The sequence below is a fragment of the Mytilus edulis genome, chromosome 6 (assembly GCF_963676685.1).
Source record: "Mytilus edulis chromosome 6, xbMytEdul2.2, whole genome shotgun sequence".
NCBI classification, from domain to species: domain Eukaryota; kingdom Metazoa; phylum Mollusca; class Bivalvia; order Mytilida; family Mytilidae; genus Mytilus; species Mytilus edulis.
This window is the reverse complement of record NC_092349.1, coordinates 45,011,411-45,071,914: the sequence shown is the minus strand read 5'-3', so window position 1 is coordinate 45,071,914 and position 60,504 is coordinate 45,011,411. Positions and strand designations below refer to the sequence as shown.

The 60,504-nt window shown below is 32.1% G+C and overlaps 2 protein-coding genes and 2 long non-coding RNA genes across 4 annotated transcripts in view; all 4 read right to left on the bottom strand.

The window, feature by feature from the left end:
• LOC139527743 (uncharacterized) overlaps positions 1-1,647 on the bottom strand; it is a 6,322-nt gene extending 4,675 nt beyond the window's left edge. The window contains exons 1-2 of the long non-coding RNA XR_011665426.1: positions 1,459-1,647; positions 226-333 (exon numbers count right to left, since the gene is read on the bottom strand). This is a non-coding gene — a long non-coding RNA (uncharacterized lncRNA). The remainder of the gene's footprint in view (positions 1-225; positions 334-1,458) is intronic.
• A 5,881-nt stretch (positions 1,648-7,528) lies between these two features.
• On the bottom strand, positions 7,529-22,606 carry LOC139526415 (uncharacterized). The gene is made up of 6 exons (XM_071321561.1): positions 22,494-22,606; positions 17,461-17,525; positions 13,665-13,776; positions 11,740-11,825; positions 11,000-11,092; positions 7,529-8,724 (listed from the first exon to the last, which is right to left on the bottom strand). The coding sequence occupies exons 1-6, from the start codon at positions 22,592-22,594 to the stop codon at positions 7,529-7,531; spliced, it is 1,653 nt and encodes a 550-aa protein (XP_071177662.1). The 5' UTR covers positions 22,595-22,606.
• Positions 22,607-24,634: 2,028 nt separating this feature from the next.
• LOC139526414 (uncharacterized) lies at positions 24,635-30,373 on the bottom strand. Its single transcript, XM_071321560.1, has 6 exons — positions 30,273-30,373; positions 29,530-29,579; positions 28,553-28,661; positions 26,716-26,819; positions 26,162-26,245; positions 24,635-25,714 (listed from the first exon to the last, which is right to left on the bottom strand). Exons 1-6 carry the CDS (start codon positions 30,371-30,373, stop codon positions 24,645-24,647), a joined length of 1,518 nt encoding a protein of 505 aa, XP_071177661.1. The 3' UTR covers positions 24,635-24,644.
• Positions 30,374-54,188: 23,815 nt separating this feature from the next.
• Positions 54,189-58,968, bottom strand: LOC139527742 (uncharacterized). Its single transcript, XR_011665425.1, has 3 exons — positions 58,916-58,968; positions 58,045-58,150; positions 54,189-54,268 (listed from the first exon to the last, which is right to left on the bottom strand). It is a non-coding gene; the product is annotated as an uncharacterized lncRNA (long non-coding RNA).
• Between the last annotated feature and the right edge of the window lie 1,536 nt (positions 58,969-60,504).

Sequence of the window (60,504 nt, the reverse complement as noted above, 5' to 3'; positions counted from 1 at the left end):
GTATATATTCCAAGTTATGGACAAATGATAATGCTATTATAAATACCAAATCATAACCAGTGCTTTTCTCTTTTTCTATTTACAGTATATGACTAGGTAATAATGATTACTTTTTTCAACTATTTTCATACTTTTTTGTTTCCTCTGCTTTTGTATCAAGGGGGCATAATTGTTTATGGCAAACTAAGCATCTGCATAATCAAACTATTCCTAACTTTACTCTACCTCAAATTCTGGAAACTGCAGAATTTTTGTCATAGTAGTCTTATGGTAGCTGAACTATTTCTATTTTTTGTAAATCTGGATTAATAAGTCTTTTGTCACATTCTGGGGCTATAGAAAAAAAACATTACAGAATTATCAAAATTATGTGTGTATAATGTTTGTGTACAGTCATTCAACTAAAAAAGGACAAAAATTATTTTTTTGTGTATAAATAAATAATTGTGATTTTAATGTCTTAATATTATAAAAAAAACTTCAAAAGATTAAATTTAAATTATAATCTAAACATGAAAGAGCACATATAAATCAACCTTTTACTCAGATTTATATCTAAAACCAGTTATAACTAGCTATAATATCTTTGACTTCACAAATATCATCATCTAATTTTACAAATCAGTATTTATTTGGTGGCACTTCCTGCACACTAAGTATGTTATGCCTTAGGTTTAATTTTGATGCAATCACATTTCAGAAGGTGCATGTCTTGAACTGTTTTAATGAATAAATTACAGTTTTAAACTCAGTTTAGGCTGACCTGAGGTCAATAGTCTTAAACAATGTCATCAAACTATCAGTTTTACTGTAATATATTGATATTGTGACATTTATGGGAAAGAGCATATGAGTTAGTCATATTGGTCAATACAATGGAAAGTTTATAGCTGAGACTACTATAACACTATGTGTTATACTAGTAGTCTCAGTTTATAACTATGTTAATGTTAATTATATACATGACATAATAATTAAATCATTTAAAAAACTATTCCAAAGATTTCTCTCAAATCATGTTTACATTTTTTTAGAGAAGAGTCTGTCTGAAATATATTCAGGGGTAGTCCAAATAATTATGACTTCTTAAAAAGCTATATTATGGGGAAAAAAGTGTGTGGGGGGAGGTCTATTATGGTTTTTTTTTCATACAGGAGGAAGACGTCATAGCAAAAAAGAAACCCAACAAAACAAAATAAAATAATAGCCTGTCAAGACGTCCTTATATCATAATAATTTGGTCTAATTTTGGGATAATACATTTAACTTCCTTTGATGTCGGGGAGGGGAAAAGTTTTGACGATTAATTATTCTTCAAACTAACCATTATTATTTCTTATTGTTACTTTGTTAAGCGAGCGCGATGTGTGGTTCTCGAGTTATTTAAAAAAGGGGGGGGGGGGTTGTTACTATATCAAATTTACCCAGTTTGGAGACAATAAATATTTAAAATCTAACCATAAACTCCAATGTTCCTGCTTTTTTTAGCAGAACAAACACGATGGCATTCTCGTCTCTGTTATAATCAATAGTTAACTCATTTCTTCTTCCAGGTTATTTCTTAATCAATTATGATTATCAGCTGTCTATCTATTTACCATGTTTATGTTAAACTGGTCCGTAATTCCATCGTAGTGTATCGATAAGTGAACAAAACAGGGATCCAGTTTATTAAACGGTATATAATATACAAGGTTCCTGAGTCAGTAACCGTAACTATCACCGTGCTTTGTGCGCATGCGCAAGAAACACCAACTGCAAGGATAAAACAGGGTACATAGTTCCGTAATTTCGTATATTTTTCTTATCTTCATACTAAAGAGCTCCAAAAGTAGGCGTGCTTAGGTGCAGTGGGCGGGTCTAAAAACCGACTCTCGGTGGTTAACGTCTCTCGATGGTTAACTTTAAGTGCCTACCAAGATTCACAGTCTAGGGCTTAAGTTCATAAAGACACAACAAAATAGTTCTTTAAAAAATGTTTATATCCTATGACAGTTCTCAGTCAATATTTTTTTATACATATCAAAGGGGGTCTGGGTGGAGTTTACAGAATAGAGAATAATTATCAAAAAGTGCAAAATAGATGACAAAAAAAAGATATACTAGTTTACCAATTTGATACCAGAACCAAAGTCAAAAATCTTGATACCACTGGACGTTAAGCAACCAACAATCAATCAATTAAAATCTTAATACACGTTTAGATTGTGCATATTAAAGATATCGACCGCTATGGTGACGGGGGGATAGATGTATGGTCAAAACAGTTCCTTTGACCGACAGTAAAACCCTTGTCAAAGGTGTCTGTTTAGCGGTAAAAGTACACAGCCATGTCCGGTCAGTATGGGGATGATAAATCCGATACCTCGTGGAGAGAAAGAGTGCCACGCTCTGCACACATTAAGAAATCATGTAACACCTGCAAGGCAAAAAAAATTTCCACATCCAATATACCCTCGTTTGCCATTGAGCGTCTAAATTTGGCCGACAGGCTACGTCCCGGACGGCCTCTATAACAGGACCTACCAAATGTGTTTATTGTTAATTTGTTTTTGTCCATAATATGCTTGAAATATTTACCACTGGATATTAAGCAACAAACAATTTGACAATCAAAGAACCCCAAATATGCATTTTTGTTGAAATCATACAAAGTTTAATTTGAAACCCCGATTTGAACAAACTTGAAAACTAGACCGAATATCAAAAACATATAAAACATGTTTAGATGAAGCATATAAAAAAACCACAAGAATTCCATTTTGCTAAATTCAAGTTTATCTATTTACCCTTTCGACCTAAATGTTGACTAAATTATTAATGTACAAACCGGGCCCAAAATAATAAAAATCTAAATAGTGGTATACGGATAGATTCAGTTAAGCAAAGAACTTCAAGAAATAGTGTTTTGTTTAAATCAAACAAAATTTAATTTTTACTCTTAATTTGAAACCAGAAAATTCTAGTTTTTGATCCATAATCTTAAATAAATTAATTGACCATAACCACCTATATCAATTTCAACCACCCTTTTGAAGTATGGAACTCTGGTACAATTTTATAGAGATCTATAAACCTATACACGTTAACGTTACAGTCGTTACTGTCCTGAAAACATGTTTGTTTTTGACAAATTTAGGCGCCAAATCCATAAAAAGTTCGAGAATAATATATTCCAAAAGCAATCCCAACCTTACTTAAATGACATGAAGCATTTTGGTACAACTTCATAGAGATCCATACCCTTAACTTCAAGTTAATGTCTGGATACATTATGTCTTCGGACGACGCGGACTACGTCATAATATTATAAAACCGCAAAAACTTTGCAGTCGTATAAAAATCACTAGGAAAATGTTGAATACATTTAGTGCAAATGCTTGATTTAAACCAAATACTATGCAATGTTTGAATTGTCATATTTACAAACATTGAATGAAATAGAAAGTTCGTTAAATCTTGCATGATCTGTATATTTGATATACTCTTTATATAAAAAAAAATAACAAAGAAAAAAATTTATACAATGGCATAAATGAAATCATAAATGACCAATACATATTTCTACGTTATGATAAACCGAATAAGTATTTACTCACACCTTAAACATTTCATCAAAATTTCGATACCAATAACGCCAACAAAATCACGTACAGATCTAAAACGTCCTCTCGTCTTTTTAAAATACGCTTGAAATATTTCCCACTAGACATTTTCTTATCATAATGACTCATTCAAATAAATGTGCTAATATAAAACGATATGATTGAAACTAATAAAGAGGAATATACCAATAACGCCAACAAAATCACGTACAGATCTAAAACGTCCTCTCGTCTTAAATACGCTTGAAATATTTCCCACTAGACATTTTCTTATCATGATGACTCATTCAAATAAATGTGCTAATATAAAACGATATGATTGAAACTAATAAAGAGGAATATTGGATGATATTTTTTTTTACCGGATTGCTACCATCCGACCTTGTCTGTAACCATCTACTTGTATTTAGTTTACACATAACACATTGTATTAAAGAATATTTTGAAAACAATATCGTGTTCAAGAGGAAGCATTCGGAAGCCACAGTGCACTGTAACACACCAGTACAATAACAGTTTTTCGGACTTCTCTTGAACTGAATTTTAATGTGCGCGTATTGTTATGCGTTTACTTTTCTACATTGGCTAGAGGTATAGGGGGAGGGTTGAGATCTCACAAACATGTTTAACCCCGCCGCATTTTTGCGCCTGTCCCAAGGCAGGAGCCTCTGGCCTTTGTTAGTCTTGTATTATTTTAATTTTAGTTTCTTGTGTACAATTTGTAAATTAGTATGGTGTTCATTATCACTGAACTAGTATATATTTGTTTAGGGGCCAGTTGAAGGACGCCTCCGGGTGCGGAAATTTCTCGCTACATTGAAGACCTGTTGGTGACCTTCTGCTGTTGTTTTTTTCTATGGTCGGGTTGTTGTCTCTTTGGCACATTCCCCATTTCCATTCTCAATTTTTTTAACGAAGAAACTGTTTACAACTTAAAGTGTTACGCTGATTTCCATAATCATATAATGAGGCGATATTTTGATTGAACTGAAAACTTAATTGAAGAATATTGAAGTCAGATATAGAAGACACTATTAAATAACAAAGCAAGTGTGAAATACATGGGAATAATTACCTTGAAATATAGATTCAGCAGATTCACTTAAACCAATTCTGTAACATTGATAACATTTTCCTCGCTCACGCAAACCAATCAATAATATTACACATGCTACGCTGTTTCTATTAATAACTAATATACGATTATTGATCAAAGTTAAGAAAATGGAGGATATAAATAGTCTTCACGTAATATACTAAATACTGTTTACATACTATTGAGTTTCTTTGCATAATGTACACATTGTATACGTATTTTAAAATGACGTTACGATACACTTACAGAGGGGTTTAATCTACTTGGACCATTCAATGTGAGTTCTGTATGAGACGAAAATCTGTTTTCTCAACATCCAGTGGCAAATATTTCAAGCATATTCAGGACGATACCATATTAAGATTTAAGGGAGTTCGCTACTCAGTTTCAAAATAATTAGCTTTTCAAAACACAAATATTTATTGATAGGTGATTAATAAAGGAATCAAAAGAGCAAAACAATATTTAAGTCAATGTGCTTGTTTTCGAGATATTAGCGGCGGGAAAATTTTCTCTCTAGACTTTTAATAGCTTTATCATTGATAAGTTTAAGTTCTCAAAAACCATTAAAATAGAAATATAATTTTATAAGACTTTTACAGATGGCTTATCATTATACTTGTAAAAGATTTATAAAAAGAAAAATGGGGGTCTATGGGCGAAAGTTTTAAGGCATTCAAATGGATATAACCAGAGGGAAACATGACAAGCGAACACATCCGTAACGCAAAACACGTCTGCAAAATTGACAATAATAAGATGGCGGAATAATCTTATATTATCAAACTTTAATCCCATGCCATATTTTGATTGGTGCAAGAGGAGCTGGATATTTTATCTTTTTCATGAATACCTGCTATCACCTCAGGTATGTGTCTCACAAGTATTTATTTCATATATTTATATGGCATGTCAGACGCGAATCATGTCATTTTCAAAAGGTGAGATCCAACCCTTAAAAGACTATGAAACGTTCCCACACTAAAATAAATCATAAGGTGGTGGGGGTGAATCCTAACACTTGGAATTCACCTGGATCCACCAATGCATGTATGTTTGACCACCCCTTGTCTTTGAAATTGATGCATGCCCCTTTCCAATGTTTAAGTAGAGTTGTCAGAAAAAATGAGTAAGCCATCAAAGACAAAATCATTAAAAAAAAGTCACGCATTTGTTTTTACGAAATTGTAGACTTTAGGTAAAAATATCTTCAGTTGGAATGTTAACTTCTTTTATGTTATACAAAATGTCAATAGCTGTTTCTTTCCATGAAAATAATGGAGTGAGGGCCGTAGGTCTCGACGTCCATTATTTCAAAGACATGGACAGTTATTTTGACATGCCATATAAATAATATATGAAATACATACCTATGGGAGACACATACATAAATAAGGCCGTTAGTTTTCTCGTTTGAATTGTTTTACATAGTTATTTCGGGGCCTTTTATAGCTGAATATGCGGTATGGGCTTTGCTCATTGTTGAATGCGGTACGGTGACCTATAGTTGTTAATTGATGTGTCCTGTTGGTCTCTTGAGGAGAGCTGTCTCATTGGCAATCATACCACACCTTTTTTTTTTATTAGCAAGTCGTTATCACGTTATTTCTTTATAATGTTTGCATGGTTATAGCATATTTCTACATCCAATAGAGCATCGTTTTTCAATAGCATTCCAGATCTTCTGTTAATAATCCTGGTCGATTCCATATTGCAGGACCTATATATATTCAATAAAATTGAGAATGGAAATGGGGAATGTGTCAAAGAGACAACAACCCGACCAAATAAAAACAACAGCAGAGGGTCACCAACAGGTCTTCAATGTAGCGAGAAATTCTCGCACCCGGAGGCGTCCTTCAGCTGGCCCCTAAACAAATATATAGCATTTATTGTTAACTTGCAACTGGACGTTCTTGGCAAACGTCAATCAATTGATCAGGATTAGCATGGTATCTACTGTCAGATTGCGTAGTCTAGGTTAATATGTGTATTGCAGTAGACCCCACACACAAGTGTTAAGCGCAATAAAAATTATGTGTTGCTTACATTGACTCATCATCACTATCCGGGCGTTTTGCCGTAACGATATTTCCCTGGGCACTCTCTCGAATAGTTTTCTCTAATAAAAAAATATGAGAGTTTCATATGATAGACAGAACACACAAAAAGATCAGCATAACCTGTTACCGTCTACAAAAATGCATATTAAGCCATTATAAATTGGTCATTTACTCGTTATTTGAAAAGGGGCTCTTTGATAACGATTAAAACCCTTCGATCAACATTGAAAATTATTGAGAAAAAAAATGTCAAATTGGTAAGCTAATTCAGATATGCTCAAATTTGAAAAGAAAAACAACACCGAAGCTGAAATCCACATAGGAAAACATAACCTCAAGGACGTAATATATTACAAAAGCAGGAGCCGAAACTAAGTCACTCAAATTAATTTCTGGGAAAAGCACTGACCCTATCAAATAACAGCGTGAAATGTAAAGCAGTGACGGAGTATCATATAAAACGATCCATACACCGAAGCAGCAGTTTGTCAATATTCAAATCAATCACATTAATCGAAATCAAGGTTACGAACAATATCGAGAAAATCGGAGGAACTCCTGAATGGAATGAGTTCGGGTGTATCGTAATGACTCATTCACTACTTAATCTTAGTCCGAGGATGCCTAAGGGAGTTTATTTTCACTAAATGACAACTGTTAAAAGCAATGTCAAAACTTCAAACTACTACACTTGATATGTACAAAAAAATAACGAAGAGTACCATAACATAGCATGATATCGACAAAGAACACACGCTAATATTTTATTGAGATTTAGCATCTGTGTAATCTTGTCTATTTATATTGGTTCCATTAAGGATTGAGGCATTAGCAACTTCATTTTGAACTTCCAATGAATTACAATTTATCGGGACATTTTCATTTTTACTCAAATCATTTTCATCCATCTGGTCAAGTTCATGTTCTTTTCTTGAACCACGTGCACATACATTTGAAAGATCAGTATTATTGTCAGCGCTTGCTGAAATTTCTTTCATTTCGATTTTAAAAGGCATTAAGACTGGGTCATTATCGACATTTACTTCGTCAGTTATTTCTGATGTACAATAGATCGGAATTTCATTTACTGTTTGTGGCGGTATATTGTTATCGAAGCTATCGTTGTTAATGACGGTTTGTTTGTGATAGTTTTCGGAGTTCTGAGAGATTTGATTCTTTAATGACTGAGTCAGATGTACATCATTCACTGTGTTTTGTAAGTTGTTATCTTTTTGGTCTTCTGTGATGTCTCCTCTTAGACATTCCTTTTGTAGGAGGGATGACATTGAATGTCCTTGACATTTGTGAATTGTCACTGGTACCTCGTAACTATGTGATGTTTGCTTCCAGTCTTCGTCCAGAGGCTGGTATGGATTTAAGTATCCATCAGTTATCATTTGCATACTAGAATCAGACGAATCGTCCGTGTTCCCCTTTGGAGCATGTGTTTCATCATATTGATGTGTCTTTTCCTTCCAGTCCTCGTCAATTGAATGATAAGGATGAAGATAGCTCGTTGCGTCATCATCTTTATCGAACTCATCTGAGTTTTCGTTTTGGTCTGATTCATGGAGCGACAAATAGCTTCGGGTAACACCTCTTTCAGATCCACGAAAACTACTGCTGTCACCATCTGAATGCACGGGAGATAGGTAGATTGTATTGTCATTATTTTTTAATTCTATATTTGCATTTGGTGAATTTTTAGCCTGCCAAGTTCTCATATCAACATTTTCGAGCAGCAGTGTCTCATCGATCTCAGCGTATAAACTAGAAGCCGAATCAACACGAGAACGTGATTGCCTCAAAGAATTACTCTGATCTATATTAGGAATTCCCGGCTTTGTTGCTTTGCCTTGACTCTTCCTTCTATATTTCCGAACTAAACATGTAAGACCTATTGTCACTAAAACGCTTCCAATTACCACGGAATAAATAACTATTTCCCGTTGTAAAAGCCCTGAAAGTATACAAATGGCTCATTATCATCTTATTTAATCACAAATAACTCTTCAGCTCTCTATAAATAGTGTCTGTTTAGCTATAGGTAACTGGACCTTTAAAGTCATAAGAAACCTCAAATTAAAAAAAAAAATATGCATATGTTTTTTATAACTAAATGAATAGTTTTCATTATACAACTTATGTACATATACTTTTTTTCTGAGGAAAATTCTTCAATTTGTCCACATTTAGAAGAAGTTTACTTATTTTTTATTGCTTCCTTTCAGGAAGCAATTCGCCGACATATTTTCCGTATGCATAGTGACCTGAGCGTAACCCTCCTCGTAAAAATCCGGTGATCGAAATACGCATGGATCTGTCATTAAAATAAACAAGTATCATGTTAAACACGTGCTCAATACCAATGCTTTTTGTTATTTGTTTACTTTAAGGTGACAATTGGTAAACTTCGGCTTCAAAACACGACATTTAATGAGCAGCCATATTTGTTAAATCATAATAGGCAGAGAGAAAAAAAAATTGACGATTATACGATATATTTGCGTAAAAAATGAGAAAATCGTGCACAGAGGACTAAGTTTATGATATATACATGCATTGGTTCAAGAATTGGATAAACATTATTTTTCACCACTCACTCGTTTCATATGACTTTTACATGATACATGATATAATGGATGATCAAGATATGTCAAGAAATTTTGTCTGCTTAACTAAGTAAACCATGATCGATTTAATGCTGAGTCTTGAAAATAAAAGTTTTACTACAAGTATCACACAAACTTAACATTATAAGTGATCAATTAATTCGAGGTGAAGGTCAGATAAACCCAGGTAGAAAGACATGTTCACATTACAAGTTTTCTCTTTGTACCAAATATAGCTAACCTATAATTGATAATATTTAAGAAACCGGCCACACCAACAAAAACTAATTATTGACCAATGAGCCATATTAAAAGGATCAAGGTAAGATGAACCATGCCATACAGAAACAGAAGCCTAACAATTGTTCCATACATCAAAGAAAGAAGGTAACCAATTATTTGTGATATCTAAATAGAGGATAAAACTACAGAAACTTAACATTAACCTATTAACCATGCAAAGTACAAATGTCACACGACAAAAAAAAACATTTTGTTAAAGCAGTCACTGAACTTTGAAAATGAGGTCAAGGGCAATTGAAACATTCCTGAATGACAGATACACTTTACAATCGTTATATATAAAGGCAACAGTAGTATACCGCTGTTCAAAACTCATAAATCCAGGGACAAAAAACAAAAACGGGGTAACAAACTAAAACCGAGGGAAACGCATTAAATATAAGAGGAGAACAACGACATAACACCGAAACGGACCAAGCATCAGAAAAAACACCACGAGAATAACAAATATAACAAGAACACCAAATACATGAATTTGGGATAGACAAGTACCGTGCCACGTCTGATCTCAAATCTCTATATACACTACCTACAAATAGTTGACCTAATGAATATAGTACATTGTATCTTATAAACGGTCATTATCACGAAACTTAAATCTTGATCACCGATCCATGAAATGAGATCGAGGTCAGGTAACACGTGTCTAACCATTGTCTGACGAACTCAAAGACGTTACAAGGAACCCATATAGGAAATATAGTTATAATATGAGCGAACCTAGTATAATAAAAGCGAGTTTCACATGAAAAAAGAATTAAATTGTGATGAAGCAGTCGCTGAACCATGAAAATGATGTCAAGGACAATTGAAACATGACAGACTTGGTAACATAAGATATCTGCGTAAAAGGTATGAAGCATTACAGCAATTAACCGCCGTCACTGTAGCTCCAAAACTTGAAATAATTAACATGAAAACTGATATCAAAATATCATTTTACTTTTGTTACAAACTAAAAGCTTTTGTAGAAGTGCTGTCAAATAAACAACGAACAGTAGTAGCCAATAATAGGTCTTCCATTTGAAGTCAACTCAGGCGTTGCCTTGAACATGTAGAACAAGATCATACGAATTACTTTTTTGTGCATGTTCATGTATTTAGAAATACAAAATATTAATCTTGTTGATATATGAAAGGTACCAGTCCTATAAATTTCAACTGAAATCATTGTCGTAAATAAGACCAACATATATATCACTTGAATAGTTTCATCAATAGTGGCATGTATAGTTTGTTTTTTCATGAAATATCGTTTATGACTTGACATGCTATATATCTTATCTCAAAAAATATATAAAATTAATTTGAAATACTAACCAGTGTTTTCTTTAGGAGGAGTTATGTTTTGGATTATAGTATAAACATTGCCGAAGGACACTGAAGAAACTGTTGTCAAATTTGCCCGTACGGCTGTCAATAAAAAAATGAACATGTAGATAATGATAATAAAATACGCAAACACACAGCTTCTAGATATCAAATAAATACTTTCTCTACAATACCAAATTTTACGGTGAAATATTTTCGTGTGAAATAATTTATTTCATCATATGTATTTTTCCATGAAATCAACTGAAAAGGTATAATTTGTACTTCATATTGAGTGACGATTTGTCTGAAACAAGACCTCTGGAAACACCATGTACTAAACGCTTTAAAAAAGTTTAAACTAATCTTTTTACTATCATTTGTCTGTTTTTTTCTGTGTTAGCCATGGCGTTGTGAGTTTATTTTCGATCTATGATGGTTAACAAAGGTACCAGGATTATAATTTAATACGCCGGACGCGCGTTTCTTTTACATAAGACTTTTCAGTAACGCTCATATTAAAATATTTATATTTGCCAAACAAGAACAAAGTTGAATTTGACTGTCTGTCTGGTATCAATCTATATAACATCTAAAGTGCAAAGGGGTTTCTCTGAAATACTATCAAAATGAAAATAAATATTTTGTAATATGTCACGTGTTATTGGCCATTGTGCAGGTTTAATGGTCAAATATGTAGTTGTATGATACTGTAGTACACCTGTCCAATAACTACATGTGATAAATACCGGTGCTCCATATCCACTCTGTTGTACTCTTTTGTATTGATTCTGTAGTAATTGTTTTATTTAAACAACCATGTACATGGTCACATCTAAAAATATAAAAAAGATAATCAATGTCTGAATGTGTGACTCTCATTTTATCCTGAAAATCAATATACTTATCATCATATCTTGTATCTTTTGTTTTACTGTATGAACAACAACCCGGGCGCCATGGAATCTGCTTATCCTCGCGGAGCTTCTGAGATCATCGCCAGATTGTATGCATTTATTTGTTTTAGTGTTGGTCGTGTTCTTTAGTTCAGTATGTTGTGCTTTGTGTACTATTGTGTGTCCGATTGTCTGTTTTTTTATCAATGGCATCGGCAGTTCATTTTCGACTTATGAGTTTGAAAGTTTCTTCTGGTAACGTTTGCCTCTATTCTTATTTGTCTAAATAAAATCTCGAAGTCAAACTAAAATCCAACCACGAAATGTAGAATATATTGATCATACTATGTTACTCAATATCCAAGGGAATTCATGCATCTTTAATTATCTGTCCTTGCGAACTTGTAATTAAGCATATATTCTATAGAACCTATTGAACCTAATTGGAATCTTGATTTTCCCCATGTGATATTGACACAGATGGAAAGCTTCAAACTAGAATATATATATGAAATTGAAAATGGAAACGGGAAATGTGTCTCAGAAACAACAACCCAACAAAAGAGCAAACAACAGCCGAAGCCCACAAACGGGTCTTCAATGCCGCACCCGGTAGCATACTTTAGCTGGCCACAAAAACGATTATGTATACTTGTTCAGAGATGATGAACATGATGAACGTCATATAAAACTTCGAAATATACACAAGAAACTAAAATTATAAATATTACTGATAAAGACCAGAGGCTCCGGACTAACTACAGGGGCAAAAATGCAGCGGGGTTAAACATGTTTATTGAGATCTCAACCCTCCCCTATACCTGTAGCCAATGTAGAAAAAACAAACATTCATCATTACATCAGAGTCAAAACTCAATTCAAAAGAAGTCATGGTTCGATGTCAGAATAGGTAACAAAAGAAACTATAAAAAATTACAATGAAACCCTTTATGTGTTCATCTTTTAATTCATCACCTTTCTATTTATCATCAGTAACATACCATCCTCCTAATTGAAAACTTAAGATCTTGCATGCTTACATATTGCTCACAAGAGTGAGTTGAAATACAATATATCCATGATATATGTGTCTCAAAACATTTGCTACTTTTTAAAGCAATATACTCTATAAGAAAGATCAGTTTGCTGATTGTGTCCTTTTTCCTTTTGTAATATGTTGACTGAGTGTGTACTCGAATGTTGGGTGACGTATCCATAGTAGAAAACTCTAATTTGTTGGGGTTGATGCGACCACCATCCCCCTTTTTTTGTTAATTTGGTTTGGTTTGATTTGGTAATTTCTAAAAGATTTTATGAGCTTTGAATATAAAATAGTTCACTATGGTAACCTCAAAAAATTATGCAAGCCTCGAACTTATCGGCATTTGCGACCAAAAAAAATCAATGAAGTATGATCTAAATTATTAATGTTATGTTCAGCTTATGACGACGAAATTTTTGCTGCAGTTGGTCATTCAAAACTTCCTACAGATTCAGTGTGGATTTTCAAATGCAGTCAAATGTGATCTATGCATCCGTGTAGTGAATGCATAAATGTCCATTTCTACCAGATGTAATATGGTAGTCATACACCTATATCCATATTGTTAGTCCTAATCACAAGGTGACCATGCAGCTGACCTTTTTTGTTTTAACTCCCTCAACCGAAATGCAGCTTTATGCGAAAAAAATGTTCAGTTTAAAAATTTAAACTACATAAATGAGTTGTCGTTTTTTTTTTAATCAAAACATTTATATCTAATATGAACTAATACTACCTTTGGTAAAATTCACAGTTGCAAGGATTGAGACATTGTTTGCCGTAATAATTGTCTCCACATGGTTTACAAGCGCTCCCAGCATTTCGATTGATGAAACCAATTTGACATACTATCAAAAAATAAATAACGTCTTTAACTTTTTAAGGTAGTTTACCGAATTCATTTGTCTAGCGTGCATATTATTCAAATTGTTTATTCCTTTCCAAATATTTTAATTACGAAAGGAGTAGGTCCGGTAAGGGTCGATTTTGGCCTCAAATTTCAGGTTTATCTGACGAAAGATTTCAGACACTTAAGTGTCTATTTTAGTTGCTTCAATTAGTTTATTTGAAAGATTTTAACTGATTTAGTCATCGAAAACGCTCCAATTCAAGTTCAAATTATCAAATATGCCAAAGAAATGTCACTTTTAGGATGATTTTTGTCAAAAATAATAATGGACGCATCCGTGTTCATCCTCAACCTTTATATATGTTATGTATTATCATCAAATGCAACTTACATTTCAATATCAAGAATGAACACGGACCTACTCCTGACGATTTCAGTAATTTAGCATGACTTAATGATGTTAGAACCCGATATATGTGCATTGTATTGTCAAAAACAGCCCATAGTTATGTAGCAGAAGCATTCCACTTTCAAATAAATAGTTTAAAATTTACATTTTAACAATTTTATATAACTGCTGTATTTTGGGGCCAAAAAAGGGTCTTACTAAGAATTTTGTGTATTACCCATTAAATGTTATTCATATTCACTGTGGCAGTTAATTCATTGTAAACGTTGTTCTTTAGCTATTACGAACTGACTGGTCCTCTTATTGGGTATCCTGCCACATCTGCTTATTCTTAAATACAGAAATGTCGATCAAATATGTTTTTTAAATGTTTAGTGAACTGCTATTTTATAGTTATGTTTGGATATACGTTTGTTATCATACACAGTAAATTAAAGTTCCCTAAAACTTTGAGATATGTGTATTATCAACTATTTAAGTTGGTTTCTCGCCGATACAACCGACAGCGTAACACATATATAACTCTTGCAACTTCGAGATAGAAGTCAACCAATGGAAACAACCGTAGTATATCAAGATGGAAGTCGAATTGCCTCCAAGAATAACGATAACAAATGTCGATCTCCGTTATATTGTTGGAATGAAGAAACATTTTTTGCGGAGAAAAAAGTTGCATATTTTGTATATGTAGGACCAGTGTATGTAAAGTGTGGATCCTAAAATATCATTTTCACTGTATAGCCATAAATTTCTGATGAAGAATGATAAATAAAAGGACGATTTATTTTTATTTTTGAAGAAAATGTAGAAAAGTAGTTAAAATGTATATGTTTAGAAATAAATAATACTAGTAAGACAATTTAAGAGATACGAACGTTTTTTTTTATCGCGCCATCCAGCTGTGAAACATATACCGAAATAGGTGAATATTTAGGACATTTCATGAACAGATCGTGCAGGTGATTTAAAACCAGCAGGTACATGTAAGATGTTGTTGCAGAAAAATATTCATTTCAACACAATTATTAAAGTTGTATATTACGTAGAATAGGTTTTGTCATTAAGTTTCTTCATATTGAACTAAATTCCACTAAGCTGCTTTCTTTGTGCGAGTCATGTTTACTGTCGAGTACTAGTAATGATACTATACTTTCATTTTCACTGTAGAGCGATTCATTAGTATTGTATATGCGGTGCATTTTCACTGTATGAATTTTTTATCTTTTTTGATCTATTAAAGCCTTAATTTAGCCGACTTGCTCAAACAATAGATAAAGTAAGAGAAGGATTTGATAAAGTTTAACTTGCGGAGGAAAGTTTAATTTAACACTCGAATAAATTCAAAAGAAGTAACATTTATTTCAAATGTATTCCATTTAATTTCTTATAAATTGTAGGGATCTCTATCATTGGTTTTATTTATCCATTTCCATGACACTTCATCACTAATTAGTATACGTACATCTTGATATAGATTAAACCGTTGATTTTCCCGTTTGAAAGGTCAGTTTACACTTGGGCCCCTTATAACTTGCTGTTCGGTGTGAGCCAGGACTACATGTTGAAGCCCGTATTTTGACCTATAATGGTTCTACTTTTATAAATAGTGACTCAGATGGAGAGTTGTCTCATTGTGACATTACATCTTCTTATATCTCGGTATCTATGGCTCAAACTGAAACGCAACGGGATAAAAAAAAAAACGCACTACTTTTCTAATATATTTGTAATGGGCTTAATATGAGTGTTGTCAAATCGTACAATTTTGCCTAACCGGTTACTTGGATAGTCGTTCGACCGATTAACAGGTTCACCGGTAGTTTTATATAATGTTTGAGAGCCTTACCTATAGTACACTACAAATGTTCGTTTTCATAATACGATGAATTTAGAAATAAAATAGAGAATGGAAATGGGGATTGTGTCAAAGAGACAACATCTCAACCAAAGAGCAGACAACAGCCACCCATGAGTCTTCAATTGCGTTTGTCCTTTGCACGTTATACATTTTATAAGGATTGTCTGTGAGTAATACTGGCGAAGTTTGACTTTTAATTATCCAATACCACCGTATATGCTATGGCGTTTGTGATATCTTCATATTGACAAAAAAAACAAAAAAAACTTCTTGATCTCGTCGAATTAAAATTATTCTTTCTCTTTCTCTTGATGTCTCAGACAAAATAATGTGGGGTGTTTCAATTTGAAATTAGTAAGCCAGTTGCATCGAGTATACATTAATTACATTCACTTTGATTTAAGTACATTTTTTTAGTTGACATTTCGTTTATAGTATGACAAAACCTTGGACATTCAGATGTAGGTCTACGCAATATTATATATATTAATTAGATCAAACATAAATTGTGATCGTAAATCCTAAAAAAAAATGCACTTAAACTCCGCCATATCAATCTTTTACTACAAAAAAATATAAAATAAGAGGTCTTTTAAATTTTTGTTAAAATCAAGGAAAAACGTAATTTAAGAATACAATATGACATTTTGAGAAGCGTTTCTGTTACAAGTTTGAATAGCTATATATTTGATGAAGAATGAATGGGGAGTTTGTATTTCAATTTGAAAATAATCATAAACACTAACGTCATCAACTAAGTCTTTTCATTTGTTGCAAGTCCATTTATCACATAAATCTACACTAAAAATCCTCGCATCTTCGAAAATTCTACATCAGAAATGATTGTACTGATAGTGATAATTCATCGCATCTATAGTTAAAATGGATCGCTTTCAATAATCGATATGCTATATTATGTTGCTTTTATAACACTTATTTGAACTTTAATGCTAGGTTTGTACATTTAAAAGACATATCACAATGAAAACATGCTGAAACTTAACTTCAAATCAATTATTTTGGTAGTTTCGAAACGTAAACAAATACAGTTTTCCCATGATCCTTTATTCTACAATAGACATACTCGCATATGATAGTGAAAATGAACTAACTGGATTCGCAATTTATTTACATTGGGACCAAGCAATAATTTAAGTAATTCTCACGTAAACCTGAATGATTTAATAGTATTTCTTCTTTTTTTGTCACCTTGTTAATTTGCATTTCATTTTGTCTTTGAGAGAAAGTCTACGGAAATTTAAAAAAAAAACCATTCACATGCTATGTATGTGCTATTCATAAAGTATTTGAACTAACCTGAAACTCATATAATCTCCAATATATTATTCATTATATATCAGTCTCCTTAAAACATTTTACCAGTTTTCTGTTTACACTTTGTCATAAATGCTTACCTTTACAACTGCCATTAATCAGTTCGTAGTTGTAACAACAACAAGTGACAGTCAGATTACTGGAACTAAAAAAATAAAATGATTTATCGGAAATAGTTACTTATTTCTGTTTGTTAAAATCAGGCACCAGTTACTAAAAGTAAAACAGTAATTAGAATGTACACATGATCGATAGGAGTAAAAACATATCCTGGAGCAATTATTTTTTCTTGTTAAAGGTTTATATTTAATACTGTAAATTCAGAAATAATGGCGTGCATTTTTTTTCGATTTTTTTGTAAAAACGATCTAAATGTGAGATTATAAATTACGATTTTAGTCAAATCTACATACAACTATATACATGTATATATTAGCGAAGAAATACGAGTTCCTATTATTATGATACCTACCCATTCGCATTATCTAATATTAATTAAAACCTCGCAAAAATTTCTGAATTTACAGTATGCATTTCTACACCGATCAAGACTGAAAATGAATTCAGTGAATTGTCTTTTACACTGCTATTTTTGCATAGGTACTATTTCTGTATTGAAAATCTGTAGTACAGGAAATTTACTTTTAATATTTCTTACTATCGCTTTCCTTTAAATTATTGTAATATTTAGGTACCTGTATTTTACAGTACTTGATTTGTACTAAAAAAAATGGCACAGAAATATTAAAAACAGTGATCACAATGTTCCATGTTTGAAAATCATAACGTTTAGACATTTGAAATATGCTGAAAATGTAACGGTGTAACCAAAAATCTGTAGTACTTAAATTTAAAGTACAAATCAAGTACTGTACAAACAGGGGCCTGTTTATCGAAACTATCTTAAGTTCCGTCCTAAGAATTTTTTAGGACAGCATTAAGGATAAAGTTAGGACCGACTTACGACACGTCTCAGCATGCACATCGAAGTTATCTTAGGAATTTCTCAGCTAGGACATCCTAACCGATGTCCTAAATATTGGCGGAAAAGAAAATACAAATTAGATATAAAAAAATAAAATATGTTTTTTTTTAAATATAGTCATTTAGAAACTAATAATTAATGTTACATTAAAGATACATGTAATATATGATCATTGTATAATATTTGTACATTTAAACTGTATATTAAAAACAAACCATAAGACAAAAATAATAGCTACGTATTATATAAAAATTTAAGAAACTAATTGTAAACAAGTATAAAATCGGTAAAAAATCATTACATGTTTTTGAGTGAGTTGAATTCGAAGTGTCAAAGTTTTAATATTTAACAGTTCAAAGGCAAATCTCGTGCATTTTTCAAATAAATACGGCGAATTTCAACTATTTTACTACTGCTAAAACAATAATACGTGTGAAAACGAATAAAAGACGAAATTGAATATATCCTAAAGTTAGGGCCATCCTAAGACCATCTTAAGACATCTAAATTGGTATCCTAAAGTTAAGACAATTCAAAGAATTTGCTAAGTCGAGACATGTTTGATAAACCCACTTAGGACTAAGATGTGTCCTAAGTTGGTCTTAGGACACGTCCTAATCCTAAGAGAGCTTCGATAAACAGGCATACGTCCTAATTCTAAGAGAGCTTCGATAAACTGGCACACTTCCTAATCCTAAGAGAGCTTCGATAAACAGGCCCCAGGTACCTAAATATTACAATAATTTTAAAGTAACAAAATAGTACTGAAAACTAAAAGTAGATTCCCAGTACTACAGATTTTTGGTACATACATAGTACCTATGCAAAAACAGCAGTATAGCAGCCTGGGGATAGCAATTAACTTGATACGTTTTGTCCTGTATATATGAAAAATATTCTAAGTAGTACACCATTTTACCCATAGCGTTATATTTGATTAAATCGTATATTGACCACACACAATGCTTGAATAGAAAGAAGCGCTTAAAAGCAGTGTTTATTCAGATGGCGATATTTTCGGCAACTGTATGACTTCTTAATTATGATTTGCTGTTTGATAAGAAGTAAGCATAATACTGGGAAATTGATGATGTCAAAAACTTCTTTGATAGTTATTACAGACTTTTAGAAATTTTTGGTACTAAATGCTCTTCAACTACATACTATATTTGACCTTTTAATATTTTTTGTTTCGCGCGTCACTGATGAGTGTTTGTAGACGAAACGGGCGTCTGGCGTAAATATAAAATTTCAATCCTATGATGAGTTTATTTACTTAGTTTTAAGTTATTAGAAATTGCATCAGAGAGAATTATTTGGTTTTCACTCATTTTGTTAACTTTTTCTCGAATTTCAGGAAACATGTCCTTACTAGCAAAACACGCTTTAAATATGCAAAAATGCGTTTGATTAATGATGGTAAATCTCTCTGCTAAAAGGTTAGATTGTTTGCACACGTGAATTTATTATAAATCAATCAAGCTGACATCTATGAAAATATGCACTTATTCGTCCTTGACCTTTGGTCTTGATTTGACAGAAATTGCACCGTACGATTTTTTTTACGACCGGGCAAAACAGATAGTACATATGTGCAGTTTTTGAATGATATATAAAAGAGGGACGAAAGATACCAAAGGGACAGTCAAACTCATAAATCTAAAACAAACTGACAACGCCATGGCTAAAAATGAAAAAGACAAACAGAAAAACAATAGTACACATGACACAACATAGAAAACTAAAGAATATAATTTAGCCATGTGTTATTTGGGTGCATTAACATTTTCATTTAATGCTGAAATTCACTCTACTAATATACTTTCACTTTGTCCTGATCTTTGCAAGACCCCGTATGGACAGTACTTTAACGGACTTATGAAATTTATTGTGTTGTTATCATTTACACAGCATTGAGTCTATATCACTGCTGATGGACTTGGTGGACTATCGGTTAAAAGTAGTATCAACAGTTCCGTATTCAGTACTAGCATGATTTAAAACACCACCTATAGAAAATGCCCGATTATTAATTAATAGATATTCTGAAACTAGGGTTTCAAATTCTGCAGGCAAAGTTGACTTTTATAGCTGACTATGCGGTAAGGGCTTTGCTCATTGTTGGAGGCCGTACGATGACCTATAGTTGTTAATTTCTGTGTCATTTTAGTCTCTTGTGGAGAGTTGTCTCATTGGCAATCACATCACATTTCTTTTTTATATTAAGATAGAGTTGGCTTTTTAAAAGTTTTTTGTTGTTGTCGCATAGCTCTTCAAACATTTCGTTTCTTATACATCCAATATTGCTAACAAATACCAGGCTTTCAGTGTTTCTGATGAAGGTACTCCAGGAAAGCGCTTCACACGCATGAAAACAATAAATGTTTATAGTTGAAAATGTTTGAGTGTGGAAATCAATCTGAACGTACTTTGCCATTTCTTCAATTAAACCAGACTCGAGAGAAGTTCCGCATGAGTGAAATGAATTGATGAAAGTAGCGAGGGCAATGTATTAAAGATGAAAGTGCTTAGCTGAAAGGTTGAAATGAATCGAGCAAAATTCCGACTAATCTAGTAGGATTGAAAAATATATCATATATACACAAATGGTTGGTTCAAGATCTTACCGGGTCGTAGTAATATAAATAAGTACTAGTAAGGCCACACCAATTTAATTTCTTGTTCTACGGATTTTTGGACTCCAAAATTTGGGGCGAGCGAGCGATTTGAAAATTTTAATAAAAAAATATTTAATTTGCAAATTTTTGAGGCGAAGCTTGAAAAGTAAAGGCGAGCGATTATAATTTTTTTTTGTAAACATAAAATGATAGGTTTTGATGATTTATCACTTGTACTTTGACATTTCTTTAATTTTTGAAGTATTTTTTCCCTGTTCACCAAGAAATGATTAAATCTGGTCTATGTATGTGTGACTGACAATGAGACAATTCTCCATCCAAATCATAATCAGTTTGGGGGCAACCCCTTAATGTTATAAATATCCCTTTTACATGTTTTATGAGGGATCAATATAAGTTATAAATATTTGTTTGTACAAAAGGGCTCATTTTTTCTCATAGAACTATATATCTATCTGGTATTAAATGGTCAAAACACAGTGGGTCAACATGGTCAAAACATGTCCAAGAAATTAGTAATATTCCTGGACTTTAACCATGTTAACACATTTACTTTAACAGTTTAATATTATTCAAAATAAGTGGACCCCTCTTTAAGAAAAATTTGTTTAAAATATGATGTAACTCTCCTCTTTTTGAGTACAAAATTCTAAGTGTTCAAAGGTTTTGTATAGAAGAACTATACAAATCCTTGGTATTTCTATTTTCTTTTCTACATCAGTAAAATGACCCCTTGTCTGAGGGAGGGTTGTTCTCAACCTGATAATAACAAACACAGGTCAAAGTACGGCCTTTTACACAGGGCTTTGATACAGACCAAACAGCAAGCTATAAAGGACCCCAAAATTATTAGCGTACACAATTCGAACAGGAAAACCAACGATCTAATTTATATACCCAAACGGGAAAATACCAATGAACAACATCAACAAACGATATTACTGCTGAACGACATGCTCCTGAATCAATCAGGACAGGTGCATAAACATGCAGCGGCTATGGATAGTTTTGTTTCGCCAGCATACAATATAATTGCAGTTGAAGGCAAATCCTTCAGAAGTTCTTTGTGCTTTATTCTAACAACGATCATTTTTTTATAAGGAATATAAGTAAGGGGGAAAGAAACCAATTTTTTGTTCTTCACGGAAATACCCGCTGTTATAACTTTTTATCGGAGCACTCCAGGTTTCATGCTGAAACAAATATTCTCACAGATATTTACAGTGTGGTGGGGTGCTTTTATGTTTAAAATCGTTATATACAGGTTAGACTGTGATAAATTTAACAAATGTTGATATCTTTTTATAATATTTACAAAAAAAAAAACGGTGCGGGAAATGGACATGATTACAATTCCGGATGCGGGAAGCGGGAATATAATAAAAATAAAAAAAATCTGTTTTGAAAAAAATAGGTGCGGGCGGGTCCGTCGAACAAGGGATCAAATTGGTGTGGCCTAATGATTTATTAATTAGAAAATATGACATACCCTCCACATTTTGTACACACGCCTTCATCTGTCTCATTAAGGCTATTTACAATACTACAAAAATCCCATATTATTAAAATAAGATACACCAATTTGAACATTTTAATAAGATTTATCAGGAAATATTTAGAAAGTTTCTAACGTCAGTCATATGATTGATTATGGATATGAAGGAATACAGGATATGCAATGAGGAAGAATTTGTCGAATGTAAGTACAAACATTTGTCGATGAATTGTATATGTAAATATAATTGTAAAAACGAAGATGTGGTATGATTGTCATTGCGACAACTCTCCACAAGAACCAAAAGATTGTTTGTCTGTTGATCTTTTTTGAGTGCATGTGATAAATACCTAACGGCTTCTGTATAAATGACAGCAGGTCATTAATAGAGACACGTAATGGAAAGTACGTGAGGTATAATGACGTTGACCATGACTGCGTGAAAGTCGAAAAGTTGAAAATGTTCAGAACGTTTCCCGAGCTACATGAAGAACTTGATAAAATATATATAGGTCACATGAACAAATACACTTAGTTACGTGTATCTCTAATTTGGTACACCTGGTTTCACTCCCGAATCTTAGTGGAGTTCGTGCTGTTCCTTATTTATTATTTATAACTGTTGATGTAAATGTCCTTTGGTTTTGTGAGTCTTTGTTTACTCCTTGATTTCGATTTTGATGTTCTTCCATGAACAAATAGTTTCGCGTAGCTCTAGCGTACATGAACTGGTGACAAGTGTTACTCTAAGGTATGCAAACAAATAAATACGAAAACGACTAGCGTGTTTGGTAACAAAATGAATGTTGACCCGTCCGGCCCTTCTTAGGCATAAATCTTGACTGAATTAATCAATAGTTTGAAATTTTGTTTCCAATTACTGAGTTTATACTCACGATATTCGGGCCTTTGTAATTGTTTCGGCATTTTTCAGAAAAGTGTTTAATAATGTCAAGGTTACAAGTGTTAAAGGGGCATTAGCTGTCAAATTCATGTTCACCGATTTTATTCAATTTCTCATATTGGATTTAGTACAATGTAACACATTTATCCAAACTCTTAAAAGTCTTAAAAAACGATTTACAAAGTACGGGAATGAAAACACATAGCTTCATTTCATGTGGTTTTTTTTAAGTCTAGACGCCATCTAATTAACTATGAAGTTGATCTCTAAAGTCATCCGATGACCATATAAGCGATGTAAACATAAATATAGATATAAATAGATTAAGCAAACTCGTGATGCTGAATTTTTCTATGTCATTTTTTTTATTTCATATTATGTTTATCATCGTTTTTACCTGTATAAGAATGATTTTATGTGGATCGAATCAGTCAATCAAATGATTTACTTTTGTTTAACTTTCAATGTTGACATTCTATTCCTTTAAATGACTTTACACACACAATTTACGTGTTATCCATCTCAAGCTAGGGGGTTCAGTTGAAGTTCACATGAGTACGGATTCATGAGGTCGAATTATTCACTTGCAAGTGAAAAATTCATAAAATATATATACCATCATTTGTTTATAATTACAACCATATGGTGTCGAGGTTCCCAATTTGTAGATCCAGTCCTTTTCTGGTTGCTATGTGTGTCATGTCATGTATGTGTGGATTGTTGATCCTACGGTTTTTCGTTTTTATTGTTCGAATTTGTATAGAAAGTTTAGGATTGACAGGCTGATTAAAATTCTTGTAATCAATTTCTTTTGCATTGTATTTTATGTCTGATTTATGCCGTACATACGTTTGAATAAAACACAATCTCAAAGAAAACATACAAAATGGTCTATGAATCTAGGCAGTAGTTTTCCAATGCTCAAATCGAGTAAAACGACAAATTCAGGTTACAAACAAAACTGAGGAAATGATATGAAATCAAAAGAAATGAGATGCATTTTAATAAGTAGTTACACTGCTCCACTTTGTTATGTGGCTGACTGCTCCATCATTATTTCTATTATAGTGTGGGATTTGACACGTTAAATTGCCTGTTGGTTTTAATTTTATGAAGGACATGTACAAGTATGCAAGCGTTACTCAAATACACCTCAGCAATGAAAAAGCTATACATGACACATGACATATAAATTCGTAAGAATATTATCACGAAAGAACACACTCTAATTCGATTACATTTTATTGGGATTTAGCATCTGTGTAATCTTGTACGTATATATTAGTTCCATTAAGGATTGAGGCATTAACAATTACATTTTGAACCTCCACTGAATTACAGTTAATCGGGACATTGGCAGTTTTACGCATATCACTTACACCCACCTGGTCAAGTGCATGCTCTTTTCGAGAAACACTTTCGTTGGAATGTTCAATGTTATTTTCAGAGCTTACTGCGGTTTCTGTCGATTTGATTTTTGAAGGCATTAATAAAGAATCCTTATTGTTATTTACTACGTTAGCTATTTGTTTGAGATTTACCGAAGTCTGATTTTGGTTTAAAACATTCACAGTGTTTTGTAAATTGTCTTCTTTGGTGTCACCTTTAAGACCCTCTTTTGGTAGGAGGGAGGACAGTGAATGTCCTTGACATTGATGAATTGTCACCGGTACCTCATAACTATGTGAAGTTTGTTTCCAGTCTTCGTCAAGAGGTTGATACGGATTAAGGTAACCATCAGTTATCATTTGCGTACTAGAATCAGATGAATCATCCACTTCTATACTTGGAGCATGCGTTACATCATATTGATGTGTCTTCTCTTTCCAGTCTTCATCAATAGAATGGTAGGGATGAAGATAACCAGAAGCAACGTAATCTTTATCGAACTCATCTGACTTTTGGTTTTGATCTGATTCATGGAGGGTTAAGTCGCTTTTGTTAACATGTTTTTCAGAACCATGAAAACTAATACTATCCCCTTCTGAATGAATTGGGTATATATAGCCTGTTTTGTTAATATCATTTAATTTTGACGGATCATTAGCTGAATGTTTAATCTGTGGAGTTCTTATACCAGCATTTTCTACCAGCTTAGTCTCATCTATTTCATCGTATAAACTAGAAGGCGATTCAACAATAGACTGCATTTGTCTCAGTGAATTGCTTTGTTTAACATTTTGAGATCCATGCTTTGTTACTTTGCCTTTTCTCTTCTTTCTGTATTTCCGGACTAGACTAGTAAGGCCAAGTGCTAGTAAAATACCAGCAATGACTGAGGAATAAATGACTATTTCTCGCTGTAAGAGCCCTGAAAGTACAAAAAAATATTGTACCTATCATCTCGATCAAATCACAAACGTCTTCATTTCAAGCAATTGGAAAACATTGCCTGCTTAGATAAATAAAATAGAGTATCATCAAATTCGATCTGTTGTACAAATTGCGAGCAGGTAAAATAAGACAATTTAAAAGATTTATCGCACTATGTACATGCTATGGAACAGGTACAACAATAATTAGGATCAGAAACTTATATAACTAAATTCTTGATGACTCTTTTTTAAGGTGCACGAGTCATAAAATGTATTATGTATTTGGTATTTCTCAGTAAATTTGCTGAAACAATATGCGTGCATACCTCATTTTTACTATGATTGAGCATAGTGTCGTGTTTTATTCCAAATTACAAAGAAAAATCTTTGATATAATTCATTATGGCAGAAGACATAAAAACAATTAATTTTGAAATACTAACCAGTGCTTTCTTGAGGAGGTGTAATGTTTTGAATCCTCGTATAAACATTGCTGACGGACATATAAGTTGTTAAATTTACCTTCACTGAAAATTAAAAACAGTAATATGAATACGCAGAGACTAAACATTGGTAGTAAGATAAAATCACAACATCTCAAGATCAAATAAATACCTTCTGTGGAACATCAAATTTGACCATGAACTATATTTCTATATTAAGTAGCATTTTGGTGTTTCAAGACTATAGAATATAAACAAATTGACAAAACCTATATTGTTTACTCCATCATAATGTTGTCAAAAGGTATTCCTTATAGTACATGTTTACTTATGGGAATTTTTCAATTAATGTATATGACAACTATAATGAAATGGTGCTACATATGAAATACATCCATTTCAGAATTAGGGAATGCTCTCTCAAAAATCAGTTATTTCTAAAGATATCATGTTTATCGCCTGATATTAAAAGTTGACAGGTCATTTTGCTTTGTATTTTTTCACTGATTTAACAGCAAATGTCTTTGAGACTTTATAATAAATGAATATATTACCAGTGTTCCACACTAAGTCTGTCACAGTAACCAACTCTGTTACGGTTGTCAGGATTGGTTCTGTTGTTATTGTTTTATTTACACAACCATCAACATTGTCACATCTACAAATACAAATCATAATACAATTATCTAATATAAATAAATTTTAGTGCAAGTATTTGGTATCAATGGTTCTGATTTAATGACCATCAGTCCGCATGCCAAAATTTGATTTTAATTTTGATAACAACAAATTACATCATCCCATTAAACAAATTCCGTAATTTCACTGTCAGTTTTAGCAATGCATTCCGTCACTCATTAACTGAATTTGAGAAAGTGCTGGAATCTTACAAATCACAATAAACATGAAGTATTTTATTGAAAATAAGAAGATTCACAGCTGCATAGATAGTGACATGAATTGACAACACGAAACTAGATTGAATGATTAACTTGTCGCTACCAGCACTACTATATCTCAACAGCAGCATACCATCTACTTCATCGTAGTACGTCTGCATATATCGGTTTTAAGATCTCGTTCTACAAGTTCATCTCATACGGACCTCAGTAACAGGGGCGTGCTCTTTAGAAAAGACTGTGTGAAATGAGATATGCAGAATAACAGTCGAAATCGATACTGAATTTTACAAGTCCATATCAAACGGACCTCAGTCACAGGGGTGTGCTTTATAGTAAAAACTGTACAAAATAGTACGAAATATGATATGATGAAAAACCGTTGATATAGATACTGCATGACCATGATGACGGTTTCATCACAAACGAATAACGTAAACGATATGCGAGAATAATTGTTATGTCTGTAAACTTTACCGATTGTGTCCTTTCCCTTTATGTGATGTTTTGATTTTTATTGATACATGCATGTCAAGACGGGCCATTTGAGACTATATGTTTTTGTTTTACCTTGCTTATTTATAATTTAAATGAATTTATGGTACGGGACTTTTAAACTTATAATACCGCCTGCGTGTGATAGCCTCACTCAAAGTTGCGATTTTTTTCATGTATTTTTGAAACGATAACACAATGCATAGAAAATTGATTCATTATGTTCTGTTGAATGATGTCATAGCTATAGCTAGTCTCAACTGGAAATAAAAAGTGGTTTTGGGGGGAAATGTAAGCTTTGATTTAACCATCTAAGAATTATGGTAAGAATGTGTTTATAATGACCCTGAAAAGGGTTCTTTTGTATATGAGCCTTCGATTTTTTGAGCTTTTGACAACAACAAAATATTTCTACTTTATATTTAGTGACCATTTTTCCGTAACAATATTTAACAGTATTTTTTTCAAATGTAGGTGAATTGGGCAACATAGAAAGACCAAGTCTTCTCCATTAAAATCAGGTCTTCAAAAAATACAGAAAGACGAAAAATATCATTGTTTCATACCACACGAAGTTGTTAAATGTCTTTTTTATCATTCTTGTAAAACATGCTTTCAATTTTAATATTTCAATACGTTCACCATGTTTAAATGACATTCACAGTGCACAAAAATTACATGTTATGAAATATATTTCATTTCAAAATTTGTAAAATGAAAATTGAAAACCATATTGTTCAGGAGCAGTGAAAATCAAATTATCCAAGCACTTAGTATAGTTTACGCCTCAATTCAAACCGGGTATGGTTGAGAACAATTTTATTATGCATATTAAAAAAGAGAAGACGATATGACATATTTTCTTTTTAGTAGGTGGCTGCTACATGTTATTAAAGCGAAATGTGTTGTTCAATGATTATAGGTATTAAAAAATATGCCTAAAACTGAGCTAAAACAGATATTTACAAAAGGTATCTATGATATAAAATAATGCTACCTTTGGAATATATTACAACTGCAAGACTCAAGACATTGTAATCCGTACGAGCTTGCGTTACATCGTACACAAGAAATCCCATTTGGTCTAATGAATCCACGCTGACAAACTATCGAATGACAAATAAGATGATTATCTTATTTTACAAAATAGATTACAGATAGATGTGTAAGGCGATTTTCAGAGTCAATGTCCATGAAACAATGATACATGCTATTTATTTTATAGATGAATATTAATTAAAAAATACAATACAAAAAACCACAACTTATTTGGTAGTCGTCGCATTGGCAACAATATTGCATCTGCTTATTTTCATAAAACAAAAAAGTTTGTATCTTTTATATTTAAATTTAAAATTTTTGAAAAACTAAGGGTTTTCTACCTCAGGCATAGATTGCCTTAGCTGTTTTTGGCAAAACTTTTAGGAATTTTTGTCCTCAATGCTCTTCAACTTCGTATTTTATTTGGCTGTTTAAACTTTTTTGGATTCGAGCGTCACTGATGAGTATATTTTAGACGAAACACGCGTCTGGCGTCTATACAAAATTTAGTCCTGGTATCTATGATGAGTTTATTATATGTGCAGCTTTCAGATATTCCTTTCTTATCACTTATGTTGATATTTGGAAAATTTCAAAAAATCAACATTTCTACTTTTTTTAAACTTTGAAATTCAATCCAATAAGCGTAACCCTTTACATCAATTTTGTTGATTTATACCAAATGCGTGATTGGTTGGTATTTATTACGTATTTACATTACTTCTTAAATAAAAACAATCACGTGTATACAATCTCAGTGCGTAAACGATCTAATTAATTGCAGGAATGGTCAATAGGGAAACAAATGGCGAAAACACAGACGAAAACTACTTCAGAATCAATATCCGTTATGAAATATTTGAATAAAAATGATAATTGAATCTCATTTTTATGATTTGTGATAGACAGGAATATATGTTAACAAACACTTACCCACACAAGTGTCATTAATTAGCTGGTAGTTAAAACAACATGTCAGATTTCTGGAACATATAATTCAAAATAATGCATACATGAAACTTAAATGCGTGTAGATTTATATATTAAGTATGTTTATCATCAGAAACCATTTGAAAACGGCTCCGTGTTGTAGGCCGTTCTTTGACCTATAGTTGTTTACTTTTTACAAATTGAGACTTGGATGTATAGTTGTCTCTTTGGTATTCATCATATTGTTATATCTATAAACAATAAATTAGGAAATGAAAAGGGCGGGATATAACAAAATGAGCATTTGGTTTATATATTGAAGCGATGACCCTTTGTTCAGTTTTTCACGAGACATTCCCAATGATGAAAACAACACCTTTGTGTAAAACAATTCTATTTTGTACTTTGATCCCACCTAACATGACGAACCTTTTAAAAAAAATAAGGGATGAACACAGGTGTTTAACAAAAGAACGCAGACGACCTTACGTGTTGCCCATGTAAGTACAAGGCCGACAACAAGTCTTTTCCAGAAGGTCAAATTATGAGAAAAAAAATTGGTGGGGTTCGTGTTGCTCAAGCTATGATGTTTCTTGTGTACTACTATTTGTCTATTTGACCTTTTCATTTTTAGCCATGGCGTTGTCAGTTTTTGTTTGTTTATGAGTTTGACTGTTTCACTGCTATCTTTCGCCCCTCTTTTTGTAATTCAATACTTCATGCATCGATTTAAATCTATGACATACCCAGAATCATCTGTGCACACACCCTCTTCCGTCTTATTAAGACTATTTGCCACATTACATAACTCGCATAAAACTAAAACAAATATCACAACGTTCAACATATTTGATTGAAACAATAGAAATATATCCATTATAATGATCAGGAAGCATTGAACACGTTTGATTTGTGTCTGTTGGGTAATGGAGGATGGAACGGAAGGAATACAGGATGCATAGAGGAAGAATTTGTCAAATGAAACATGGAAAGTATAAGTGGAACTATCTAATTTTTATGTTTTATTTTGTAAATTAATTACAGGCAGTTTCGAAACCATTCGTTATTGTCATACACCAAAGAAGCTGCTGTTTTGGAAAAATAAGGATATAGGTCCAAAAAAGAGGAACGAAAGATATCAGAGGGACAGTCGAACTCATAAATCGAAAATAAACTGACAACGCCATGGCTAAAAATGAAAAAGACAAACAGACAAACGATAGTACACATTACACAACATAGAAAACTAAAGAATAAGCAACACGAACCTCACCAAAAACTAGGGGTGATCCAAAGCGCATCTTTACTTATATTTTTATTTAATTTTCATTTTGCTTAGTAATATGTTGTTATAGTGATAAATCAATGAATTTTAACAGCACGTTCTATTTTTTGGGAACTGTCTTTGTTCCAGAGTTTGGGCTTTAAATCAAATAAATAATTTTACTTTTACTAAAATTTTGCACTACCCCTTCCTTAACTGTTAGTCCTTCTTTATAAATCAATGTGTCCGCTATCTAACAGTATTTATGCTGCATGTATTGATAAAACAGAGCTGTGAGCCAGTAGATAAACAAAACAAAATATCTAATAATGGCTATGAACATTAATATCTACAAAAAGGTCGCGTTGTTTGTGATTGAGTGCAACCTAAATGTCCGTTCGGTATTTTTCGCTTTTTTTTTTTACTGGGAAGGTGTATATATGGTATATAATATCAACTACAAAAAATATGTTGTTATAGTGATAAATCAATGATTTTTTACATCACTCTTTATTCTTTGGGAACTGTTTTTTTTTCAGAGTTTGGGCTTTAATACACAAACATGTACTGATAGTATAATCAATAAAAATTCATATACAAAATATTGACAGATCAAAGTAACGAAATAATAACTATCCATAATAAGGATATTCGCACTTGAACCGTTTTTTCCGTTTATCTGTTCGATGGCACGTCCGAAGTAGACCTACTTCATACGTTAAAAAATAATGTTCGATACAAATGACATTTTGAATAGAGTATTGTTTACAACATGTTTGTTATAACGAAATCAATATACCTTTAGATACAGCATTGTAATGTACATTTACATTGTATCATAATTTGAATTTTTTTTCAGGTTTATTTTGTATTTTCATACCTATTCATGAATAGCTCATGTAAGAAATATAAAAAAAATAATAACAATCAAATAAAATAAATATAAAAAAGAAGATCAAATTCCATCAAAGATATTAGACAATTGTCACAAGACAAGTCGGCCGGATTAGCCTGGGTTAGGTAAACCTTAGTATTTTTGTGGGAATTGGTACTCAATAACGTATTTTCATTACGTTCCAATCATCTTTAACAAATTCTACAAATCTGTTGTCCTGTAGGGGTCTGCACACAAAAATATTTTTTTCACATTTATAAATTTTCTGTGATTTTAGCATATATAAGAAAGTGACGGATTTAGGTCGTACATTATAATAAACGTGTGTGCACAAAATAGACTTTAATATTTTAGTAAAAAGAATTATCCATTTGATATCTGTTCAAACTAGTGTCACAACTCTGCCCCCGACAGAACTATCCTGGTATTAATATTTTACCTAAGTTTAATTAATTGAAAAGATGCACTTCTGTAACACTAGTAGCCAGATTAAAGTCTGAAACGGTCATTTTGGTCTGATCAAGTCTTGATCGACTTAATTTACCGCTAGAGAAATACGTTGAGACTTTTCCGATTTTAAGACACTGTTCAGATATGTTATGTCAAGTCTGTTCAGTCATGTCAAGTTAATCAAGATGGAAGGCTCTAGCGTTCAATCAAGTCTGTTAAGACTGTTTTGGACAAATTAAGACCAATCATAAAAAGTAACTTTCAAAGCTTTCAGATCGGGTTAAGATCCGTTTAGTGTGTTAGAATGATATTAGGAGTTACGCCCCTTTATGTGGATGATACATTGTATTATAAATGCTAGAATAAAAAATGTATGTTATTTTGAATTATTAAACATAAAATCATTCGTTGGCTTTTTATTTCTGTTGGTCTTTGTTTAAGGTATAAGAGAATAAATTATATATTATACAGTTTTGTTAGCTTGTTTGTTGTAGAAATAAATTATTCGCCAATAACTGTTTCTGATTTTATTTTTTATTTTTTTATTTTCTGGTGTTAATTTATGTATTTATCTACTTATTCTTTGAAAAAAGTAATTGCAAATTTTGGACGTAACACTAACAAAAGAGTGACAACAACATCTTATAAATTTCATACGTCCAAATCACGTTTCTGGATTTTACTTCATCTGGAACGATCAACGCAAAATACAAGTATTTTATATGTCAGATAATTTATATCGTTAATTTCGTTATCCTCATCAGGCCGCATCAGGGAACCATGTCTCCGTTTGAACTAAGCTTCTGAAACTGCTCTAAGGCCGTGAAGTGAGAGTGTTAAAACTATAAATAACATACCATCGGAAAGAGAAGGATGTCGATAGGTTTTACAGAAAAGAGAATGATCGGCTATAAATATGAATAATAGAGAAAATGGAAAAAAATATAAAGAATGGAGAATAAAAAGGTGCTTGAATATAAAGAATTGATAATAATAGACAAAAAGAAAAAAGAAAAAACCCGGCCTACTAAACATTAAAGAATACAGAAATGAAGGACCCCCCTCCAGATCCTCATAGATTAAAACAATATAACCTAATTTTAAGTTCAGCATCGAGTATATGTCTTAGTACATCTTTTTGTAAATGCACTTATCCTTTCTTTCATTTGAATAAAAAACTTATTTGATATAAAATATGTATTTATTTGTTTTTTCAGATTGCACTATTATAAATAATTCTTCTTCGTCTTCTCCTTCTAAACTGTACAATTAACGTATGTATGCGTTAATATTCGGTCTATAAAGATTAAGTTCGATGGCACGTGCCAATAATCCAAAGGTAATAAAATCAACGATCCATAAAATAACGTGGCAATTACAATGGCTATTTCACAGTTATATCATACGTTCACCTGTCATGGTATCATACATGTACCTCCGTATGTGTAGTATAAGGTTCTAAATAATTTTTGATAGCTTCTTTCTAACACTATTGACGACATTGTTTAAACTACATGGTCATGTCACAAAACCGCAAATTTAGTATAGTTAAAAAGATAAACGATATTGAAAATGCATTTTTTTTCTATCAAAAATGTATGGTCGTATATTTGTAACTCTAGGTGTTTACCTAAAATGTATTGATTATGTAAAAGTTGAGATTTTTTTCTTCAAATATTTGCCAAAAGAAACATTTTCCGAAAAAAAACACCAATCCATATAATAACGTTTTGTCCTTTAAATCTTTTTTTTGGGGGGTCCGTAGAAATACCGCAAATGACCCCTTTAGTGCAAAGAACAAAAAATTTCACTAAGGACCTGATGGAATGATAAAATTGACACAAAGGACATTGCATATCTAAGTTTACGTTTTAGAAATAAATAATTTCAAGTTTTATAATCTTAAGTAATTAGAAAGTTATTTAATGTTCTATCGACACGCGATTGCAATCTATGTTGTTCTTGTTTTTTATGGTATAGTTATTACTGCCGTATCTATTTTGCTTTTCTGTCTGCTATAGTTTTTACTTCTATGTAAAAGTGTATTTTCTACTTATTTTTGTTTCTTTTAATTTCGTTTGCTTGTTCCGTAAGGTCACTTTTTTAAGTTTTCTAGTAATATTTTATAAAGATATTTTAAAATAGTAAAAAATGTATAGAGTTTGTTTACCAACACAAACTGACATAGAAGATACACATGTTTCGCAAAGTATTATATAACAGTTTATTACATTTTTGTTGAGCCTGCGACTTTTGTTGCAAAAGCGAGACATAGCGATCCACAAACCACAAATATTCACTTTTGTTTATCCGTATTTTTATTTATAACTGACTTTTTTGTTTTTCTGTAAGCTTATATGAATTCACTCTGTTTAATAAAAATCACATTTTTATGTCGGGGCCTTTTAATGATCGGTCGAGTATATGGCAATGTTTTTCTCGTTATTGAAGGCCGTATTGTTGCCTATAATTGCTTTTCTACCTCAGGCATAGATTACCTTCGCTGTATTTGGCAAAACCTTTAGGAATTTTGGTCCTCAATGCTCTTCAACTTCGTACTTTATTTGGCCTTTTTAACTTTTTTGGATTTGAGCGTCACTGATGAGTCTTTTGTAGACGAAACGCGCGTCTGGCGTATATACAAAATTTAGTCCTGGTATCTTTGATGAGTTTATTTGCTATAAGACGTCTATGACTATTTTCGACCTTGTCGTCTTAATTTTTAAATTACGTCATTGATGAGCTGATCACTACAACGATTAAACAAAATATTCGTTCCCGTGAAAACTATAAGATTTGTTTAACTTTCAAATTTCATCGTGATCTCTTCTCAGGATATAACGGCTATCTGTATGTTGGTTTTACAGCTAATTCCCAATGCACGTAAAGCGAGACTTTTGTTAGCTTGATTGTTTAGTTTGTATATTTTACAATTGTAATTGGGATAATGTCCAATCAAATTTAAATATAATATATACAGATTAAAATGTGCCTCTACATTGTTTGAAGATGTCAATGTTATTTACAAAGCTTGAATTCATGTTTATACCAACAGAGCAAGCAAGCCTACCAAAATTTTACTCTACAAGCATTAGGAAATAAGCTGTAAAGTCGACAAGATAACAGGTTAATGTATTCAAGTGATTTTCAGAATTTAAGATTTGTTGCAATTCTAAAGTACAATGGTTAAATCAATCTTATCTTTGATGTGCCACATGGGCATCCCTATAAAAAAGACAGTCCATGCGTGGCCCATGACATTAGATATTATGCATGTCAGTGGATATTTTCTTTGTGAAGCTAGCACTAATAACCTATATTATTTACGTGTCTGAAATATTTTGAAAAGTGTAACTAAACTCTTGAACAGACCATTTATAAACGTCGTTTGTGTGAATTCGGGATTTACACGTATTAAAAACTCTTCTCTTTTCGGCATTCGAGAAAACATATATTTAGCAAACACTATTGAGGAACACAAATAAAAAAATAATTTAATTTGTTAATATTTGCAACTCTTAAACCCAGCTGATATTTTTTTTTATTTCTCACCTGACAAATGGGATATACACGACTTCCCAAATTTAATCTAATATTCACCTAATATATGCTCAAAGTCAACTTATATTAAAGAAGTTTTAAAAATAAAATGGTTAAATGCATTTTTTTTTTACATAATGCACAAATATATTTACATGTTTCATTATCAGATCAAAATATCTTAAATACCCCAGTCCAGAGATACCGTGTATATTCGGCTGAATATACATGTACCATATCGAAAATTTTACATTCATACTTGTTACGTAACGAGATATATATGTGCCCAGGTAAAAAGATCCAGCAGGTGGTGTATATTCTAATAAAAGTGTTTATCGTCTTCTTTTGTACATGCCGATGACGATGACATTTAGCTTGAGGGCCATTTTGTTTTCGCAAAGAAAAACAAAAATTAAACAATTTTATAGATATAATATTCTGTTGAAAAATCATTTTTAAAGGTGAACAGATAAGCATAACGTCTTCGCAATTTCTTGTTAACAGCCATGGACACAGATGTCAGAATGAATAAGAAAACACTAAATTCTTAAACAATATATTGTAAAATGGACACCAAACACATGTTGATAGAATAGTGTACTGATAGTATAAAAAAGAAGATGTGGTATGATTGCCAATGAAACAACTATCCACAAAAGACCAACATGACACAGACATTAACAACTATAGGTCACCGTACGGCCTTCAACAATGAGCAAAGCCCATGCCGCATAGTGAGCTATAAAAGGCCCCGATAAGACAATGTAAAACAATTCAAAAGAGAAAACTAACGGCCTTATTTATGTAAAAAAATGAACGAAAAACAAATATGTAACACATAAACAAATGACAACCACTGAATTACAGGCTCCTGACTTGTGACAGGCACATACATAAATTATGTGGCGGGGTTAAACATGTTAGCGGGATCCCCACCCTCCACCTAACCTGGGACAGTGGTATAACAGTACAACATAAGAACGAACTATAAAAATCAGATGAAAAAGGCTTAACTCATCAGATGGACAAAAATACAAGTGGACGCGGCCCGGTACTTATACATCCCGACACAAAAAGACACAATGAACAAATCTGAGAGTATTCGCAGTTATCTGACAGCTAGTTCAAAGTCACTAACAACTAATAAAAAAATCATGCAACTAAGACTAAACTATCAATCCGTACACATCCAACATCCATCTATCGTTTTCAGATATTTCTTTTCCGCCATTCATAAGTTTAATGTTTACTTTGACTTAATGCTATACATGTATAATGTGTGTTCAGAGATGGATTTATAAACTGTATGCTTAAAATAATAAACCCAAACAGACAATAAACAGGTGATTTGGTGACCATTTAGACTTCGTTTAGATAACACACGTCTTCAAAATTAATAGTTTAAAATAAAATTTTGGGGATTTAAAATGTATATCCAAACCTATTCTATTACTTTCCTCTGAGCAAAGTCTTAAGAAAAATATATATTGAAACTGTAGGAGATCATAGTGGGTTGAACGACAACGAGATACTCGCAACCAAACAACAAAAATCACATAAGGACGGCTAGTGGGCAACATATAAGTGTTCACCAATAGATAGGTGTATACACAACATGCCAATTTCTAAATCATCCCTTATGTCTTTATCATTGTGAATAATTTATCCCGGATAATAGAATACATGTACTAGTCATGTCTTTGATTTAACAGAACAAATGATAAAAGATTCAAAAATTTGTTGTTTGTGATTATTCATAGTTGACTAGTTCTATATTTACCAGTGACACGCGTCCTAATTTTTAAGAAAAGGGACAGAAAAAGTATTAAACAAAAATAACCGGTTTTTCAAAACTATATTTTTGAAAATTCACTGCATGATTTAAACAGCTTTAAAGTGTTTCATTTAATTCTATCTTTTTGCGTATACGAAAAATTGATAACAAGTTAAACTTCAGTGTTCATGACTTACGACTATTTTATATTTCTTGTGAAATTGATAGATGAGCAGGACTGGGTTGCACAAACGTCTATTAAGTTAATAGACTATTAACTTCTAATAGACTATTAAATATCTAATTGACAATTAGTTAATAGAGTGATTTAATAGCGTTGCACGAATCACTTTTAATGATACTATTAACTAATAGACAATTAAGTGACTATTAACATTTTAATAGTCAATTAAGCTCCATTTAATTCTGCGATTTTCATCATTTTTTCACAACGTCAATACGATTTTCTCGATTTTCATCATTTTCACGACGTCATCATGATTTTCACGATTTTCATCAATTTTTCATGACGTCAACACGATTTCAGCAATTTTCATCAATTTTTCATGACGTCAACACGATCATTCAGCGATTTCATCAATTTTTCAACGGGGTTGTGTTCAACATCGAATCAGCTAAATAATGCTATGTAGTGCTACGTAGATTTATGACTATTGAACGTGTAGCTAGCCTAGCTTCTATCAATACCTACGTAGCTGCTATAATTATAGGCTAGCTTCACGTTCAATGATAGTCATACATCTACGTACCCGCTAAGATATTGAACGCAACCCTGGGTCTACTTTCAATTGACACCAAAACATGTCCAGTTCTAAAATACAAGAAATTGCATATGTTGTATTTAAAAAGATAGAAAGTCTCGAAAAACAAGGGGAATAGGGGAATAAAAAAGTATTAGTCTTAAATTCCATTATGTTGCTAATTTAAATATAAAGTTTATTGTCGACGTCTACAAAAGAAAATTGACAACTGCAGCCTGCTATGTTTATATCTTCCATTTCGAGAGACTGACTCAATCTAAGTCGATTTTTCACTTCGTTTTTTAACTCGAATAAATTACTATAATATTTGGCACAATCGTGGTAAAATCAGAAATTTTTAATCTCCCATGAGAGAAATTTAGCCGCTAATTTATTTCAAACAAGATACAAGAAATTACTTGTGTTGTCATTGAAAGGGATTAAAAATTATCGGAAAAATACACGAGGGGAGAAATTAAGTATCATAAATCGGGGCAGCCCCGTTATTCAGATCTCCCATTAGTCCGACACCCCATTGGTCCAACAACCCAATAGTCCGACGCCCCATTAGTCCGACACCTCATGATAGTCCGATACCCCAAATAGTCTGACATCGAATAATGAAACAACTTTTTTAAATAAATAATTTTGATTTCAAGAGAATAATCCCATCAGCTATTCCTCCTGATAGTCCTAAAAAAAATAATACAAGTAACATATCATAAAGTACTTACAATTTTGCGTGATGTCCAGTGGCAAATATTACTGACATGTATGTTCAGGCCGAGAACAATCACTTGACATTTAAAAAAAATAGATAGGCCCTGTAATAGTTGCCATCCGGCATGAAAAAAGGTCAATGACACTTGAACTGCCACTATACAATGAAAGTACATACTAGTATTGAATAGGAACCGCCTTGAATTTGCCTTGTAGCAGGCTCAGGCAATTTATCACGGTCGGTTGGTAGATATGTATTAGTGAACGTAGTCGGATATATTCACCCCCCAAAAAAAAAAATGAATGAGACGCGGTGTAGCGAACATTTTGTCAAACTAAATAAGCTTTGTGAAGCTTTACCGAATAACTAACATGACGATACACAGCTATGTATCTCTCTCAAAGCAGAGAAATTAGAAAGTTAAGGCTCCAGTTAGGCTTTACCGCTTAGACGATTGTATGCGAGATGCTTAGTTTAGTGTACAGAATTATTTTGAGATGAACATTAGTTTAGTTAGTCTATATATACAACAATGTTTATACACTACTTAATTGAAGAGTGAATTATTTAAAGTTAATACGCGGTACGTTGAACTATAAAGACAGTGGTAAACCAAATAGAACTTTGTAAAGTTTGCAGCGTTCTCTGTGAGGAATCTGTTATAATAAGTTTACAACAGCAAAAAATGCTCGTAAATCGGAATAGTGAAAACTTGCACCTTCCGTTGTGAGTGTCAAAAGAGGTGGTGTTGGTTGCTAGAATAATTTTCGTGTTGCATGTTTGCATGTGTTGTTTAACTCTATATAAGGAATGGGGGAATCTGCATTCAAAATATTTTTTTTCATCTGCTTGACCAGAAATATTTTTTTTTCCATCAAATTGGGGATCAGAATATTTTTTTAGGAAAAAAACACAACCCCCTTGAAGTTAAATGGTCGTTCCCTGATCACGTGAACATTTTTCTTTATGAAGAGAGACTGCACTGCTGATGACATTTCTTTTTTTTTAGTAGAATGTGTTCCCACTTTCTTATGTACCAAAACTTTTTCAGTTTCTTTATATGCATATGGTCATGGTATTTCTTCGATAGTTATATTCGATAGGTGGCATGCTAAAATCTGTTTCTGTGATATTAGAACGAATAGTTCAAATACCATGTCAACAATTATTCTACCAAGGGGTGTCTGGATTGGAGAGGAGGGGGTCTTTCATATCTGTATTCTTTAAAATGTTTGCCATTTTCTTTATTCTTTATACTTTTTGCCCATTATTTTAGGACCTCATTTTTCTCTATTCTTTAACACCCCCCCCCCCCCCCCTCATTATTTTCTATTCTGAAAATCCACATCATCATCCTCATGAAGCTCTACTCATGAAGTATATTTTCTATTACAGCAGTTATTAACCTTTGTCGGCCTATTGGGGTGTTGGACCAGTGGGGTGTCGGAATATCTGGGCGGCGATCCCCAAAAGTCCAATAATTGTTTATGTTATTATGAACCCTATCCTATGTCAATATCAGATATTTTTGTTTGAAGTTCATACCCAAGATATACAAAAGTGTCGGATAGTTTCGTTTCATCTATATAACAGTTTTCAGCTGCAAAAAAAAAAGTTAGATAAGTATTATTGGTTATTATGGACAATTTACACTATGCCATCTTTTTTTAAAAAAAAAAAACAACTAAATTAATTCACTGTGTAATATATGAAAATTATCACGTAGTTTCTCTTTATGTCCTACGAATAACAATGTATGGTATTGTGCACTGTTCTGTTATTTGTGTTTCTTATCTGTAGTAATCATTAAAATGTTAACTTGGCATGCCATACTTGATAGAAATGCGGACGTGAAAGAAAGCACTCTTTATCAACACGTCAATGGAGATTACATTTACACATTCTTCGTATATACATCGTATTTTAGGAAAAATGTGTATTAATTTTCAATGTTGACACCAATATCGATCTGCTGGATGTAGAATTTTACGAAGAAAAACTAGGGCTGTAATTTAAAACTGCCATATTTGTTATTACATAGCAAAGACTAGTTAAATCATTGACAATAATATAATATTGACCTAGTCCAAATAATTATGACGTCTGGCAAGGCTATTTTAAATTTTTTTCTGGGACGCCTTCCATTGACCCAATATTGTTAACGTTCGATGCAGTCCGGTGTATCCGCGCATTGCATTGCAGAATTATTTTGAGAAGAACATTAGTTTGTTTATGGACAATATACACCATGCCATCTTAAATAATAAAAAAAAAAGATCAAAATTATCACGTAGTTTCTCTTATCTCCTACGAATAACAATGTATGTTATTGTACGTTATTGTGCAATGTTCTGTTATTCATTTCTCAAATCTGTAGTAATCATTAAAATGTTAACTCGGCATGCCATACTTAATAGAAATGCGGACGTGAAAGAAAGCACTCTTTATCAAAGCGCCAACGGAGATTGCACATTCTTCAATTCTTTTTGTGACGAAATCATACAATGTGGGATATCGATCATCGGCTGTGCGAGGCTCTCAGTCCGTCAAGTCATCGAGTTGAGAAGCCTGTCACGCTATTTTTCGGCTGATTTTGAGGTACAAGTAATCCAAGCACTTGCATGGCATCCATTTTAAATGTACAATTAAGGACTTAATAGCGCTCCTTCGTTCAATTAAATTTAATAGTGAGTTAATAAACTATTAACGTTAATTAAATTTTGTGCAACGCAAGTAATAGACTATTAAATTTAAGTGTACTTTTAATAGACTATTAACTTTAATAGACGTTTGTGCAACCCAGTCACAATTACCAAACAAAAAATATAGCGTAAACGTCAATTAATGGACAAGCAACACAACGAGAAAAATGAAATTTATATGAAATAAAGTAACAACATAAGTTTACGAATACGTACTTACATGTTGTAGGTGCATTTAATAAAAACAACATTTGAACTTATTATTAACATTCTTTTTTCAATTGTAATTTTATGTGTATGTATATTTAATGTTACCCGATATGGAGTTCTTCTTAATATAAAAAAATCACTTGAATGGGTATTTCTGGTGTATATACATGTATCACACGTGCTATCTACATGTACAATATACGGAAATGACACGGCTGGGTATTGTAAAGTTACTGAAGGAAGATTAATGTCAGCTGCATATCCCCGGACGAAGAATTTACTGGTTTGTCAAAACGGTCAGTTGTAATTTGTCAAATTGTAAAGGTTTGAATCGCGCCCATCTCTTCTTTCTTTTTTAATATGAATTGCGCCAATAAATGGAACTTTACACATTCCCCATTTCCATTTTCAATTTTATTAGTTGTGTCATATTTACCTCGAAACGATTTACTTATTTGCACGTACATGTTTCATTAGAATACTGACTTCAACTGTTAAATAACTGTATAATTACTAAAGATATGATTATAAAATTTGAAATTAAGTACTTTAAGAAAGTCTCCATTTTTATGTCATGTTTTTGTGTCAGTTCTATCATCCCATCAGGTCCTAAGTGCACTATTTTGTTCTAAGTGCACTAAGGAGACCCTTTGCTTGTACCTGTCAATACCGGAAAGGACCTCCTCAATGCACTAAGAACAAACATCTGAAAACAAGTCTATAATATTTGCGCAATTAAATGGTTGTTTTATTGGCGCAAATGAATGCTGCAGTTTTTACAATAAAGCATGTAAAATAAGAATTGGCGTAATTAAGTTGTTGCGCAAATTCATTCTTTTTCAGTGAAACTAGATATCCAGTGGCAGATTCAGAGGGGGCGTAGAGGATGTACGCCCCTCTTCAATGATATCTCAATGTAAATGTAGTCCTGCTTTTTTTTTAATTTTACACTCTATTCTGTCCTTCATTTCTTAGTTATTAATTTATCCTGACTTGTTTTTCATTAAGTCATCATGACTTTTCTATTTCGCAAGATGGCCATACTGCCTTTTTTCTCTTAACTCCCGTCATGCTTTATTTCAATTTTTATACGTCAGACAAACTTCTTCATGCATGTAACTTCATATTTCAAAATGGATACGAAATGTCTTAATTGATAAGTTCTACAATGCATTTAAAACATCCATTGAAAGAATATTGTATAATAAGAAATCCTTGTCCGCTGTTGGAAGTTCTGTTTCGCCATTTTTCGTTCTTGTCAAGAGACGATATTTCAGGGGTTTTGATTGTTAAACTCGTTAAATCAAATAACGAACATATTCCATCTCAACCTGAGAAAGAGTGGCTCATTTACATTTATCAATGATTATCGGTTATAAGATGTTGTACTTTCAATGCTATTTATAAACGCCGAGTAAAATTTTAAAAGTTTGGTATACAAATTTTAAATTATTGATCTTAAAAATATTCAGTAGACAATGGGACATATCAAACAATCATTATTCATCTATTATATTATAACAATTTTTATTCACAAAGGCTTACAATGATAAATGAAATCAATGTTTTGTTGTCAATGTTACAATTTATGTATTGTTCTCTGGTGACGAGTCTTTGAGTTCTGACGAAAATTATAGTGTTTTTCTATCTTTCCACAAAGTATATAAAAGTACCAAGCGTTTTTCTCAACTTTGACAACCTTCTTCTGTACATGTAACAGATGTTGGCAAAATTTTTCAACGGCAATGTTCAAAGCGCTTAGACAATTCCAGTGCACCGTTACGATTCAAATACGATGTAATGGTATAGAAAAACCTTGCAGCTGAGTAACTTTTGACAAAAACATGCTACATTTGAGAAAAAATGGCTGTAAAAATTTTACATATATCTGCCGTCGCCATATTGGGATAGTCGTAATTCCAGTTACGGTTATCAGTTTAATACCAGTGCAGTTGAGAAATATGGTACATTTATTCAAATGCAGATATAAACCTTATCAATATTAAACCCAATCCCGCAAGCAGCTGTGGTCATCCTGTTGAGGATAGTATTCACTATTTCTTAAGTGCCCTTTTATCAACGAAGCAAGAGAAATATTGTTTTCAAAATTAGAAAGATCTACTATATCCATTTTGCTTTCATTGGCTGGTGACGGTGACCTTTCATTTCAACTATTGTATCTGTAATTATATTGTATGTTTCTCTGAAAACTTGTATGTAATTATATTGTATGTTTCTCTGAAAACTTGTATTTAGTTTTTAGAGAATAAAGTATCTATCTATCTATCTATTTCAGAAAACAAAGATATTTTTGAGTCTGTACAATCATATATCAGAAATACACTAAGATTTAGAACATTCAATTAAAATTCGAAATTCCTACTTCCTATCTCTTCACTATAGTTCAGTTTTAAATATTACTCTTATACGTTTTGTTTTTGAAACAAGGCTATTTTTTGTCAAAAGACAAGCACAATAACCCCAAAGCAAATTGCGAGAAGTGGTTTCGTATTTCGTTAAAGAAAGAAAATACTAATAGTTTATGTAAAATAACGATTAACGACTCTCGTACGGTGTCGCGTTTATATCTTTTTAATGCATTGGTGCAATTGGATGCAAACAATAATGACCATAAAATATCAGGTTTGCGAGATCAGACAGTAACTTACAACTAAACAATTGAAAACCCAGAGATCAATGTTTAACATTCGCCAGCAATGAGCAATTTTCATTAATAAAACATGATTTAGTCGAATACTTTGCGAGTAAAGAAGAAGAGACTACCATAGATTTGTTATTAACCCCAAATGCTTGATGGGTACAAATCAGTATTCAGGAATTAACTTTTTTTTGCATTACACCATGCCACATTACAACAGAAAATAGAATATACACGTAGGATCTTGAAGTATTTCTAATACATTGTTGTTTTCCTGTTCTATGTAGCTTTCTTTCTGGCAAACACGGTTTTATAAATTCTGACAGGCACCGACCATTGAAAAACAATCGATCTGTTTAAAATAAGTAATGCAAATAATTGTTTTTTTTAATGACAAATAAGAAAAAATACCGTTTGATTTAAAATTGTTTAAAATTATTTAGAATAGATTTATGAAAATAACGTATATTAATGTGAAAAGGCTAGATTTTAATTTGTGCCGTAGGGATGTTATTGAGTGGTTTTGTTTACAATTATTTCCCACGTATTTCCCTAGTGAAATCTGCAATAATTATTATATCATCATGTTGTTGGATTTTCACATTATAACAAAAATAAGAATATGACGGATGAATTTATAGTTAGCTGTTTAATGTCCAGTGGCAACTATTAGATGTATCATTAGGAGGACATGTACAATGTTATAATAACATTAGATATATGTTTCATTATAATACGTTATTCTAATTGGCTTCTCTGCAATCTTGCGTTATTCCTTAATCAATTTAAATACACAATAAAATGTATCATTCATGATGACACGAGGTCCCACAATAGAGTGCACAAGTAAATAAACACAACCGTCCTTTTGATGATCAATTTGTTAACTTGCTGGGACTATCATTCTAATAGTATAATAGTCCACGTTAAATCAGAGCTCTACCGTTAAATAGTACGGTAATTGTTATTAATGTTATTATTTTATTTTTACGCTGTCTTAATTTGTAACTTAATATAGTTGTTTTTAAAAGTATAATATAGTGTCTTGTAAGTCATTTTTGGGCAGGATATTGTTTGTTTTAGAGTGTATGAATAATTTTTATTGCAATCAACTTAAAAAAAATAAACTATGTGGACCGTATGTCATCGAATACATTTTACCTTATACAAGACAGCTGATTGGATAAATATGATAGGTTGTTACGCCTACATTGATACTGATGTCCAATCGAATACCAGCAGACACCTGTCAGTAAAAAACAAATTGCAAGCGTGGCCGATTTATTTGTTTATTCGATATTTGAAAAATAATTTAGATAGCCGCTATTTTTTTCACTCTTTTTCAGGTGAATTTCAATAACTGTTTTTTTTTCCTCACTTTCTTATTTAACAGAAAGGTATTTAAATATGAGCGTATAACCAGTAACGGAATACTACAAGCATTTTATATACCGTGTGTATAAAAAACATTATCAAATTATATTTGTAGATTGTAAAAGATTAAGAATATTTTTATATCTGTTCTAAATCATCTGAAATAAAATAAAACATATTTCTCTCAGCCTGAATGCAATCGTAAGCAAATTTATTTTTACGTCTTTTTTTGTCTATTTGCAAATGACGAAGAATTCTCCTTAAACTGAATTATTAAACAGACAGACTAACTTTAAAGGACAAAATACTAGCGTGTACTTCCATCCAAGGAAATGAATTTCTTTAAAGTACCTAATCTAAGTGGCCATCGATGTGTAATATTTGACACTGGACATTATTTTTGAAGCAATGCAATACGTATAATGTATTCTATCAATCAAAATTAAAGACTTTTGAATGTAACAATATGGTACAAATCCATTTGATTTGTTGAATTTTTATATATATTTTTTTTTATCTAAATGAAAATGTTGTAAACTGCTCCCAGTTAATATAAATAAGAAGATGTGGTATGTGTGTCAATGAAACAACTCTCCATCATTCAAGTCACATGGTATAATTTAATAAGAGGTCAAAAGTACGACCTCAACACGGAGCTTTGGCCCTCATCGAACAGCAAGCTATAACGGTCCCTAAAATGACTAGTGTAAAACAATAAAAATGAAAAACAAAAGTCTAATCTATAAATACGGTCATTTCGCTACGTTATTTTATAGCTTTTTGGTCAATTCCGAAATAGCAAGTAAGCGTCTTACTGTTTTTCAAAATGAGTAGTAACACTGGTGCTTCAAAATATCTGATACGAAACAGAAATATAAACCGTACATAAGATTTTATCAATCGTGTCTTAACTAACGTTGTTTGGTATTTTTCTATGATATGATTTACTCTTGTATTTAATTCGTGCTAAAAAAAATGGCGAAAAAAAAATTCAAATGAGTTATCGACATCGGTCTTTATATGTATATAATGGTCAATATAAACTGTCAATTAAATTTTTAAAATATGCTAATATAATTGTTGCATTTATTAAAAAAAATATATAAAATAATGTTTTATTTGTAAATGTAATAATTTAACCCGGTTTAACCTTATACATCTTATATTAAAGATAAAACATGGAACTTCATTCATTATACGTCCAGTGACATGAATGCGTAATTATTTAGGTAGTTTATGCTCATCCGTTTCGGTTGACTGCTTAAATAATCCGTTTATTAAAATGTAAATAACTTTCACCAAGCATCTGTCATCTGTGTACAATTTTAAAATAAAAAGTAAATTATATACTTAAAATATACGTTTCTTGACCAAATATAGATAAGAACTATTACTCTACATTAGAAACAAAAAATGTTTAAGAACATCTTTGAGATAAATTTAATACTGATCATTATATCTTTAGAGGCGGAATGCATACATACAGGACTACTTTATGTGAGACTGCAAAGTTTTTATGACAAATTTTCCGGTTACAACAATTAATCTTTTCTCATATAACCAATGAAATGTTAAAGATTCTATCGGAAATAAATGAATTGTTTTTAAAGTTTGCATACTTTTTTTAAATAAATAGATATACAGTCATATTAAAAGATCACAAAAGAATATCATCCAAGATATAGAGATTATATTCATAAAGGGGGAGTAACCCCTGATAAAAACAGATAAAGTGTCGCCCGTTTTATTCAAAATATTTAAAATCTTAACACAACTGAACACGATCTTACTGCAACTAAACAAGTTGTTCACCTTTGGTCTTATTTAATCTGAACGTAATCTAATCAAGTCTTATTTGGATGCTAGACGAATCTGTCTTATTTATCTTGACACGACTGATCTGACTGAACACAATATATCTTAACAGAGTCTGAGTGTCTAAACAGGTCTTAACGTTTTTCTCTAGCGGTAAATTAAGTCGATTAAGACTTGATCAGACCAAAATGACCGTTTCAGATTTAAATCTGGCTACTAGTGTAAATATATAGGAACTTCTTTAACGGCTACATTGTATCCTTCTTGCTAATGGATTCGTGGAAAAATCATATTTTGGAATGTTAAGTTCATATGCCTTATTATTTTTTGCAAAGTTCAAAATATAGTGCGGTGCAGAATATTTTCTAAGGGGAGGGAAGGGAAGGACATTTTTCGGGATGTCGGGATCGGGTGTTTTTAAATTCGGGATTACGGGATTGATCCTGTCGGGATCCGTGAATTATTTTTTGATTTTCGGGTTGTCTGGATTTAAATTTCTTTAAATTCGGGACCTCGGGATATCATGTTTTTAAGCCCTGGATTTCGGGATCAGGACCCCTCCGACCCCAACCTTTTCTACATGTATATGCAAAGAGCTTTTACTAAAATTATGTACTACCCCTTCCTTTACTTTTAGACTTTCTTTATAAATCAATGTATCCGCTATCTAACAGTACTTATGCTGCATGAATTGATAAAACTCAGCTGTGAGAGGAAACATTATGACAATATCTGGAAACCAGTAGATAAACAAAACAAACTATCTAATAATGGCTATGAACATTAATATCTCCAAAAAAAGTCACGTTGCTTGTGATTGAGTGCAACCTTAATGTCCGTTCGGTATTTTTCGCCTCTTTTTTTATCTGGAAAGTGTATGTTATATATGGTATTTACTATAAATGTTGTTATAGTGATAAATCAATGAATTTTAACAGCACGTTCTATTTTTTGGGAACTGTCTTTGTTCCAGAGTTTGGGCTTTAAATCAAATAAATAATTTTACTTTTACTAAAATTTTGCACTACCCCTTCCTTAACTGTTAGTCCTTCTTTATAAATCAATGTGTCCGCTATCTAACAGTATTTATGCTGCATGTATTGATAAAACATTTGAATTTTTTTTTTCAGGTTTATTTTGTATTTTCATACCTATTCATGAATAGCTCACGTAAGAAATATAAAAAAAATAATAACAATCAAATAAAATAAATATAAAAAAGAAGATCAAATTCCATCAAAGATATTAGACAATTGTCACAAGACAAGTCGGCCGGATTAGCCTGGGTTAGGTAAACCTTAGTATTTTTGTGGGAATTGGTACTCAATAACGTATTTTCATTACGTTCCAATCATCTTTAACAAATTCTACAAATCTGTTGTCCTGTAGGGGTCTGCACACAAAAATATTTTTTTCACATTTATAAATTTTCTGTGATTTTAGCATATATAAGAAAGTGACGGATTTAGGTCGTACATTATAATAAACGTGTGTGCACAAAATAGACTTTAATATTTTAGTAAAAAGAATTATCCATTTGATATCTGTTCAAACTAGTGTCACAACTCTGCCCCCGACAGAACTATCCTGGTATTAATATTTTACCTAAGTTTAATTAATTGAAAAGATGCACTTCTGTAAATATATAGGAACTTCTTTAACGGCTACATTGTATCCTTCTTGCTAATGGATTCGTGGAAAAATCATATTTTGGAATGTTCATATGCCTTATTATTTTTTGCAAAGTTCAAAATATAGTGCGGTGCAGAATATTTTCTAAGGGGAGGGAAGGGAAGGACATTTTTCGGGATGTCGGGATCGGGTGTTTTTAAATTCGGGATTACGGGATTGATCCTGTCGGGATCCGTGAATTATTTTTTGATTTTCGGGTTGTCTGGATTTAAATTTCTTTAAATTCGGGACCTCGGGATATCATGTTTTTAAGCCCTGGATTTCGGGATCAGGACCCCTCCGACCCCAACCTTTTCTACATGTATATGCAAAGAGCTTTTACTAAAATTATGTACTACCCCTTCCTTTACTTTTAGACTTTCTTTATAAATCAATGTATCCGCTATCTAACAGTACTTATGCTGCATGAATTGATAAAACTCAGCTGTGAGAGGAAACATTATGACAATATCTGGAAACCAGTAGATAAACAAAACAAACTATCTAATAATGGCTATGAACATTAATATCTCCAACAAAAGTCGCGTTGCTTGTGATTGAGTGCAACCTTAATGTCCGTTCGGTATTTTTCGCCTCTTTTTTATCTGGAAAGTGTATGTTATATATGGTATTTACTATAAACTACACACACTTTTTTTGCGCCTTATGTCCACTTCATTTGAATTTTGGTGAATATTTGTCTCATTAGCGATCATGCCCCTCATCTCCTTATTTTTATTTTATCCATATAATATCAACTATACAATTGTTTTTGTCGACGTCATTGTCAATTTTACAATCAGCTACAGTTTTTTATGGCATCTTTGTTTTTTTTATGTTTGTTGATTGTTTTGTTCCATTGTGTAGTATATCTGTGGTGCTAATATTTTCCAGCTCATACAGTTTTATCTGCTCGATCCCATTGTTTGTCAAATTTACATAACATATTCAAATTTTAAGATGTGATATGATTACAAATGAGGCAACTCTCAATGTATGTTTGGGTTGCTCAACCAGGATTGTAAATGAAACGGAAATATGAACAAACGCAGTACAAGTGGGAGACTTATCTATCTATAAAACCAGTGAAATCTACCGTTATCTTTGGAAAATGTGTGTGTTAAATTGGTTTCTGACGTTAGACACGCGAAGCAATGAATGTGTTTTTAATTTGATAGATGCTTTTGTGCTTTTTTGTAAAATTGTTTCTTTTAAGATTGTAACAAAAGTTTCTATTCCCTTTAATATGATTTGAATTTAGCTTAACTAATCTATCATAATGCTGTTTGTAGTGATGTTTGAGATTTGTTCATGAAGTTCAATATAGTCTATATAAGGTTGGTTTTATTTGGTCTGATATTTCGTTGTCATTATTGAGTAAATTGTGTACCTATTCGGACCACCGATTTTAAAGTGGTTCATGGGGTTGTTTTGCTATAATTTTTTGTGGCGTTCTTTGTTTTTTTTGATATTTTTGTAGTGTATACTATCCAAAATCTCCCTGTATATTCTTTGTCATTAAAACCTTGTTTAAATTTGAAGAAAATTTAACACTTTCAGACTTCGAACATAAACGCAACGATTGTTTACTTATTTGGTTACGTTCAAGATTTAAATGAAATTCAACATAGTTTATGTATGAGATAGTATGCTAAAAGCCAAATACCAGTCCACTATTGTGTGATGCTTATTCACTTGATAGATCTTTATTACAGGAGTAAAACGTTGTTTTCTCATTAACTTATGTGTTTCAATATCCATTGGGTATGTTCGGCCTCTCTTCAAATTGTATCGATAAATGCATCGATCGAACCAATTATTTTAGATTTTTAAGTAATGCTGTACCTGTATTTGTTTTTTATTCAAAACAGAAATTCCCCAACTAATATATTTTTTACCGGATTGTTGTTAATAAATCCCGTAAGGTCATTCAATTTATCATAAATCCTTAGAATAAAATTTTTGTTAAGAGATTCAATTCAATGCCACAAGAAGTTTTTTTGAATATTGCTTGATCGGCACTTAAATTTTGACCTACATTGCCTGTTTAATTAAATGAAAACAAAACTACTCTTATAAATAGTTTGGTTCTACATGCTTTCGGGAATGTGTCCTTTTATTTTTGCATTCAATCTTGGAGAAAATGATTTTTATAGGTTGTTATAGTTTTGCAAAAATTGGTACTAACTGCGGGTACAATTAACGGAATGTAATCTGCGTATTGAATCAATCTTACTGACATGGAAATATTGCTGTGAAAATTTTTCTTTAGAGTATAAACCTTCAGGTAAAGGCGCAAGCGTGAAACTGCTTGCAGATTGAAACATCGAGCAAACTTCCACTCATCCTATCATTGTATTATGTTTTTACTTCAAGGGCGAAATAGATAACATCATCAGCATTTAATTGCGATTGAAAATCTGTATAATCATAAACATTTGTGTTACATTCGCTTAAATCTTTCAAAGAATCATAATTTCAACTCATTACAATGAAGTGCTTTTACTTTTTAAATTGTTTGGTATAATCCCACGATTATTATTTGTACTCCCTGAAATGTCTAGTATTTTCTTATTCGGTGATATCGAGATAGCACCGGTAACATCAAATGCACCAAGTTGTTTATGTTTGCTTGAAGTCATGATACCTACAGCATAATCATTGTGAATAGGTTGCTTCAATTTTATTTTGTCGGGACTGTTTTGCATTGAAATCGATTGATGACAATTTTCAGACAACTCAGTCTTGTCCGTAAATGACCGAGAAGGATAAATATCGTGTTCACCCTCCACCGTTTGACGCTCGTCTTTGTAAATATTTTTAATTCCTTTGGTTTCCTTATTTGATGGGAAAGGCATCAATAAACTTTGCTGGCATTGGTGAACCGTCACAGGAGCTTCGTAACTGTGTGACAGTTGTTTCCAATCATCTTTCAGGGGTTGGTATGGATTCAAGTATCCATCGCTTATCATTTGCGTACTAGAATCAGACGAATCGTCCGTGTCTTTGTTTGAGACCTGTGTTATATCATACTGGTGAGTTTTCTCTTTCCAGTCTTCATCAACTGTATGGTAAGGATGTAGATAACTTGTTGTGTCGTCATCTCGTTGAGACTGATCAGAATGAGTGTTTTGATCCGATTCATGAAAAGATAAATAACTGTTGTTAACGCTTTTGACTGAAATAGACGTACTGCTGCTTTTGTCCTCTGAATGAATAACATGCAGATAGCTAGTGTTGTCAGTATTTGCGTGTGTCTCATCATCAATACTACTTCTATTAATATGAACCATATTTATATTTAAATTTTCTACTATCATATTTTCGTCAATTTCGTCGTATATACTATGGTTGGAATTGTTCAAAGAATGTCTTCTATTTGAATGTGTGTTCTCTATGGTATTAGAAATATCTATTTTTTTTACAGTCTTCTGTTTGTATTTAAAAACCAAATAAGACAGTCCTAATATGACTAGAAGACAGGCAGCAACTACGGAATAAATAACTATTTCTCTATCTAATATCCCTGAAAACATAACAAACATTGATAAATTGTAAAGAAAAACGTGTGGATTACTAGTACGATATGAAATATCAAAAGTTAAAAAAAAAAATAACAATGACTAAACTGACATGAATACATACAATTTGGAAATTAGTATGGCGTTCATTATCACTGGACTAGTATATATTTGTTTAGGGGCCAGCTGAAGGACGCCTCCGGGTGCGGGAATTTCTCGCTACATTGAAGACCTGTTGGTGACCCTCTGCTGTTGTTTTTTATTTGGGCGGGTTGTTGTCTCTTTGACACATTCCCCATTTCCATTCTCAATTTTATTTTATAAAATGTGGAGTTCTGCAAATAAATACCTTCTCAGTGAGGCGTATAAAAGTTTCTTTAGTTTCTTTGCTGAGACTTTTTTAAAACAGCAAGGTTAAATTATCGAAATCTGTTTTATCATGTCAATACTGCAGTTTCGGCTTCTAAGAATCCACAAAAGTCTCAAAATAATTTGCAATGTTGGTAATGATGGTTAAAAATAAAAACGATAAGACGATATTCCTTGAAGCATGAAATGTCGTATAATACTTTTTATTATAAGTTAAAACTGAGTATAAATGATGTGTTATTGCAAAAAAAAATGCTCATAATTATTTTCCTCTCGATACAAACCGTAGTTGTTGTATCTCGTTGAAGTTGAGTTTGTAATTTTGTGTTCGTCTACAGTTCCGAGTAGTGTTGTTCTTGTTTGCGCTACATCTTCTGCAACAACAAAAACATTTATATTATGCTCCAATTGCAATCGGTCACTTTAAGCTGCTGTACCAAAATACATTGTAAAGCACGATCAGAGAAAACGAAAACTGTAAGAGCAGTGGATATAATTTTTCGGTTTCCATTACCAAAAACTGGCTTTATGTTACATATACCTATATCTGTCTGTTTATCATGATGATATCAATTGGACTCGAACCAATAAACAATTTTGAGACAAATAGCTTTATTTTTGAGGACTTACATCGTCAATGTACTATAAAAAAAATATCCTCATTACTCCTTAAAAATAAGTAATTTTTATATTTGTTATTTTATATAAAAAAAAACGTATCAATGTTTACGAGTTTCTTAAACCAGGTTGAAACTTAATCTTTCACTGACGAAATATATATATGTTTTGCACAGGTCTCCGTAAATACTACATGAACAGAATGAACTTATATCCATGATTATCATTATTAGACCTGAACTTGAAAGTTATGACATTAGACACGTTCTATTTAACTTGTGGAACAATATTTCAAATAATACCACCATCTACCTTTACCTGTGCTGCTGGCTGGCAACTGCGTGGATGCTGGTTGTAAAATGGTGGATGCATTCACACATCCTGAAACATGATTACACCTTAGGTAAAAGAAAAGAAAAATGCATCAATAATTCTATAACTATATACCTATCACATATTTCTTATTAAGTCAAATCAGAAATCAATTCAATAGTAGTTGGACAACACAACTGCTGAGTTAGCAATTGCTATTGTACCATTTCAAATTTTAGGTCTTCTCTTCATCACTGCAACGTTAAATATGGCGCAACCTTCCGGAATGTGTGTCTTCAATGCTCTTCAACTTCGCACTTTATTTCCAACTATAAAAAAAAAGAATGGAAACCGACTGTCATATCTTTGACATGGTAAAGGCATTTCCGACCAAAATGATGGATTAAATGGGATTGTATAGCTAGTTATCCTCCCACTTATTGGCACAATTGAGTGAGCTACCCATTAGACTTTAAATATGTATGCGACAATAATTGGGACCTAGTAGCAAAACCTGTGTAAACATACATCTCAGACGCTAGTGAAGAAAGTTGTTTTATAGTAAATATGCCGCAGATGCCAACAAACGAGTGTGTGAAGTTGATAGTTAATTTGAGAAAGACGCAGATAAAAACGCTTTTGATAGTGCATATAGTATAAAGTGCCCGTTAAAGTACACATATGAATACAAGCTGAGAATGATCAAAATGAAAATTGCAACAGTTAAAGCCTCTAGCGTTTTATCACTTCTCTTAACCCATCTGCCCCAAGAATACAAAATGCCAAGTCACATGAACAAAAAATACAGTACAAAGTCAAATAAAAGGAAAACCGTTTAAGTAAGTACAAAGTAACACACCGCAGAACATATAACCTTGAACTCAAGACCATACAGTGTTATAAGTGAAACAGAAACTAAACATTTATCTATAGATCTTAGTACTATCCCATGAAATTTTCAAGAAAAGAAAATAAGAAATTACTGTTTGAATATCCACAGAATAATCCATTTACCATGATACCATATCAATATAGGACATTTTAAATAAAATTGAGAATGGAAATGGGGAATGTGTCAAAGAAACAACAACCCGACGATAGAACAGACAATAGCAGAAGGTCATCAACAGGTCTTCAATGTAGCGAGAAATTCTCAAACACGGAGGCGTCCTCCAGCTGGCCCCTAAAAATATATATACGCTGTTTACCGTTAAGGTCAAGATGTTATTTTAAAAAACATCCATAGTTTTTGAATGGATATTTGCAAATAATCGAACACAAGTGGTCTTGTTCGTCAACTTAATTGAATGAGAGTTTCTATTCTATTTAACGCAACCAGTAAATGTGTTTGAATGTAGAGTAGACAACATCTCAATCATAATTAAATCAAATGAGATCTGGAAGTTTAAAAGGGAGAAACTAGTGAATTATTAGTCTCACTGCAATAAATTCACTCATCATAGATACCAGGACTAAATTTTGTATATACATGTACGCCAGACGCGCGTTTCGTCTACAAAAGACTCATCAGTGACGCTCGAATCCAAAAACGTTAACGAGGCCAAATAAAGTACGAAGTTGAAGAGCATTAAGGACCAAAATTCCTAAAAGTTATGCCAAATACAGCTAAGGAAATCTATGCCTGAGGAAGAAAAACCTTAGCTTTTCAAAAATTCTAAATTTTGTAAACAGTTAATTTATCAATATAACCAAATCAATGATAATTCATGTCAGCACAAAAAGTGCTGACTACTGGGCTGGTGATACCCTCGTGGAAATAAATCTCCACCAGCAGTGGCATCGACCCAGTGGTTGTAAATTAACTCATCATAGATACCAGGATTAAATTTTGTATATACGCCAGACACATACACATGAATGTTGATTTTGCCATGTTGTCAAAGGGAAAGTTTGTGCAATTACATTTAAGGTAAATTTTGCTAACTACTCACCATCATTTATCAATAAGAATTAAGTAGCTAAAATAAAGATCGAATGTTTGGTAGGTGGATGAAAATATAATGTTGGTAGATTCATATTTGTTTCAGAATTTTGGTGGAGGAGCACATATTTCAGCATGATCTTTGCATGCAGAGTTATGCATTGTATCATAAATATACGGGGAAAAGAAGCACCGCGCGACAATAACACATAAAGTATCATGAGTAAGGTAGGATATGTTGGGGAAAGGAAATTCATTATTGATACAGTTAACTGATTAGCAAGATAAGACAAACTACAGCACTTGAACTATTGAGTCCTACAAAACCACAAAAATATTATAACATTAGGAGATTTGATATTAAAGAAATGTGAGAACTGCCTAAAACAAAGAGAGATGTGACAAATTAAAGGTCAACTTACAGCGTGACGAAAAAAGAAAAACATATCTTCGAATATTATTTTATCGGTACTTTCATTTTGTAGTTGCTAAATAAAAAACCAGGACAAAATATGTATTGCTATAGACTTTTAAAAACTTTAGTTCCTTCGTCTAATCAATATTATGTACTTGTATAATGAACGAGGTCATTGTTTTCCTTGACATCTTCACTAAATTCGTTGCATATGTTCTGATCGATATTTCCGTCTAAAAGACCATAAGAGAGCATCATGTATTTATTAAGTCTTTATGTTAATGTCGTGCTACGTGCTATTCTAGTCAAATCATTTGTTGAAGATTTGTAACAGTGTGATCTTATGTTGTGCTGTTATACCGGTGTCTTAAGTAAAGAAAGGATTAAGCGCAAACAAACATGTGTAACACCGCCGTTTGTCATGTTTCATTTTTGTTTATCGTGTAGTCATCAATCAGGTTGGTTTTTTTTTTGTATGAATTGTTTCTCATTTCAGCATAACAACATCCCTATTAACTGAATATACGTAGTTTTGCTAACTGCAGAAGGTCGTAAAATGACCTATATTTGCTTAAATCCGCTACAGTTGAACAGTTGTCTCATTTGCTGCTATACCACATTATGCTATTGTTTATTTAAATTATTTACATTTGGCATTATTAAGTGTACCTGCATATACCAATCTCGTTCTCTTTTGTTTGTATGCGATTTCACTGAGTGTTTGTGGTGACATGAAACACTCAAGATGTTTCACATGTGAAGCAAAATATGCCTATCCTTCCGTGAAATCTTAGATTAGGTCAAGTTTTTGGTGGGGCTTGTTTTGCTCAGTTTTCTATGTTGTCTTTTGTATAATGGTGTTTGTCCTTTGGTCATTTTATGTTTGTTTTGCCAAATGAGCCATAGATGCTGATCAACCTTGTAAAAATACAGATAGCATCTTTCAATGCATATACTTGGAAAGGACCAAACAAGCCTGTCGCAACTTCTCCACTTCAAATATTTCTAAAACCGGAATTATATTCATTTTTTAATTGATGAATACCATAGTTAGTTTTATATTGAACAGTAGATATTTGCTTTTGGTTTTATGTAGTTTTTTTTTACATACGGCCTTATTATATTTTACTCCTATTTGTAGAATATACTTTATATCATGTTTCTAATTATAAAAGATTTGCCTCGTTGTATTATGATAAAACAAAAAATGATAAATTTACAAGTCATAGCTCAACCGAAAAATTAGCCGTTTCCACGATGAGATCACTTTGCTTTATCATGTATATGTCAAGGTAACAATTTATGTTTAATGATATTCTAGGGTTCATCCCATAAAAATACTAAACTCAGCTAATATATAACGAAAATCAATGTTTCTTACATGTATTATCTAATTAAAAAAATCTTAATGTTAAGTAACTTACATGTAAATAATATACTAATGAAACAAAAGACATACACAAAGATAAAATATATTCAATAATCTAAATATTCAATTTATTTACCTTTGATAGATATAACAGGTGCACTTCAAAAGACATTGATCGCCGAATGTATCCAAACTACAAGGCACACACATGTCGTCTACCACTTTGTACCCAATAGAGCATGCTGTTAAACGAAATCAGTTGAATGATTAGTTATATAAAGACTTTGGTTTAACTGACTAAAAACCTGCTGTATAATTATGTTTAAGTACTCCTAAATTCAAAATATTAATTTCGTAGCGTTTAGTTTCATTTTGTGCGAATGCATAGATAGTGGAAAAGAAACGTCATAAACTGTAACCAAATGGAATAAAATCCAGTATTACATAGATATAGGAAGATGTGATATGAGTGCCAACTCGCCATCAAAGTCACAATTTATAGAAGTAAACCATTATAGGTCACATTACGGTCTTCAACACGGAGCTTAGGCTAGGTATATTTATCTATTTAGTTTTATGTTACCAAATAACTTATTATTGCTAAAAGAAAATTCTTAACTTCATAAACAGATCCAAAGATTGAAACACAATTTGTTTCCTTGAAGTCAAATGTTTGTTTTCTTTTCGAAAGTATTTGCACAGAACTCTGTTGTAATAATAAACAGGAGCTTTCCTAAGGATACTGCATATAGTCATGAACAATTACATTCGATTCATGTCTAATTTATAAACTTTCAATTCTAGGGACATGATTTATATAAGTGCAGTCTAGAAATACTGAGGTAATGAGGCCATTGTATACCTTTGAGCTGTTAAACGTGATAGTGCTTACATTGTTTTGATAGCAGATAATTGAAATACTCAGGTGTTTTAACTCATTTTAACTGCTGGCTACTGTCGAAATGGTGTAAAATATATATTTTTTTGAATATGAACATGATACATACCAACGCAGATATCATTATGTAGCCTAAAGTTAAAGCAACATGAAAGTATTCTGAAAAATATAACGTTGAAAGTATAATAAAAGAAAGTACACATATTTATTTAAGGAATGACTGTAATATTTTTTCTGTCTATGAAGAAATAACATAAAAAAATTTAGTGCACACTGAATAGCGGGTTATTTAACAGTGTGCCCCACATTTTTATTGTAATGTTATTTCGAATAGACAGAAAAAATATTACAGTCATTTCTTATAATTTAATTCTAAATTCCATTTTAAACCGTAGAAAACCATGACAAAACGTCGATGACGTCACGGTCACTTGACTAAATTATGTTTATGGGTTGATAACAAAATAGTGTCAGCCAATCAGAAGACTCGTTACATCCAAAATTAAATTATTAAAGTATATATATTTCAAAGAGTATTAATCAAATATATATCAACTTAATTCTAGTATGATTTTAAGAATACTCACTCATTACTAATAGGTATTATTATAGAAAAACAAATAAAACCTTATCATATTGATCTTATATCCAACAATATCTAAGATGGCTCTATAACGTGTATAAAAGATGCGAAAGATACCAAAGGGATGGTCAAACTCATAAGCGAAAAGATACTGACAGCGTCATGGCATAAAAACAAAAAAATAAAAACACACAATAGACAAGACTGAGCTACATTAACCCAACTAAAACAAGGGGTTGTTTCAGATACTCGAGAAGGGTGATTAAATTGTTCGTCATGTTGTTGTCAGATTATCTCGACTTTTAAGTTTTAAACGTCCTTTTTAATATCTACTGTCACTTCTTGGCAGTACTTTGATCTTATATGCTCCTTTTTTTAGCATTTGTAATATTTCTGAACCCAGTGCTACCTCAGTGATGTCATTAATTGTATATTATATATCAAATTGTGCAAATAATATATATTGAAACAAGATATTTATCAACGCATTGTCGATCAGCAGTAGTGGAGATATAAAAATTGTACATTTCTAGATAAACATACTTCTAAAGAGCGTATAGTAATGTGGTACACACCGGAAAATGATGTGCATTATTTGTAAAAACTTATATATATATATTTATCTAGCATATTCATCTAGCACATATATATATCATGATAATCTCAAAGTAAACAACGTTCGGGTCTACCATACAAACACTTTTCTGGCTCTGATTAATATCTGACATCACAATGAACTAAAATGGTACCATAAAATTGAGAATGGAAATGGGGAATGTGTCAATGAGACTACAACCCGAACAAAGAGCAGACAACAGCAAAAGGCCACCAATAGGTCCATAAAGTATATATGGGTCTTCAATGCAGCAAGAAATTACCGCACCCCGGGTGTGCTTCAGCTAGCCCCTGAACAAAAATGTATACTAGTTCAGTGATAATGGACGTCATACTTAATCCGAAATATATACAAGAAACTAAAATTAAAAATCATACAAGACTAACGAAGGCTAGAGGCTCATGACTTGGGATAGGCCGCAGTTAAACTGATTGATAGATTATGTGTTCATCATATGGATATCAAGCACAATTCCTCCCGTAAGGGGTAACGAATTATA

Coding starts and splice junctions, on each gene's coding strand:
- LOC139526415 (XM_071321561.1), bottom strand. CDS start 22,594: ATGTTCAAATTGGTGTATCTTATTTTAATAATATGGGATTTTTGTAGT. Junction 17,526..22,493: donor GTGTGTACAAAATGTGGAGG/GTATGTCATATT, acceptor TTATTTTTTTAG/TTCCAGTAATCTGACTGTCA. Junction 11,093..11,739: donor AGAGTGGATATGGAGCACCG/GTATTTATCACA, acceptor TTTTATTGACAG/CCGTACGGGCAAATTTGACA.
- LOC139526414 (XM_071321560.1), bottom strand. CDS start 30,373: ATGTTGAACGTTGTGATATTTGTTTTAGTTTTATGCGAGTTATGTAAT. Junction 28,662..29,529: donor AATTAATGACACTTGTGTGG/GTAAGTGTTTGT, acceptor GTCATTCGATAG/TTTGTCAGCGTGGATTCATT. Junction 26,820..28,552: donor AGTTGTAATATATTCCAAAG/GTAGCATTATTT, acceptor TTGTATTTGTAG/ATGTGACAATGTTGATGGTT.